Below are 72,089 nucleotides of genomic sequence, written 5' to 3'. Positions count from 1 at the left end.
ATTTTGAAAAGAACTCAGAATTGGAAGCAATGAAAATATAGAGCCATTGTCCAAATTTCTGGAACCCTTACAAATGAGAAGAATTGAGAATAAGAAGAGGAGGGAAAGATCAGATCTGCAATCAAAATTGCCAAGTTTCTCTTTGTTGGCATTATGTGAACCGGTATGAGGACATAATGATATTGTATGTTGTCATTGATGTCAATATGTGTGAAGAGAAGAAAGAACCGGCACATGTGTGAATCGGTGTATATGCAAAAGTGAACCGACATGATGATATGAGAATTGGTTATGTGAAATTGAAGCGGTATGTTTGTTGAAGATGAACCGGCATATGGGAATTAGTTCATGGAACCCTTGTGTGACTACCAGTTGGTAATGTCAGGGTTTCTGGTTGGAGCACCTCAAGCCTGAGTGACTCAATCAGTGATCTTTGTGTGATGAGTTAGTATGGTAATGGATAACTGATCGTGTTGCCATGTAAGCCCTATGCGCGTGAAGGATCTTGCATGAAGAAGGCTATCCCTATCTACCTCGAGAATATGCAAAGTTTGTTAAAACAGTGATAACACATGATGGGTTATTAGCCGCCAAGAAATTGGTGGATAATGGACAATAGAGACTATCTTGAGATTGATTCAAGATTGTTGCATTTAATACAATATGATTCAATGGTCAGAATTGAACCATTTGAATTGCTTAACCTAACAGGTTTAGGGTTTAGGGTTTTTTCTACCGACCTATTTGTTTCCTATAAGGTTGATGTTGTGTTTCTTTCAGAGTTGTTGGCAAAAGTTGTATGTGTGTATCCAAGGGAAGTGATACATGATTCTTGCCAGACCAAAGGAGAGAAGAGATACCTGCAAAGTGAATGTGCAGAAGGTAAAGAGGAGCCAAAGCGGATCTGCATAAGCATTGAGTGCTATTACCAGATCATTATAATTTCTATTGATCTCTAACCACCTCAACAGTTGTGAAATCCCTTAACAGGGTAGTCTTAATAGGCTTGATTCAAATCCCCTAGCAGGGTAACTCGAAGTTAATGAGTTCTGGGAAGCTATAGAGCTCTGGAGATCCTTTAGCTATTGAGTTCTTGAAATCCTCTAACAAGGTAACCCCAACTGGGTTTAACCCTTAATCAAGTATTGTAGCCATCCCTTAATCGAGTGATCCCTAACAGGATCGGTTCCTAGCAGAACCTATTGTAAAGTCTTTAACCGAACAAGGCTCCTAATAGAGCGAACTTCTAAAGAGTTCAAAAGAAAGCTTGTGGGTATTCATCCCCACCGTGGTTTTTCCCAGTTGGATTTCCACATGAAAAATATGTGTGTCGTGTGTGATGCTTTTATCTTGTGATGCTTTGTTATTACCTGTTGAGCACATGATGGTTCTGTGTTTTATGCCTGTCTATAAAACATATTGAACTAACTGTTGTGAAGATCAGATGATAGTTTACCTATTCATGCATGAGGGTGTAATGGTACTATAGTATTGAGATAAGAGGAAAGCTTAGTGAGTGACTAGTTTATGATTGTTTTAGTTATTCTGGGTCTTATCGGTTGCACTCTATTCCAACTAGTATCACTGCTTGTTAGTCATTTGGAGTATTTGTTGTCAAACCGGTTTTGGACTCTATTTTTGTTATTCTGGGTCTTACTGGTTGCACTCTATTTCACCCCCACCTCTCAGTATCGGTTTGGTACTATTGGTTCATCATTGAGTTATCACTCTTTTCTCTAACTGAGATTCTTTACCTTCTTCTTTCCCATGGAAACTTCTCTCAAAATATCCCATATTTGTTAAAATTAACTACCTTATCGGATTCCTCACTCCGAGAGCTTTCTAGAAACATATAATACTTCATATTTTGGCCAAAAATACAGCCCTAGGCGAATTAATCATTTATGTGTGCACATCATTTAAATTTTTCATTTTCAATATAGTCTGAACTATATAATTAACATGCATTTAACTTTGATTTTTGCTTTGATTGTGCCCTGACGTCTTACCATGTGTCGGTCTCTGATTGGTTCATAGGGTCTACTGGGTGCCACCTGGGATGACACCTCATCACCACCATGTGTATGCCACATCACCGCCACTTGTCTATCCACCTATTGCCATCTGTGTGCCACATCATCACCACCTAGGCACCATTGGGATGGGACTTGCCTGCTAGATATCTAACTATAACTGCCACCTAAGTGCCACCTTGCTTTCGCCATTTTGTAGATGGTATGTTTTGTGCATCTTCAAGCTCCGAAATTGCATAGACCATCAGATCAACCCGGACTTTCTCAATCTTTACCACTTCATTTTTCGCTTCATTTTTGGTCTGAGCCTTTCGCCATTTCAAAGACCTTAACCTTAGTGCATCTCACCTCCACGAAGCAATGCAGATCGTCGATCCATCTCAAACATGCTCACTGGTTAAGTTGGCCTTTCTCTACAGAATTCGCCCTCTTGCCTCGGGAAGTGTGCCTAAGTGGGGTCCAACTGGTTGCCGCTCAATCACCACCTCTAGTTGTCTTGGGATCCACACCCACACACGTGGATCCACCTTGGGTGCCATCAGGCACCATCCGTCAAAGCGTTGATGGCTTTGACATATTAGATGTATGGACATTTAGTTATAAATATCAAAAACATACACCTCCCAGTGAATGTGGGACTAAGGCTTTAAACTTGGGATTGCATTTTGGAGCCTTGCCTGCAACTTTAATTGTGATTTTTCTACATTTGATCAAAATTTTGATGCCCAAACATCACATAGGGGAGGGAAAATTGTAGCAAGGTCGTGGACATTGGCTTTATACCTACCAAATGCATTTTACTGTTTCAAATTGCCCCTTTTACCAGTCACGTGGGAGGGGGAGCTATTTGCAAATGGAAACATTTATATTCTTAAACCATGCCACACTACTTGGAAGGATTGCTATTGTTTGCTAAAGTTTTATATGCACTTTCATTTCAGAGACTAACTAGAATATACTTGAAAGCCTCTACAACTTTTTTCAAATCCATGTTCCACGCTGCATTGCCATTTATACATGGCAATGAAGCTATTGTTTTTTTTTTACAAACCACTCATAGCAAGGAGAATTGGGGAGACCAAGCCAATGTGCATTTGTCTTGAAACTGAAAACCCCTCCTTCCCCCACATCACACAGGAGGTTTGGCCTCTCCTTCCTCCACACTCTACTCACCACGCAGAACCTGGCAAATTCATTTGCTATGGAAAGTTTTAAAAATGATCCCCCAACCATAGCACGTGAGGAAAATTACTAGCAAGGAGCTCCACGCCAAACTCACCACGCAAAGAATTTGATATTTGCATTAGTTTGGAGTTTCGATGGTCTCTGTCACTATGCCATGCACAACAAGGAGGATAAAAAGGCACGTGAGGGGGGTTTGATTGGCATTTATTTGCTAGATCTGCATTTGAACTTTGTGTTTAAAAAAAACATCACCTTCTAATGACCACACAGGGAGGATGATTCTTTATACTTGCCAATGCATTTTCTTGATGGTTTCTATGGCCTTTACAATGCCACACTACTCACACCACAACTACGCTGCATATGGCATTACAACACCCTTTCCCACTCTCACAAAGTCAAGATCCATAATGGCTTGCAAAAGCATGTTGTAATTACTTTCATGGTCACGCCAGATAAGTAAAATTTCACTTGCATCAGGCCATTTCTAGTGTTGTAGACCATGTTCCTCCATAGCTTCAATAAATTTTCATTGTCACCAGAGAAACTATTAATTTCCCCACACCAAATGCCTCTCATACACTAAGTTGCAATACATCTGAAACCAAACATTTTAGAGCAATAGCCATCTGATTCTCAACTGATAGTGCCTTACATTCAACATTTACCAAGCTTGATGATGGTCTTGATAGAAAACTTTCCTTAACTAGAGAGCAGATATAATCAAATGTTTTCTTTGAAACTCCAAAAAATGACATGAACTTCTCTGCTTCATTATCCATACCCTCATCTAATTCAGGTTCAACTATTTATTGCAAAATTCGACCTCATTATTCATCTATGTCATTCCTTCAGTCAGCTTCTCCCATCCTAATAATGAATTGCAGTCGGGCTGACATTGATATACAAGCATGCACTTGAGACCATTTCACCACAAAATTTAATGCGCGGGCATGAGGCAGGTCGGGCCCCAAAGTGGGTCCGACTAAAAAATATTTTGTTTTCATGTGGCTAACCTTTGAAATGCTTCAGGAACCTTACCCATACCTCTGGAAATGATAGACCACATTTTCAGATCATCAGATTGAGTTTTGCAACTCTCAGGCACTTGTGCCGCATTTTCGTATTTAATCATGAAGATGTAATTTTCAAACCTGTCAAAACACCTTTTTGGATCTCGCCATCTGATAGATGTGTACTCTAATATATAAGGATGCACTATACCAAACGGTTTCTCAAGATGAGTCCCGAGCGAAGAGATATTAATTAGCAAAAATGGCAAACTGGCTTTGTCGACACTGCGGACCTGATGAAGTCAATGTTCTGGCAACACATGATGCCCTTCTCAAAAAATATCAAATGACCTCCATAGGCCCTCAAATTTGAAACATAGGTACCTTGAAGTACATATTAAAACTTAGAATTATTAGTTCGACCAAAAGCCTGACTGGATACAAATGGCACACTCATAAAAACAACTACTTTAACTGATATAGCACTGAAAGTACAGATAACTGAAAATGATGGCTAAATGAACCCTTTTGAAAACCGATCAAACGGATTGGTAGGATCCTGAAACTTGAAACATAGGTTATCATTTATACCAGCATTAAATCAAAAGAAACATTCTATCATGATGCTTACTAGAGAAACTTTTACACTTGTGCGAAATAGGGCTCCGACTAGCTGTCGAAACAGGGACTTGCCAGAACATAGAAACTGCAAACGGATTGATCTTCAAAAACTGAGCAGATGGATTCATTAAGACTTGAAACTTTGTAGATTCACTCACATTTATGCATACAATTGAATCCATTTTGAATTTCTTCATGAAAATGAATAGGACAAAAGATATAATTGCTCAAAGTAGGCTACTCAATAAAATCTGCATTTGTGCCTGAAATGCACTTTCAGCTCACCCCTCAAAATGGATACCTAGTAAACTTATCCAAACTATATTCTTGAAGTTGCACATCACTTCATAGGCCAAATGAAAGGTGCAGGACATGATTCAAAGCTTTACCCTTAGAAAATCAACCGGTTCCATTTTAACCTCTCGCAAACTAGGCCATTCAAACTGACTTATTTAGGATACCTTTCTGACATGTAGAGCAAAAATTTGAATTGGGCCTCTAAACTTGACTCAATTTTAAATAGTCCCAACAGCAAGCGGCCAAATAGAACAACGATTGTGTGAATCGGAAATGGATATTAAGGAAGAAAGCTATAGACGATGAAGGAGAAAATAGAGTGTACTAGTGAAGGGTATGCAAGATAGAATTAGGGTAGAAAAGTTATAAACATAGAACAAAGAATCAACAGAGAACTGATCAAGGGAGAACCAATAGATAAGAGTTAAATCAGTGAATTATTTTGATCGAAAGAGTTACAAAACTCATTTGTATCAAGAATATGATCTATTATATATCACTGAGTTGGATCTTGGTGTATGTCGTGCCCAAACTTTAAGGCACAAAAACGGAACAACAAAAAATTTTTGACGTCATGAACTCGCTATAAATCCTAATACATAACGACTGTATTTAAAGTTTTGTCTTATCTAGGATGTAATTAACTTACTTACTAAGGTTAAGTTAAATAACCAACTCGAGCGAGTGACTTGATTGGTGAAGATTAATTTGCATTGCCGAGTAGTTAGCCAGCTCAATTACCTAAGACAAGTTGTCGCTAATTAAACCAAGGGATAATTGGCTATCTTAACGTATTAAATCATTCCAGGTCATATAATGATATTGCTAATGATTATTTGATGCTTATATAAAATTTATTATACGCATCCACCCGATGAGGGTTTCAATTTACTACAATGTCATTTGCCCACTAAAACCGACAATAAGCTAAGGCCAATTCTGATTTTCCCTAAACCCCTTGATTTTGTCAATTAATTTTCAATCCGACCAAAAATCGATCTCAAGGGCTTAAGGTTCCTAAAATAAATTTTCCTAACGTCCATTGATATGGGGGGGGTAAGTCCATTGATTAATTAAATATATTGCTGGGTTAAACGTATAGTTTATCCAACTATAGTAATCCTTTATTATTAACCCCCTTGAATTAATTAAAATTAAATTTCTAAAGAATGAGGACATATAATAATTCAAATATTAAATTAACCCCTATTATCAAAAGTCTAAAATCCCATAATAATCCAATTATTAAATTTGTCCCCAAATATATACATTAAAATCAGGGTTCAAAATTCCATAATATTTCAATTATAAACTTAACCCCAAATTATATACTAAAATCTAACTTTAAATTTCCAATTTAAATTCCCTTTTTTATATATAAATATATATATATATATATATATATATATATAATCACATTATAAATTCTTAAATTCTAACCCTCATTATAAATTAAAAATCAATTTTAATGTTTCAAATCTAAATCTCCTATATATATATATATATATATATATATATATATATATATATATATATATATATATATCTAATTACCTAAAATGCTAACCCTAACCCGAAATTGGGTTAGGGTTGCTTTTTTTTATATTTTACCTCTTACCTTATTTCCTCTTTACCATTTTATACCCTAACCCGAATGGGTTAGGGTTTTATATTACCCCTTTTTCTTTGTTTTGCTTTCTTTCTTTTTTTTTTGTTTTGAAATGTAACTGCAGGTACGGAGGCGGAGGGTTTCATGCGGGGAGAGGCGGAGGTTTTTTTTTTCGCAGGGTTTCGGGCGCCGCTGTGCATACGCACAGTGGCGGCAGCGCCGCCCACTGTGTGTACACACAGTGGCGGACGGCATAGCCGCCGCCCACTGTGTATACACACAGTGGCGGGCGCCGTTCATTGTGCGTAGCACAGTGGCGGCCGCGACCGCCCACTGTGTTACACATAGTGCGGTGCCCTTCGGCGCCGCCCACTATGTGTAGCACAGTGGTTCGGCCGTGGCCGTCCACTGTGTTGCACACAGTGGCCCGCGTGACTTTGCTTTTTTTTTTGCAATATTTTCAATAAATTTCGTGGGTTGATAAAAATGGTATAAGATGTAGTTTTTTTTTTGAATTTCAAATGTATATTATGTATATTATATATATATATATATATATATATATATAATATGCATAGTATCATTTATAAATATGAAGATATTTTCTTCTACAGGCATCCACAGAGCATGACTTTAGATTGCAGAGAATATATATATATATATATATATATATATACATATATATATATATATATATACATATATATATATATATATACATATATATATATATATATATATACATATATATATATATATATATATATATATATATATATATATATATGATTAAAGGGTTTATTCTGCATTATATTTTATATGTTTGAAACAGAGATGCACAAGTTCAAAATGCATCCTTTATTTTGTTGTTACAGGGGTATGCACATTACAGGAAGCTTATATGTATATATACTTTATATCTATATAGGTATATATTTTCAATATATATACTTATATACATATAGAGATATATATGACTAAATGTTGAAGTAATAGGGTTAAAAACCCTTATATTGATCTGAGGTTTATAACCATCTACATTCCATTTTTAGTCTTCTAACAGCACTTAGAATAGATCTATTTATTTCTTTCTTTTATTTAAACTTGCTACAGAAATAAAATAGTTCTGGTTTTCTTTTTTTTTTACAGTCATAAAATAACAAAATCTAAACTATGCAAGTAATTAGTGAGAAATAAAAAAAACAATACTAGTTCACTCTTTTTTTTAAAACAGTCATAAAACTAACAGAATTTAAGCTATGCAAGTAATTGATAACCCTACTACATTTCTTTTTCTTTTCCTTACTAATGCAGTAAATAAACATGTTACAGACCAGATTTAAATGTAGACTACAGCAAACACAATAGACATAAAAATATAATAAAAAGAATTACATTTACATTGTTTTTCCAGAATGATAGTTACAATAGCCCAAATAAGAAAATGGGTAGGAGATCTAAACAGTCATCCTTCTCTAATTTTTACACAGAAAATAAAAATTACATTTATTTAAATAGAAACAGAATCATTTTAAGCCCTATATTTACATATGCACTTTCTCTTCCTTTTTCTTTTGCTACAAATCATAAGGTTACATTTCTTTCTTCTTTTCTGCATTTAAATAAAAATCAGGAATCTGAAATAGAAGTCTGCAACACAAAATCTGCAACTCCTAGTCTTTTTCCCCAAGCCACCTGCAAGTAAAGTTTTAGGACTGTGACCATGGGATGCTCACCTCCCAGCCTAGGCTTACCAGAAGCCACCCCCGAGCTAGGAGAATCAAGACCTAGACGGGTTACAATCAGGCAATACAACACAACAATAGGGCAAGCACACAACACATACACTTTCCCATCCCAAGCTACACTTTCACCACACTTGGGGTGATCAATCTACGGGTGGAAGTGGACCAAGTACCATTGGGGAGACTGCAGCCAAAAAAATATAACACAAGCCACCTCATGGCAACTCAAAATACTCAACAGAATTCATCCCAACCACCTTATGCCCCCCAAAGGCTCAAAGCCATTTCTCTCCCCTTATGACCCCCAAATGCATACACAAGGCTATGCAGCAAGGGTCACAAAGGACACCCTTGAGATCACTCTCCTTAAGGAGAGCCTCTCACCCAAGGCTGTCATGCTTCTTCCACCCCAAGATCATCCTAATCTCCCAAGAGTAGAAGATCTTGGACACTCCCAAAACAAGAACACAAAACAGAAAAACATAGAAATGAAACTACACATTATTTTCTTCAACAACAATTTACATACACACTTTCTTTACAAGCATTTCTTTCCTTCAACAAAACAACATAACTAACATAGACAACAAAACCAAGAGGAGATAACAACCAACCTTATTCTGCCAATAGGTATGCTAAACTTAGTTGGAGATGAGCTGCCCAATCCACACAACTTTCTGCAATCCTTGGCCACCAAAATTCCTCTAAATTTCTAAAACTGGTTTTTCTTTCCAAATTTTTCCAAAAATCTCCAAAAGTGGAGAGTGGGTGATTAGCTCACTAAGCTTCCATTCTTAGCCTAAGAAGGCCTCTCTCACTCCTTCCAACCTCTTGGATAGTGTGAGAGATCTCCCATTGGGTTGGTCTTCCCTAGGTCTTACACACTCCCTAACCTAGGTGCCTAGAGAAGGGAAATGGAATGGGGAAGAGGGATTACTATCTCCAAGAAGGTTCTCCTTCCAAGGATGGCACTCCTATAGATGGAATTCGTCCATCTTGGGAAAACCCCTTTTTTGGGTGGTTAAACAAGTCCTAAGGGAAAGACACATGGCCAATTTTGGCCTTCACCCATAGGTACCCCATGAGGCCTAATAGAAAAGCTCTAAAATTGACTCTAGGAGTTGATTTGACCTTCAGAAAGTCCACCTGAAGTTAACCTACGGGTCAACTCTGAGTTGACCTTCCTTGTGGCTCTCTAACCTAGGTTTCTTGGTTCCTTCAAGGATAATTAGGGGATATATCCATTAACAAAAATAAAACTTTCAAAAAAGGTGACATGACAATTGCCAACACAACATACTACATAGGTGTCAAGTGACACTACAAAATAATTCCACATCACAATAACCACATGGCAATTGTCCCTTAAACAATTTAATCAATCCAATAAATACAAATTACACTCATGCAACATTTTACATTGACGAATAAAATACAGTACATACGGGGTGTTGTCTCTCCAAATAGACAACCCCTGGTTTTACTAACGCACATTGGCCTAGGCTTGATTCTCCCTAATATTTCCATGGTCACATGGATATTTTCCTGCACATCTCAATTTAAACATTAGTACTTCCCAAATAGCCTCATATAATATATAAAATCACAAAATCAGAATACAATACATTTATTCTACAAAGACTTGACATTATGAAATATAATTTGTCACAATTCAAAGCAATTTCCTCATAATCCTCAAAATTTGATCCATCTACAATATATGCAAACATTTTCCAAACATTATATCAAATCCTGAAATTCAGATAATAACCTGCATCATCACAATATTACCCTAATCTAGAATCATATAATATTCTATAATCCACAAGGCATAGAAATGAAGCATCCATATATATCAATGTTACCAAAAATCGTGGAATCATGAAAAGTTCTATATCCATAGTGTGTCAAAACTAGCATCCAAAATAGTTCCAAAATGAAAATAACTGAAGAGATAGGATGGGTCGGGGTAGGGCCTCACAGTGTAGGGGTTGGTACTCTGTTGGTTGGTGCCCTAAACTTTGTAATCAGTATTTATTGTGAGGCTGGATTGGAGCAGTAGTCTCTAGCATTATTTCTCATCCAAGTTTTTCCCACACTAGGTTTTCCCTTGACTATATAGTTCTATGTGTTGAGTATCTTTGTGTGTTTGCATTTGATAACTTTCCTTAACTCAATAGTATATCCTCCTTGTGTTTAATTTACTAATTGATACCAAGAGTTTGGTTTAAAGGTTTAAATTATGGGGTACTATTGATTCCCCCCCCTCTCGGTGGTACATTGTGTTAATCAATTGGTATCAGAGCCTAGGATCCCAATCAAATAAGCTTTTTCTATCTTGGGTAGATTTTGGTCTTAGAACACAATGGCAAGAAATGTGTCCTCCTCCTCTTCTAAAGATCCCATGTTTGATTGAACCAACTATGACTTTTGGTGTAGAAGAATTAAAACATCTTTGTCCTCCCTAGGATTTCATGTTTGGATGTCTCTAAAGAATTAGTATAATGTCCCTAGTGTTCCTCCCACTGACCCAGATGCTAAGAAGGAGTATGAGAATAATGTGAAGGCTAAACATGCTATTCTAAGTGGGTTGTTAGATAATGAGTTTGTCAAGGTCATGCACTGCTGATCTGCCAAGGAGACTTGGGATAAATTGTAAATATTATTCGAAGGAGATGCCAAAGTCAAAGAGGCCAAGATGAAATCATTAAGAGGTTAGCTTGAAGGCTTGAAGATGAAAGATGAAGAAAAGTTTGTAGACTACTTTCATAGAGTATATGAAACTGTGAACACCATTAGATGACTTGGAGGTGAAATTGTTGATGAAATTATTGTTAAAAAGGTACTTAGATCACTCACAAGTAAGTATGATACTAAGGTCTCTGCTATAGAGGAAGCCAAGGATCTGAAAAACCTTCAAATGGATGAGTTATTTGGATCCTTAACTTCTTATGAGATAAGGACAACCAGAGAAGGATCTTCAAGGAAAGAGGCTTCTTTCAATTCCACCAAAAAGTGCAAGGAAGAGGTTCCACATAAAGCATCTAGTGGGGACTCAAATGCAGGGGTAGAAAATTTTATTAGAAAGCTGAAGAGAGGAACCGATAAGTATAAAGGAAATTTGCCACTCAAATGTTTCAACTATGGTAAAATAGGATACTTTGCTGCAAAATGTCCCTACAATGAAACCAGTGGAGATGCGAAAAGGAGCTCTGGTATATCTTTCAATAAAGACAAAGAGAAGAAAGTTTAATGACAAGGAAGAAGAAGATACCAAAAGTAGAATAGCCAATATACAATTAAGGATGATGCCACAGATGAAGAGAGTGCAACAAAAGATAACTGCCATGAGGATGAAAGAAAAGTTAATCTCTTTATGGCACTATATGAACTATTTGTTGAAGATGAGGAAGATGAAGACATTGAATCTAAAGTGGATCTAGAAGGTGAGCTCATAAGTGCTCTTGAGGAGTTAAGACAAAAAGTGAAATCAAGAAATTCAAGCTTTCTGCAACAAAAGAACAAGATCTCCTAAATAAATCCCTAGATGAGTCCAATCAAGTAATTTTTTACTTGAAACTCTAGTTGGAAGAAGCTTAGAGGATATGCGAAGCTACATCCTTTGAATTGACAACGAAGGAAATAGAGCAGAAAAATTTGGAAGAAGAAATTGTAAAACTTAGAAAGGAACTTGAAAAGAGTAAGGATGAACTAAAGATGAGGATTAAGTATGAGGGAAACACTGAATCTTTAGACAAGATGTTGAGCAAATAGAAGCATTCAAATGATATCAGTGGTTTAGAATTTGAAGAAGGACAATGTTCAAATAGCCAAGACACATCCGGTAAGGCGATACAATTCACTTCTTAAATTGAAAGTAGAGAGAAGCAAATCTTTACAGTCAACAAAGATACTGGCAAGAAGACCTATGCTAAGGCTACAAGAAATAAGCTTGTAAACTGATATGCTCAAAATCAGAAGGCTCACACATCGTACCGGTATGCAAATCATAAAAGCAAGCCCAAGGTTGATAGTGAAGGATTCACCAAAATCAACAACATAAGAGGAAGACATCCAGTCAGACAAAGGTTTGTCATTTCAAAGCAACAAGACTGGTATGCACCCAATTTCCACAGTTATTGCTACCAATGTAATAAGTTTGGACATAGAGTTGTTATAGTCTCCACCATTGATTTAACTTATTTTGACTAGAGTTGACTTTTATATTATGCTTGATAGACTTATCTAGATTATATTTGATGATTTGGATGATAATTACTCATGGGCTTTAGTTACTTATTATTGATGTTAGACACTATTGGACATATGCTATTTTGATGATCTATATGGATGTTGGTACTATCATGATTGATCATGTGATTTGATGATATGTGTACTCGATGGATTTTATATACTCACTATGTGATGAATTATTGATAGATTAGATTTATCATGGAATTGATGATGATTATGATTACACTAACCCTACTTCATGATTACATTTGATGAGATGTTTATGAGATGTGTTTGACTATTGTCTGACTATCTTCGTGATAGAGATGATTCCACATCACTCATTGCAAGCGGGATGTGTCATCGCAATTCTCTATCACTTACTTGTTCTACATATATATATATGTTGTATAGTCATTTTGTGGTTGCAAGAATTTGCAAGTACCAGACATTGACTCCACCTAGATTCACAGGTCTGAGCGTGTCTTTAATGCCAATGGTTTATGTGGTTTGGAGATGACATGAGTTCCCTTCACATACTCTAGGTCTAAGTTGTTCACCGCGAGTAGTCAGTGTCTTTGCATAATACGCCATGTCAGTTAGTAAGCTTTGTCAATTTGGTATTGTGAGTTCGATTTATGTTGGTTGATTTACATGATTATGTTAGAGTAATTATGTTGTGCTTGATGTGTGATTTTATATCTAGTAATGTTTATTTTTTATGTATTTAAATTATTAGTTTTGAAAATTTAACTATTTGATATCTATATTTATTTGATAATTAATGGTTTTATGATTATTTAATATTTGGTAAGCCTTATTATTGTTGTTTAATATTTGTTTTATATTTGTCATTTAATATTTAATTGTATTTGATTGTTTAACTATTTATTTGATTTTCTATGGTTTAGTATTTATTTGATATCTTATATTTATTTAGTTCTTTGTTTTATTTTATTAGCTTTTGGTTTATTTAATTTTAATCCTCATTTGGATTATTTATTTATAGCTTATGTTTATTTAATAGGTTGACTTTTATTTCCTATGTGGGGTGTATGAACACATTAAATTAAAATAATAATAAAGCATTCCTACTTAGCTAGATAAGTATATTTTATATTTACTATACCTACCCATTACTCTCATTGGCTAAATTCAAAATGGGAGAATAAATTATAATATATGGTGGGTTGGTAAAATATATTCCAAAATGGAATATTTTGATTAGCCAAGATTGAGGCTAGGGTTTTTGGTTATTATTCCTTTTTATTTTCATTCTCATGATGGTTTTCAAGTTGGCTATTCTCTGGAAAATTTTCCAACAAGCATTCTTCCCTGGTTTTTGGATTTCTTTTACTCTTCGTTCTTCTTGGAGCTTGGTTGGATTGTGGTTTGGTTTTGTGAGAGATCTTCTTTAGTTTCATTCCATTACATCAGGTTGCAGGTTAAAATTCTTTACTTTTGCATTTTTATTTTAATGGTTTCTCTGTGTATGCATTGTGCATCCAAGTGTTTTGGGCTTGGGTTGAAAATATTATGTCATTCTATAGTTTTAATATTGTTAGAGATTAATATTTGGGGAAGAAACTTTATGTTATAAGAGTTTTCATATAGTCACTAGAGAAATATATTCAGTTTTTTCTGTTCATGTCATCTCTCAGCTCTTTGAAATTTTTGTGAAAATCTCTGGTTGATGAATCTTTTGTTGTATGGGAGTTGAATGAATATTTTTCCCTTGAGAGTCTTTTGGTCTAAAAGTGGTTGGATTTAGTTTCATTGGTTTGTCTGTGAGTTTGAAGTGGTTTTGTATGTTTATTGCCATGAAGAAATTTTGGTTAAATGTTGAGTTATACTCTGAATTTATTTACCTTGTTTATACCTATGTATTCCTTGTTTCTAGGCATCTATATTGATGTGTTTTTTGAGCCCCTTTGTTTAATTTTGGAATATATTTTTCTGCCGCAAGTTTTTTGAGTTTTCCGTTTGAAATATATAAATGTGTTGTTTCTATAAAAGCCTTATTCTACACAGCATAAGCATTGTCTCAGAAGGCATAAGCAGGAATCTAGGAATGAATACATTTTCTTAGAAGATGTATGTGTGGTTATGGAAATGTTTGCGCTGTCCTACAAGATGAAAGCGTTCTATGGGATAAAAGCGCTAAACTATCTGTGTTCTGTATTTTCTCAGTTTTAGTAATTTTTGAGGTATTATCTCGAGTTGATTTTTGTACCAGAGGTTTACTTGAGGTCTACTAATATTTTCTAGTTTGGGTTTGAATAGTTTTGATACATTTTGATGGTTTAAGTATATTTACTTCTCTATGCCATTGTGGATATTTTACAATCTCTTCCATGTTGATAAGCCATGGATGTTTGAGATGATTATTATACTGTTTTGTGCTAGCAAGTTAATTGGCCTTACTATGATGTTATCATTTGTTTGATGGCAGCATTTGATGGCTTGATATGCCTTTTTTAATTTTTGGCCAAGAGGCTCATTTTTCTATATTGAGGTTGTTGTAGTCTTGCATATGTTGTGAGAGTATGTGTGGAAGTTGTTGGCTTCATTGAGTGTTATTTTCATGTGTTTATTTTTCTAGAGCCTCTTGTGATTTATTGTTGGGACATGTTAGGATGAGTGGGATTCCTTTGATGACCAGGGTCACAAGAGATAGACTTGCATGAGGTTCCTTGTAAGGATGCGTGAAGTCTAGATCACCAGGGCACATTGGAGTTTACCATGATTTGTAAATAAGTCATAACCTAATAATTGATGGGTTGGGTAGCTAGATTAATTAATAAGATGATAAATTGATTTGAGCCTCATGACTTAGTCCTAGGGAGGATGTTTTAGGATAAGTATGACAAGGCCGTGAAGATGGTAAGCTAATCTCCCTTTGTCTCTCATAGGCTGAGATGGCTCCACATGTCTATCGGGCTAGTGCCTTGTGTTATTATGTTATTATGTTATGAGGATGGCATGTGATGACACTCCACTCCTACATGTGTTCCCCCTTTATGATTTATGATTATGCTTATTGGATGCATTTATGTCTTGATGAGTTTTACACCTCTAGGAGTTCATTCTTGTTGTATTGTGTGAGTTCTTACTTGAGAGTCCTTGTGTGGTTAGCCTCCTTGGTTATAGGTTCCAACTTAGGTTTAGAGTGTGTGTTGGGATCTTATTTTGTCTCCTAGCATGGGGGGTGGTTCCTTTGGCTCCACATGGTTGGGTGGTTGGTGCTTTTTAGCCATTGGGATGTTCTCTTGGATTCTTCTTGCGTGGATGTGGATTCTTCTTCATGATGGACTGTGGATGTACCTTGTAGCATATTTATATAATGAATAAGATGGAATGTATGTAATGTAATATTATTGTATATAGTAGATGGATTGTTGCAGTAGAAAGAGCTATGCTCATGATATATGTAATGTATTTGTATTTGTAAGATGAATTGTAGTTAAAATTAGAATTAAGACATATTTGCAATTGTACTATTGTAGAGATGTGATCTTATGAATCATCGATATAAAGTGATTATAGTTGGAATAGAATGGATTTCCATTATGGTTCAGTTGTATTATCTCATGGAATGTTTAGAAGCAGGTTAGAATGTAAATTAATCTTGAAAGAGAAACATTCATAGATTAAGAGATGAATATGTTAGAAGATGTTAATTGGATCTAGTAAAGATGATTGATTTATATAGATGCATTGGGAGAAAGGAAATTATGTATATCATGTAGAATAAGTAATATTGTAGGTTGCATATCTCATGGTTAGGAAATTAGAATATGATGCATTAAATGAAGATGAAATATACCTAGCATGTGTGTAGTATGTTATTATTGTGAAAATGAATTAAGTAATGATGTTGAAGTACCCTAGGGAAATTTTAATGATGTTATGTTATTTTCGCTTCATTATTTGATGAAATGAGCAATGATGTATGTTCATATTGGTTAAATTATTAATAAATGTAAATAGATGGAAATGTTAGGTGTTGCATTAGCTATTATTATATCTTTATAAGAAATAAATTTATCTCCATTTTCTTGTTATTGTTTAGTTTCTTTGGGGTATTTTGGCAAGGATTAAAGTTGTATATTGTAGACTAATGAATAATCCCCTTGTTAGTTTTGCAAGCAAAAATCTATTTAATTTACTCTAGGATATGGATGTTGTTCGTTATCAATGTAATGGATTTTTTCATAGGAGTTTTGAATGTAGGAGAAGTCAACCGACATCCTAAAATAGTTTTAAAGGGTCATCTTTTAATGTCAATGTGAAATGCTATAACTGTCAAGAGTTTGGACATATTGCAAAGCATTGAAAGCATAGGAAAATCAAGTACAAACAGATAGCTCCTAATCAAAAACCAGTAGTTAAACCAGAACAAGAAGTTGCAGTAGACAAACAGAAAGAAGACAAACCAGTTTGGGTTGAGAAATACAAGAACAAAGAAAAATCAAGTTTGATTGTGTAGACTACTCTACATGCATAAAGAAGGAACCTATGGGTTGTAGATAGTGGTTGTTCCAATCACATGACCAGGGATAAAAATAAAATTATAAAACTTGAATATTGGAATGGAGGCTCAATAAGATTTGGAGATAACTCATCTATCAAGATAAAAGGCAAAGGTACTCTGAATATTGATGGCAAATTGAAGGCACGCGATGTTTATTATGTAGAAGGTCTAAAACACAAATTTCTAAGTGTGAGTCAGATGTGTGATAAAGGATATAAATTCACTTTTGACTCTACCAGTTGTTAGATAAGAAAAGAAACTATTGGTTAGATTGTGGTAGAAGTTGAAAGAATTGACAGTGTAGATGTATAAAAATGACCATATTCCTAAATGAATATTTAATGTTCATTTTATTCTCATTCCTCTATTTTAGTTAAATCTAATTTAACTAAATCACCACATTCTTCTATTTAATTAAATAAATTATTCTATTTATTTATTTTAATTCACTTAAGCCCTTTATATCATTTAATTGAATAAATCATTTTATTTAATTAAACCCCTTCTCTCTACTTTTAATTAAATTTACATTTAATTAAATAGTTTACCCCAATTAAATAAATCTAATTTATTTAAATCTCCAACTTGCAACCAAATTAAAATAAAGCAATTTATTTTAATTAATCCTTTATCCTCCACCCACTTGTATTTTCCTACAAATGCAAGTTGCACAACTATTTTAAATAAAAAATATTTATTTAAAATCATATTTATCCTCCACCCACTTGTATTTTCCTACAAATGCAAGTTGCACAACTATTTTAAATAAAATTTATTTATTTAAAATCGTATTTATCCTCACCCACTTGAAACCTTTAATGGTTTCCCTTAAAGTCTTCAAATTTAAAGTCTTCAAACTTAATGGCTTCCTTCTAGAGTCTTCTTAAGCCTTTAATGGTTTCTCGTAAAGTCTTCAAACTTAAAGTCTTCAAATTTAAAGTCTTCAAACTTAATGGCTTCTTTCTAGAGTCTTCTTAAGCCTTTAATGGTTTTCCTCAAAGTCTTCAAGCATTTAATGCTTTATCTTCCTTTTTCTCATGTAAATAAATTAAGATTTATTTAAATCCAAAATTCACATTCACATTTAAATAAATTAATATTTATCCAAATGCAAATTACACCATTTATTTGAAATAAATGATTTTGTTTTAATTGAAAATCCCATAATTCCTCCCACTTGCTTTCTCCTACAAAATCCACTTGCATGCCTAAATCCTTTCAGGATTCTTCTAACTCCTTCTAATTAGCCTAATCCTATCCTAATCATTGTCACATCCCTAAGCAAAGGGAAGTCACTTCTCAAACATTTAAAGTCTTTGAAAACCATTAAAGGCTTTAGGTCTTCAACAACTTAACCTTGAAAGTCTTCCAAACCATTAATGGTTAACTCAACCCTCTTGCATGGTTAGAGACTTTTTGACTAACTTAACCCTCATGTAACCCAAGGGTCTCATCAATCCTTTAATGCTTTGACCATGGTTATTCCTTAATCCCTTGCACAAGAGTTTATCCTTTGGGTAAAAGCTTTATCCATTGGATAAACCCTAATCTAATCCTAATCCTTACCTCTTAAGGTAACCATCATGTCCCCTCAAGCATTTAATGCTTCCTACCTCTCCTCTCAAACAGTCTTATGTTGACAATTGTCACCATTTCATTGGTGAAAATTGTAAACATGGATTGATAACTTTCAATCCTGACCCTTGATAACTCCTCCAATCTTGACCCTCCATTGACCCATTTTCACTATAAATAGAGCTCTATATCCCTCCATTTTATCATCCAAGCTTTTAGTATCTCATTTATGCTCAATTTTAGCTTGCATTTAGCCTCTCTTTGCAATAGAAATTAATCTAATATGCATTTTAGAGTATTTCTATTATCATTAGCTTAAATCATTAACTAGTATATCATGTTAGGATAGTATTGCTACTAACCATTTCATCTTATAATCTATTTTGATCCATTTTGTAGAAACATGCATAAATAGGATGTATTCATGTTAGAATTAATCTAAAGCATCCCTCATTCTTGCATTAGTCATCTCTAAGTCACTTTGCTCAGTGATCTGAGAGCAAAGACATTGGCTTGAGGGACCTTGTGAGATAGAGAACCATGCAACCAACCTTGGTAAGTTGAGCTATCCTTCGTAGCTCCATAACTTGCACCAAGAAGTCCCATGTGTGTGTGTGGACAAGTCTTTTGGAATATTTTTATATATTGAGTTTCATCAACCCACTTTCCCCGCATACATTTCTGGCACCCATCGTGGGGCCCTACCCCACTAATCAAATCAGTTTTTAAATCTAACCACTTTTGCAGGTACGCAGGAAACAGGAATCGATGCATGGGGAACATCCCTTAGTGCATCTGGTCAACATTATAGCACATCTAGATCACTGTTCAGTGTGTGGGACTCATTCCTTAGCGCGTACATACTATCACTTAGCGTATTAACTTTATTAACATTTTCCTGTAGGTCTCGACATGGGAAAACAACAGAGCAATGCATTCAAAAAAATAGTTCAGCACATCAAGTCTGTCTGATAGCCCATCCAGGTTGTTTTGTAGTGCATAAAGTCCTTTCTGTAGTGCATCACAGACAGAAGGCAAAAATTAAAATTTTAACCGAGTTTAAAGTTAGACTTGTTGAAGTCCACAAAAACCCGTATTTTTCTAATTACTGTGGTGGGTATTTTTACAGGATTTCTGACATCTTATTGCAGGGAGGAGCTTAGTCTTATTTCTAGAACTATAAATAGTTTAAATTTTTACTAACTTGTTTAAGTTAGTTAGAATTTAAAGTCTTTTTAATTCTTGTTAAATAAAATTGAACTCACCTTATTTGGGCTATAAAAAGAACTACAAAGACAATCTTTTTTTTTTCTTTTCTAGGAGAGAAATTTTCAATTGGGCTATAAAAAGAATGAAACAATTTTTCCATTTTGCAAAGCAAAGGTGTTTAAAAAGAACTTCACCATCCTTTGGTGCATAAAAGGATCAATTTTAAAAAAATTCAAGGAAAAAGAACCACACTTTAAATTTTTTTTCACAATTAAAGATGGAAGATCTTCCCCTTTTGATCGATTTCTTTTGTTGACCAAACATCGAAGTTTTGCTTTGTTGACCAAGTTCTTTTCCTATATTAGAAAACCATTGCTTTAAAGGGATAAAATAAAAACCATGTTTTTGTGGAGCAACATCTCCATATAGATTTTAGAAAATCACTAAATTGAAAGGATAAAAAGAACAACTTGATTGCCTTGTCTTGAAAGTAGAAGGTATATGCTCTCCCCTTAACTAGGTGATAAAAAAGCAAGACTACTCTTACGCTTTCAGTCATTTAAAGAATTTACATCCTTTAGCAGGCCTACCTTCCCGAGGGGTTGAAAAACTCTTAAAGCCATTTATGGCCGGTGTGAAGGGAATGACCTAAGTGGGAAACAACTTTGACGCCAAGTGTTCCAACCCACTATAATCAAAAGTGGAAAGTGACGAAAGTCCTTTTCAACGGTTGCGCACAACAATTAGCCTTCCCCCAATATCCTTGAGATATGTAAAGCCTTTGTTCTAAAGGTTGGGAAGCCTCTTGAGGGAGTTTATCATTGACAGCCGAACATGAAGCTTGACTATGAACCTTAGAAATAGAAACCTTGAGCTGAGTTAGTAACCAGACATTTTTAATATCATAATGTAAGGGTGGGGAAGAATCCACCCCCAAGATCACTCGCCATATATCTCCCATGATAACTACTCAATTGTGAAGTAATTCACTTTGAGTTAATTTCTGGCAAAAGGCAAAAAAATGGGCACCCTCTAGGGGGTGACATGACTATTTGAGCTGACGAAGTATCAAGACTAGTGGGCTATGGTATTACTTATGACCTTTGAATAAAGAGTCTTTTTGAAGTGTATTCATTGTAACCAAACCTATTTAAACATTGGGGATTTGAACACATCCTCGCAGAATATACACTTATTGTTTAGATTAGGAAAAAATGGTTATGCATTTTGTGCTGTGTTTGCATTTGTTACTTCAGAAAATCATCCATCAGTATTTAAAACTTGAGGCAAAACACCAAAATCAGAGAAAACAGTCAAAACAAGGCAGTTTAGCACATAAGAGAAACATCTTAGCGCATATCAACTATTACGTAGCACATCAAGTATTACACTTAGCGCTTCATGTGTTCAAAGTAGCACTTCATCACAATTTGGAAACAATAGGAAATAGTTAGCACGTCCGAAAAATAGCTTAGCATGTTGGAGCATCAAATTAGCACGTGGGAGTCAAACACTAGCACATAGAGTTGATCAGTTAGTGCTTAGCAGGCCCATACTAGCACATGACTGTTTGAGTAAAATAGAAAACAAAAATAAATAGTCTAAACTAGTTACCGCGTAGCCGGGGGCAGCCTAGCGCATGTGGTCTTTTCCTTAGTGCATTGAAAACTTTCTGTAGTGCATCCCATCTTTTCTTTAGTGCGTGATCAAAACTAGAAAAACAGGGGACAAAACAGTGATAAATTTTGAAAATTTTGAAAACATTTTTGAAAACCTCCTTTCGTTAGCTTCATTTTTTGTCAAACCAAAATATCAAAACAGAGTGTTAAAAACTATTTCTAGAGCAAATTTCTAGTTAAACAAAATTTATCCAAACATCCAAAACTAGTTACACGATAAACATATCTATCCTATCAAAATCGGGAAACATCAACACAAGTGACAAATAGGTCGTTATCTCACGGATTTTATCCCAAACACACTTGATCAAAACTCCAAGTTGTCAAATCAAGTTTCCATATCGGGAAACTTTATCCATATCATTCGGCACACTTTGTCATGAAGGGGCATCTAAACCTTCACTTTGATAAAGTAAAACTTGAAGTCTTCAAAACAAGATAAGCTGAATCCAAAAACAACTCAAAGGAAACCATTAAATCACTTATGCATGACTAATCCTCATATTCTGAGATGAAAGAATATTTATCGTAACACTCAGTTGAAGAAACAACAACCAAGTCCTTTGAAATTTGCCAAAAGAAATAAATTTTTATACACCAATCATCAACTTTTCACATCTCATTGAACATTTCTTCATCATGTATGACTCTATATTCAAAACAAATCCAACGAATTTGACAAAGAACCTTTGAAGACTAGAGCATTCTACCAGAAGTCCGCATTCAGTCAACAAATCAATCAAGGAGGAAAGATCAATCTTGCATTCTTTCTTGACAATTGTATCACTTACAACATACCTCAATTCGAACCACCAACCCCTGAGCAACACATCAAAGAGGATTTTATCCCCTTTATCATAGAAAGTTTTTACTAGATGCCTATTACTCACTCTCAACGAAACAAACAAAGAGAAACAACACTAGAATCAAGCATGAATTGAAGGTTATCTAATCCTTTTGAAGGTCCACATCTAGAGGAATCTGAAATCACTGATGAACTCCTTCGAGAATGTCAGGAAAGTGCTTCCTTTCAAAAGCTTGTAGAACGTCTCATGGAGACTAACAAAGAAAAATATCTACTCATGCTCACAAGTAAAGGAGTTAAACTTCCCGAGGACTTAGACACAAAGATTTTCAGAATAGGATCTCAACATTACGAATATCAAGAATGACAAAGAGAAGAAGAAATTCAAGACCCCAAACAAAACACACCTAAACAAAATATCCCAGAACTGAATATACCCAAACAAAACATACCGGAGCAAAACATACCATTCAACACACCTTTTCAACTAAGAACCAATGCAAGGGGAGATTTCTTCCCTCGACAAAATAATGCACCTTTGGTTGCTCTTACTCAACAAATACAAATGTTACAAAGACAAATGCAAGACATACAACAAGGAACAATGGTACGATATTCATTAAATGAAATTTGTCCTTATCCATTTGATAGACGATTGAACATGGTCCCTTTTCCTCCAAATTCAGACGTTCCCAAATTTGACAAGTACGATGGGAAAAGCGATCCTTGTGATCATGTATGAGAATTTTGCACCATAAGTCTTGAATTCGCTCATGATGCACCTATCTGATGAGGTTATTCCCAAGAAGCTTGGGAGGACAAACAATGGAGTGGCTATCCAAAATCACACCTCCTATCAGATCATTTGATGAACTAGTCAACAAATTCATGACACAGTATTCTTATAACATTCAACATGCTATCACCATGCTGGATGTCTGTAACACCAAACAGAAAAACAATGAAACATTCATGGTATTCCTTCAACGTTGGCGCCGTATGGTTTCACAATATCCTCGTGATATTCCTGAAAAGGAGAAAATGGAAATTTTCATCGATAACTTGAATAGTGAGATGAGTTACAGGCTTAAGCTCCAATGCATATCGTCTTTCGCTAAACTGATAGAAAATAACATTCAAGTAGAGGAAGCATGTGTCAAGAAAGGAACACTCAAATTCTTCAAAGAAGGAACAGGTTCATCAAATTACAATAACCAAAACAACAATAGCTTAGACAAATCCAGATTCTGGACCAAAAACAAAAACAATGGAAATGAAGGAGGCAATGAACCACATGATCCAAAATATAACAACCCATGCTCGCCTTATCAAGAAATCCTCAAGCTACAAAGAATCCAAAGATGCTAACCTAGATACTAATGCTTATGCACTGAATACCAATCAAAGTCAACCCAATACCAACAACACCAATAACACCAACAATGGTCAAAACAATAACACAAATTGAGGGCCTAATAACAATTCATGAGGTAACACTAACAATTTTCAAAAATGCATCTACACACCATTGGGACAATCACTAGAGTCAACATTCAAAGAACTCATGGCAAACAAAATTATCTCTTTACCCGCAATCAACAACTATGAACCACAAGTCAAACCACCTTGGTGGAATGACTCACATTTTTGTGATTTCCATCACAACAAAGGCCATCAAATGAATGATTGCATGAGATTGAAAAACATTGTTCAAGACATGATTGATAGAGGTGATTTAATAGTGGATGGTCTCAAGACATATAGTGACCATGGAGCCTTTAAGAATCCTCTTCCAAACTACAACAAAGATGAAGCTTCAAGTTCAAATGATACCCATGGGGCTCATATCAATCACATTTACAATAACACCATCAATCATATATTAGTTGTAGACAATCATGTAAATGTCATCACAATCCGAGACCAACATAATCATGAATCTATCAACGTAACAACCAGAGCTCAAAAATATGTCTTGAAGGGACATATGTCAACAACAAACACTGTACCCAAAATTCAATATGATTTAGTCAACCAACTATGCAAAACTCCTCAAATATCTATACTAGAGTTGCTAAAACTTTCACCAAAACACAAAGACATATTGGAACAAGCACTATTGGAAACCAATGTACCTCAAGATCTGGATGCTGACAAATTCCAAGCCATGGTCACTCATATGAAAGGACCTCATAATCTCACCTTTTTTGAGAAAGATAATATCTCATTAAGCCATCCACATAACACTCCTCTCCATATTGAAGTCATCGTCTATAAACACTGACTAAAATGAGTATTGATAGATCGAGGAGCTAGGCTTAATATATGTACCTTAAAAATTGTCTGTGCATTAGGCTTCTTAGAGGAGTCTATTGATCCACACAAAAAGATTACTATAAAGGCATCTGATGATGAAGAAAGATCATCTAAAGGAACCGTAATGTTGCTAATTCAAGTTAGACCAATACAGAAGGATACTATGTGTTAGGTATTAGACATAGACCTTACTTACAATATCTTATTAGGTCGACCCTGGATCCATGAAATGCAAGTAGTGCCTTCTACCTATCACCAGTGTGTAAAATTTCCCTACAATGGGCAAGAAATTTCTATATCAGCTAATCACAATCCATTTCAACATTGCAACGCAATGGGGGTAGCCCAAGACAGCCTAGTTCCACATAATAGAGAAAAACAAAATTCTTTAACACCAGATCTTCAACAGGACAAGTCTACATCACTGTCTCAAGATTTCAAGCAAACACTGAAAATCAAAGAGCACGCCATGGGAGAATACTCTTTAGTGCCCATGTGTTTGGCTAGCTTACCAACATCATCTAAATCCCATGGATTACCTACAACATCAACACATCAAGCAATTCAGCCCATCACCAAGTTTTATAGCACATTCATTCGGCTGGGCACTTTGGAAAATGAATCAGAGGAAAAGGACATCCTTAGTTGGTTATACAAGGATGAAGAGGAAAATAACAGGGCAGCTACCATGGAAGTAGTCCTACTAATACACATGTATGGAAAAGGTTACTTAATCATGCAATAGATGGGATATAATGGCAAAGGACCTATCAAAAAATGTAAAGAAGGCGTCATCGAGCCAATAGATCCTCATTCACAGTTCAATATAGACAAAATAGGATTGGGTTTTGAACTCACTCTGCCACCAAGAAGGACACAACACAAATATCAAAAACCTCAGTGGAAAGCAAAGAAGAAGTACAAAGAAGAATCATGGCAGGAGGCATTATATGAGTCAATAGAGAAAATATGTCAGGAATGTGAACAACATGAAAGGAAACAAACTCAAAGAAAACCCATCATTCCAAAGAAGGCAACATCTACAGAAGTACATTATGTTCAAAAGCCAATATCTGACAAAGCAGAATCAAACCCTGATAGCATTATTCCTCCTCCAGAAGGGACCGTATATGAACAAATACAGAGAGTGGAGGCAGGATCTGACACAAAATCCGAGAAAATTGTAAAACTTGTATCAATAATCAAAGACCTATTCTCACCCTACAACATACCAGTTCACAGCTCTGATAGAATGTGGGATACTACCTCTGAAACTGATTCCAATGAATATGAATGGGGCAGTTGTTCTACTGCTACTGAGGATATCTATGCAAAAGAAAGCCATACACCCATGTCTCAAGAAGCACACAACACAAAAGATAGACCACTTGAATTTGGTCCACAAAATATCTATGACACCAAGGAAAATGAGCAACACCATTATGAACAAGTCTATATGGAAGATGATACCATTGAAGACCTCGATGAAATCCTTAATTTCTTCAACATCTAGTCCAATCACGAAAATACCTCCATCATGACACTTACAGTAGTAGAGCTTGATCCGCCAAATGATTCCTTACCGCTTGTCTTTCCTAACCTAATTGACTGGGATGAACCTGAAATACATGATATACCAATTTTCCCAAATGATGAATCTATTATCCACTACCTATGTACCGTTAATCCAGAAATAGGCTCTACCAGTGAACAAAATGACGATGTCTGCAACCAAGGGAGTGCCAAGTCTCTTAGTCACAAAAATGAACCAAATAAAGGATCTATTGCTGAAAACTAGTCAATGGAAGCTATAGATAATAAAAAAGTAAAAATAAAGGACGCATCTAAGGGTGAAAACCTTTTTAAGGAACCTAAAGATGGGAGACTTGACACTCTTCCTGAACATTTTCATGAGCAATCACCCATATTGATTGAGCCCACTCAATCAATCAACATTGGTACTATAGAAGTAGCCAAAAACATACACCTGGCAGAATCTTTGATAGGGGAATAAAAATCAGCATTTGTCAAATTTTTTAAAGAAAAGAAAATCAACTTTGCTTAGTCATATGCAGATATGCCTGGAATTGATCCACACTTAATCATGCATCACTTGTCCATTACTCCAGGAGTTAAGTCCATTAAGCAAAAACTGCGGAAGATGAATCCCCATGTGACACTCATGGTCAAAGATGAACTAAAGAAACTATTAGATGTCAGATTCATTCGACCTGTTGACTATGCAGAATGGATTTCCAACATCATTCTAGTATCAAAACCAAATTGTAGTATCAAAATATGCACTAACTTTAGAGATGTCAACAAAGCCTGTCCAAAGGATGACTTTCCTTTGCCCAGTATTGACATAATTGTAGACCTCACAGCAGGCCATGCAATGTTATCACTAATGGATGGTTTTTCAAGCTATAATCAAATCAAAATAGCCCCAGAAGAGCAAGATAGAACAACATTTACCTGTCCTTGGGGAATGTACTATTGAAATGTTATGCCTTTTGGCTTAAAGAATGCAGGAGCTACTTATCAATGAGCAATGACAACAATATTTCATGACATGATGCATACCTTCATGGAAGACTATGTGGATGATTTACTAGCTAAATCCTTCACCAGAGTAGAACATCTAAGCATCTTAGAAAAGATTTTTGATCGATTGGAGAAATTCCAAGTCAGACTCAACCCTAAGAAGTGTGTCTTCGGGGTTACATCAGGCAAGTTACTAGGCTACATAGTCTCAGCTAAAGGTATTGAAGTAGATCCAGCAAAGGTACAAGCCATTATGGAGATGCCACCACCAAAGAATATTAGTCAACTCAGATCTCTACAAGGATGACTTCAATCAATCAGGCAATTTATCGCTCAACTAGCAAATAAAAGTCTCCCATTTAACCATTTGTTACATAAAAATGTACCATTTAGATGGGAAGCCAAATGTGTAGAATCTTTTTATCAAATCAAATAGTATTTGATGAATCCACTAGTTCTAGTACCACCAATAGTGGGAAAGCCACTCATTTTATACATTTCAACAATAGATATATCACTGGGGACACTATTGGCACAAGAAGATTAAAAAGGAAAAGAATGAGCTATATACTACATCAACAAGACTTTGAATGATTATGAACTCAACTATACATTCATTGAGAAGGCTTGTCTAATAGTAGTCTTCACTTCTCAAAAATTCCAACATTATATGCTAGCACACACAATTAAGCTAGTGGCAAAAATTGATCCTCTCAAATATCTACTCAGCAAGGCAGCTCTTAAAGGGCAGATTGGCTAAATGGGTCATGATTCTCAATGAAGAGCTATCAAAGGACAAGCAATTGCAGATCAGTTGGCTGAAGCACCGCTACCAAGAAAATAAACTATGGAGATTGAATTTCTAGACAGGGATTTTCTTGCTATTTCTACCAAACAATGGACCCTATACTTTGATGGATCCTACACACAACATGGTTTAGGTGCTGGCATTCTATTCATCACTCCTGAAGGACACACTATATCAAGATCATATAGGCTTATGTTCCCATGCACAAATAATGTGGCTGAATATGAGGCATTGGTTATAGGCATCAAAATGGCCGTAGAATGGAAAATCATAGAGTTAAAGGTCTATGGAGACTCACAACTAGTCGTTAATCAAATCAACAACGTCTGTCAGACAAAGGATGACAAGCTACTACCCTACAAGCGAATGGTGGATGACTTCAAGCAATATTTTGTACACATCACCTTTGAGCAAATACCAAGGTTGAACAACAAAGTAGTCGATGCAATGGCTACTATCGCTTCATTACTACAAATTCCAGAGCAATAGATTCGTTATGAGTTTCTGGTAGGGCAACTGTTCTCCCCCGCCTATGAACACCCCGAATCCCATGTTATCTATGCCCTGACTGGCTTAGATTCTCTGTTATATGGACCGATATATGACTACCTTAAGAACAATATCTTACCCATTGACCTATCCAGAAACCAAAATTGTAACTTTATCTGATAAGCCACTCGTTATACCCTCACTACTAATACTTTATACCATCGAGGTCTAGATGGCACTCTTCTTCGTTGCCTTGATCATAATGAAACTGACTCTGCTTTACATGAGCTTCACAAAGGTATTTGTGGCACACATTCAAGTGGTACTACTCTTGCTTAAAAGCCTTTGAGAATGGGATATTACTGGCTGACAATGGAAAAAGACTCGTATCACTTTGCAAAAAAGTTTCCTAAATGCCAGATCCATGGTAATCTTGTAAGGAAGTTAAGTAGCGGAAACAACTTCCTACACTAACCTTGAGAGGAGGGTAATGCAAAACTTTTTCAGATCATTACAACAGTTACAGAAAATAGAAATAGATATAATAGCATTCATACCACAACACAATGATTTATGTGGGGAAAACCCTTTCGGGAGAAAAACCCCACCCTCCAAAAGCAGCTCAATATTTTATTCAGCAATCAAAAACAGATTACAAAATACTTGCAGAGCAAGCTCTTCGCAGGAGTACCACTAATCAGAGATTCAGAGGCAACTCAATAGCCATAGGACTCATACACACAACCTCTATCTCACACACCTCATAAATAGGAGATACAATACAAGAAACCATCAAACGGTATTACAAAACCATGGGCTAAAACCACCCAATAAGGTGTAGCCGACCTTATCTCCCTTCTAGATGCCCTATGACATGTTAAAGCACACATCAACACGTGTCGCTCCCTTTTATAGCTCATTTATGTATCCGATACAAATTATTTTTCCTATTTCAGGAGTACAAACTTCCGGAGGCCATAACTTGAGAACCGGGTGTCCGATTGACGAACCGTTTGAAGCACCGGAAAGCTCGTGAAGTGCTCTATCACCTCGTAACCCGCTTCACCAGTTACGGCAACTTTTCAGGGCATTTCTGAGCCTCTAAAGTCCCCAAAATTAAGTTTAAACATTTTATTGCACCCCTCCAAGATGAAAACTTTAATATCTTCAAAACTAGCTGTGACCTTGCGACGCAACTTTACCGGAATGCTTATCTAGCCAACCAAAAGCTTCAGGGAGAGTTTCGCACCATTTCGTGCTCAAATAAAAACTTATTATAAATAGTAACCTCGCATAAATGCAAGGTTGAGACACCATTTTTCCCAACAAATCTCCCACTTGTCGAACACCTTGCATGAGCGGAAGGGAATGTCAACACAATGAATCAATTGCTAGGGGCCATAAGGCCCATAGACTCTGAACACCATCTGAACTTCTCTGTGCTCACAGCCTTAGTTAAAGCATTTGCAACATTCATCAAAGTGTCCACCTTAACCAGCTTCACCCTACCATCTTCGACCATATCTCTAACAAAATGATACTGAACATCAATATGTTTGGTCCGGGCATGAAATGTCGGGTTCTTAGCTAGGCTAATTGCACTCTGACTGTCACAGTAAACTGTCACTATACCTTGTTTTATTCCAATATCCGAACACAGTCTCTTAAGCCAAATGGCCTCTTTACAAGCATGAGTAGCTACTATATACTCCGCTTCAGTAGTGGATAAAGCAACCACAGCCTGTCGCTTACTCATCCAACTAATTGCACCACCAAACAAAGTAAACACATAAGCACTGGTGGATCTTCTGCTATCAATATCACCTGCCCAATCTGAATCCACATAACCATGGATATCAAGGGAAGTCATGTCTCCAACTGAATTACCATGATAACACAAAGAATACTCTGAAGTACCCTTCAAATATCTGAAGACTCTTTTGACTGCATCCCAATGAACTCTACCAGGATTAGACATATATCTAGAAAGTACTCCCACTGCTTGGGCAATGTCTGGTCTAGTACAGACCATAGCATACATCAAGCTTCCAACCGCACTTTGGTAAGGCACTCTGCTCATGTCTTCCATCTCCAATGGGGATGTAGGACAATCTGAAACAGATAGTTTCGTTCCAACTATAAAAGGAACACTCAATGGTCTACAATTTTGCATGTTGAACCTCTGTAACACTGAATTCACATACTTACTCTGGCCTAGCCATAGCTTTCTGTTCACCCTATCTCTTCTAATTTCCATCCCAAGAATGTGCTTTGCTGCACCAAGATCTTTCATTTCAAATTTAGCAGCGAGCTGAGACTTCAGTTCTGAAATCATACCTTTCCCTTTACCAATGAATAACATATCATCAACATACAATGCAATGAATAAGAAATGATCACCATAAGATTTATAATAAACACAGTGATCTGATTTAGAACGTTCAAATCCCAAACTCAACACATATGTATCAAATTTTTGGTACCACATCCTAGGACTTTGTTTGAGGCCATACAAAGATTTCTTCAATTTACAGACCAAATTACTTTTGCCTTTCACCACATAGTGCTCCGGCTGTGTCATATAAATATCTTCCTCCAAATCACCATGAAGGAAAGCAGTTTTCACATCCATTTGCTCAACCTCTAAATCATAAGCAGTAGCAATAGAAAGCAAAAATCTAATGGATGTCATTTTTGCAACAGGAGAAAATATCTCACCGTAATCAACACCCTCAACCTGAGAGTAGCCTTTTGCAACCAACCTTGCTTTATACTTCTCAATGCTTCCATCTAAACCAATCTTTTTCTTGAACACCCATTTACAACCAACAGGTTTTCGTCCTTCAGGCAATGGTACAAGATCCCATGTATCATTCTTTTTCAAAGCTACCATTTCTTCCTCCATAGCAATCTTCCAGGATTCTGCATCATTCATACCTAATGCCTCTTCTACAGATTTTGGTTCATCCACACTAGTATTCAGAGCAAAAATACATCTCCAATCATCAGGTGAATACCTTTCAGGTGGTTGTCTATGTCTTGTAGACCTTCAAACAAGCTGAGTTGGAGGTTCTTCCTCCTCTTCTGAAGATTCAGAGCTAGACGAGCTCTCCTCAAATTCTTGCCTATCTAGGGGTCTCGATTCAACTCTTTTAGGTGTAGAAGGAAGTTGAATCACATCTTCTTTTTTAGTCTATTCTGGCTGCAATGTAACAGAAGGAGACTTAATCTCTCTAAAAATAACACTTCTACTGTGAATTACCTTTTGTGCAACAGGGTCCCAAAGCTTGTATCCTTTCACACCATAACTATACCCGATGAAGATACATTTCACAGCCTTGTTCTCCAACTTTGTTCGCTTCTCCTTTGGCACATGTGCATATGCCTCGCAAATAAAAAACTCTAAGATGTCTCAATGAAGGCTTGTGACCTGACCATGCTTCCATAGGCGTTTTATCAACAAGAGCTAATGTAGGAGACCTGTTAATCAGGTAGCAAGCAGTGGCAACAGCTTCAGCTCAAAACTTTTGTTCGAGACCAGCACCACTCAACATACTCCTAGCCTTCTCCATCAGTGTCCTGTTCATTCTTTCTGCAACTCCATTCTGCTATGGAGAATACGGAGTTGTCTTCTGCCTGTTAATTCCACAGTCTTTACAGAATCTATCAAAATCATTAGAGCAAAACTCACCGCCATTATCAGTTCTCAAACATTTTATTTTCTTTCCAGTCTGCAACTCAACCATTGCTTTAAATTCTTTAAAACGACTTAAAACTTCAGATTTACTCTTTAGAAAATATACCCATGTCCTTCTACTAAAATCATCAATAAATGAAACATAATATGTGGATTTTCCAATCGAAGAGACATCTACTGGACCAAACACATCAGAATGGATAAGGTCCAAAACACCAGAAGTTTTATGAGAACTCGAGTAAAACTGAACGCGGTTTTGTTTTCCATAAATGCAATGCTCACAGAAATCAAAATCAAGATTACAATCATTCAAACCTTCAACAAGATTTTTATTTTTCAAGGTCCTTAGACCCTTTTCTCCAATGTGGCCAAGTCTCTGGTGCCATAACATAGTCTTCTCTGCAGGTAACTTTGCTTCAGACGAAAGAGCATCCTTAGGTACCCAAAAACCATTACCATCTGCTGAAGGTGAAACCTTCAAATCTTCCAGTGAAGTATCCGTAGATTTACTTTTTACAGAAGTGCTATTACACTCAACAGTGTATGCTTCAAGCTTATACAAAGTGCCAAACCTGACACCTCTAGCAACTACCATAGCACCCTTAATCATCTTACATCCTGCTTCAGAAAAGACTACCTGCACACCTGCATCTATTAGTTTGCTCACAGATAACAGGTTTTGTTTTAATCCAGGGATATGCAGCACACCATTAATCCTTTTTATTCTACCATCAGAAAACCTAATTCTAACTTTACCTCGACCAACAATGTCTAGATGTGAATCATCACCCAAGTACACCTTACCTCCATTAAATCCTTCATATTCAGAAAACCAATCTCTATTGGAAGTCATATGAAAAGATGCACCTGAGTCAATTAGCCAGGCATCATTACCTGCATGAGTCGCCAAAGCCGCAATAAATGCATCGCCATCTTCCTTGTCGGACTCAGAATCAAAATCGAACTTTTTCTTTTTCTTCTTCTTTTCTTCTTTGCAGTCCTTACGGATGTGACCCGGTTTACCGCAATTCCAGCAAATGACTTTGGACTTTCCAGGAGATTTCGATCTCCCTTTGGATTTGGACTTGCCGCGCTTCTCATTCTTCTTGCCTTTCTCCTTAAGTCTTCCACGAACGGTTAGGGCTTCCTTTGAACTGATGGATACCTTCCTTCGCATCTCTTCACCGAGTAGGGCACCCACCATGTCTTCAGATTTCAAAACAACAGAAGTACTACCGATAGCCATAACAAGAGAATCCCATGAATTAGGCAAAGAACAAAGCAAGATCTGGCATTTCTCCTCCTCGTCTATCTTAACACCGACGGATACTAATTGAGCCACCAACATATTGAATGCTTCCAGGTGGTCTGCAATTCGTCCACCCTCTTCCATCTTCAAGGAATACAATTTCTTTCTTAAGAAAATTTGATTTAATAAAGATTTCACTTGATACATCTCACCAAGCTTAGTCCATAGCTTCTTTGTAGAGTTCTCTTCATGGACATTGATTAGAACAGAGTCTGCCAGGCACAATCTGATTAGACCCTTGGCTTTTCGGTCCATAACATCATACTGAGCTGCCGTAGTAGGATCTGAGGGCCTTTGGACATTCGCATCAACAGCATCCCAAAGATCTCGATCTATTAGCAGATCTTCCATCTTCAGCTTCCACATCTCAAAATTACTTCCATTAAATTTCTCCACCTCTATTCTCCCTGACGAACTCGCCATCTGAATATTCCTGCAACAAGATCAAAAAGTGTCTTCTGCACAAGCTCCCACTCAAATCTGGATTAGTTCAAAAAACCCAACTGCCCACAATTGAAACCAAAGGTGATCAGGCTCTGATACCACTTGTAAGGAAGTTAAGTAGCGGAAACAACTTCCTACACTAACCTTGAGAGGAGGGTAATGCAAAACTTTTTCAGATCATTACAACAGTTACAGAAAATAGAAATAGATATAATAGCATTCATACCACAACACAATGATTTACGTGGGGAAAACCCTTTCGGGAGAAAAACCCCACCCTCCAAAAGCAGCTCAATATTTTATTCAGCAATCAAAAACAGATTACAAAATACTTGCAGAGCAAGCTCTTCGCAGGAGTACCACTAATCAGAGATTCAGAGGCAACTCAATAGCCATAGGACTCATACACACAACCTCTATCTCACACACCTCATAAATAGGAGATACAATACAAGAAACCATCAAACGGTATTACAAAACCATGGGCTAAAACCACCCAATAAGGTGTAGCCGACCTTATCTCCCTTCTAGATGCCCTATGACATGTTAAAGCACACATCAACACGTGTCACTCCCTTTTACAGCTCATTTATGTATCCGATACAAATTATTTTTCCTATTTCAGGAGTACAAACTTCCGGAGGCCATAACTTGAGAACCGGGTGTCCGATTGACGAACCGTTTGAAGCGCCGGAAAGATCGCGAAGTGCTCTATCACCTCGTAATCCGCTTCGCTGGTTACGACAACTTTTCAGGGCGTTTCGGAGCCTCTAAAGTCCCCAAAATTAAGTTTAAACATTTTATTGCACCCCTCCAAGATGAAAACTTTAATATCTTCAAAACTAGCTGTGACCTTGCGACGCAAATTTACCGGAATGCTTATCTAGCCAACCAAAAGCTTCAGGGAGAGTTTCGCACCATTTCGTGCTCAAATAAAAACTTACTATAAATAGTAACCTCGCATAAATGCAAGGTTGAGACACCATTTTTCCCAACAAATCTGATACATGTACCAACACAGGAACTGCAACCATTCATGACATCCTGGCCCTTTTGTCAGTGGGGACTAGACTTGGTCAGAAAAATTCATCCTTCATCTTCAAATGGACACAAGTTCATTATAACTGCAATAGAATACTTTACCAAGTGGATAGAAGCAGTCCCCATGACCACAGTGACTGGGAAACAAATTGCCTCTTTTATCCTAAATTATCTGATTTGTAGATATGGTATTCCAAGCTCCATCACCACCGATAATGGATGACCTTTCAAAAACCAAGATGTCCAAGAACTATGTGATTAATTCAAAATACAACATTGGTTCTCTACACCATACTACCCACAGGAGAATGGTCAAGCAGAAGCATCCAACAAGACAATATTTGAAAATCTTAAAGAAAACAGTGAATAATGCAGGCAAAGATTGGTATGTACAACTCAATCCAGCACTTTGGGCATACAAAACTAGCATCCGCACACCTACAAGAGTGACACCATACTCATTGGTATATGGATCAGAAGCTATTTTACCCCTAGAGGTAGAAATTCCATCTCTCAGAGTCTCTCTAAAAAGCTTAATCCCAGATGAAGAGTATCGAGTTAACCGACTGCAAGAACTTGAATTGCTGGATGAAAGATGCCAACATGCATACACTCATCTCAAAGCATATCAGCAACGCATGTGTAGAGGCTACAATCACAAAATCATTCCCAGAAATTTTAAAGTTGGTGACCTAGTACTCAAGGAAAATCCTAGAAATCAGCAAGATCGAGAAAAGAAAGGGAAATTTGAACCTAACTGGTTAGGTCCCTATGTCATCATATCAGTCTATGGATTAGGTGCTTATCAACTAACAACTTTAGAAGGAGATGTGCTTGATGAACCAACTAACAACATCCATCTGAAGAAGTACTACACTTGAGTAGTCTAATGCATGGAAAAAGTAAAAAAAAAAATCAAAAATCAAGAAAAAGCAAATAAAAAGGTACAATAAAAACAATTAGTGAAAACATGGCAAACAGGCGCTATTGTGAGAGGACAACTCCTCTATCTATCTTTATTCTCGAGCCTATTATATAGCCATAAATCCAAATACTAATGGCCATTGCCCAACACCTTTATCAAACTAGGCATTATCCAGGACATACTTAGCGTATTCACTCTCCTGGCCTATCCAGAAATCATTTCATCATATCCCACCATGGCTTGGTAATCATTGTACATATCCATGTTAGGTGGTAAATCTAGCCAGGGGCAACATTGATCTACATCTTGTCCTATCAATAAAACAAGAACTTGCAGCGAACCAAGAGAATCATGTTAAGACAAACATTTATCAAAACATGAAGAGAACCAAACATGGATACACTTAACGGATTCATAACACATGATGGATGATTTTCTGAAGTATCAAATGTTTTCATCTTGCATGAAGTTCTTACTATTTTTGGCACTTGAACTCTTTTTGAACTATTGGATCCTCTACATTTTCTCAACGATGCATCGAGCTAGAGAAAGTCATGGAGCCTCCAATATCTTTATAGTTTTCTGTCTGTGAGGCGATCATTTGTATTGTGCAAATACTTGTCTCAAGAGGTGATTCAAAGCATATCACTGAAGACATGAATCCACTTTGTGCATACAAATGTTTTAATCTTGTCTTTTTATACACAATTGGCACTCAGGTCATCCTGGTTCAATTATACCTTGACGCTTGTGCCATCTTGCAAAATCAAAAACCATGTAAATTTTTCTTAGGTCATTATGGTTCAATTATACCATTATGGTTGAATAAATTTTCAACATATCCCACACAAATCAATGCTCAATTATGATACCTACAAAGAAGGCAAAAACATGTGACTATACAGGGATGACAAATGCAGAATGAGGAGGCTCAAATTAGTTGCATATCATTTTATAATTAGTTGCATATAATTTTACAATTAGTTGCATATCATTTAACAATTAGTTGCACATAGCATATCATTATCATACATCTCATATTCAAGATACATCTCATAGCATATCATTATCATACATCTCATTTTCATGATACATCTCACAACATATCATTATCATACATCTCATTTTTAGGATACATCTCACATCAAATCATATTATACAAGATACATCTCATATATCATGCATTATCACATCATATTCATCACATATCAGATCACATGCATCTATCTAAGCATTGCCTGATCATCATAGAAGCAACAAAATCATATAGAAAGCATCATCCATAACACATCACATAAGGATCAAAGAAAATGGTGTCATATATATCTCAAAAATGATCAATGTGCAAAATATGTCATGTCTGTGCCAAAAACAACAAAATCATCAAAATACAATAGAGAAAATGTCTCTCAAGTATGACTATCTCCTGAGGGTGATGGTCTCGTAGTAGATGTCCCAACACCAAGATCCCCAGGTGGATCCTGATGAACAGGCCCTGTCACACCTCTACTCTTTGTCCTCGACCCAGTCTCCCTAGATCGACTAGATCTTGAAGCTATGAAACTTAGAACTTAGCGCTCCCTGGGAACCACATCCTCATAATGCCTCCAGTAGTACTCTGCCTCTTTGGCTCTCAAAGCCAACTCCCTTGGGGTGTCTCTCATCGAGCCACCCACCACCGCTCTCTCCAAAGTCTCTGCTCGAGCCACACCTCTCAATGATAGCCCTGTCAACTTGTGTCAATTGTGGTATCAATGACCATGGTCTCAAAAATCGCTCTCAAGACTGAACAACTCCAAGTCACTCCTATAAAAAAACCAAACAAGTCCAATATCAGTTTCTTCATCCAATCAATTCATATCGCAAATCAGATTCATATCAACTTGAAACATTGAAAATCTAATCAAGTTCCGCATCATGTCCAATCCGTTTCCATATCACATCATATCAACTTGTAAAACAACTCAAGTTTCACATTCATATCAACTTGTAAAACAACTCAAGTTCCACAACCATATCAACTTGTAAAACAACTCAAGTTCCACAATGATATCAGCTTATAAAACAACTCAAGTTCCACAATGATATCAGCTTATAAAACAACTCAAGTTCCACATATATATCAACTTGAAACATTGCAAATCAAATCAAGTTATCTATCTAAAAACCATATTGGAACTCATATTGGACAACTTATCAAAACAATGACAGCAGACACACAGACTACCACTTCGTACTTATCCCCAGAAAACTGGCAAAAACCTATTTATTTTTTTCTTCATCCAAAATCCCACTTTACCCAAGATTTTCCACTCACCGCTGCTCTATCTTAATCTACCTGAACACTACCATATTTCATTATACTCTATGTGCTATGCAACCAATCATATGCACTATGGTTTAACCCAGACGCACTAAACCGTTAAATTCGTGTGGAAAAATTCCAAAACATCATCAAAAATGACAAAACAAAAATTGAAAAGGGGTAAAAAATGATGACTTACCAGTGATCCATACGTGGCAGGCCTCCGATACCTTCAAACATGCTTGACTCGATGAGACACAAACATAATCAACATTTTGTCTTTTTTCCAAGTGTCACTTTCTCCAAAGTTAGCAAGCACAAATGAGACAAAACTATAGACATCTAAAAATGGTCAACGCTTGTGGAGTCATACTTTAACATTTGTGCATTGCCTTATTTTAGGGTTCTTGCATCGCATTAACATTTCTTCTATGTTGCGCACTTGGTCTTTATCATTTGTGAGCATCGAGTCCTTCTTCTGCATTCATCATTTTTCTAGCTTTCAAATTAGGTCTTGTCAATAGCAATCTTCAATCATGATTTTGGTCAATCTTATCCTGTCACATCATGGTGCATGCTCATTTATCAACATTTTGGACATCGTCAATCCTAATCAATGATAGAATTAGGGTTTTGTCCTCTTGTCAATCTTTCAATCATTTTTTAGCTTTTTAGTAATCATTTGTGATTATCAACTTGTCAACCTTGTCATTTTGTGATCGATTCATCATCGATCCTTGTTCTTGTCAATCTTGTCATTTTGTGATCTATTCATCATCAATCCTTGTCCTTTTCAATCATGTCAATTTGGATCGATTGGTCATTGTTCCTCATCAATTGGTGCCTATCAATTTGATCTCCTTGTCTATCTTGGTCAATTTGTCATTGATTTTTGTCAAACAATCTCAATCATTTATCAACATTGGTCCTTTGTCAATAAGAATCATGATCGAACCTATATTAATTTCTTGTTGTCTTGACCTAATTCCTTTTTTTTAAAGTAGTTGCATATCTAATTTCTTAAAGGTTAATGAACACCATGCATGCTTTGTTTTTTTTTAGTTTGATTGCATGTTTTAACCCTTAGAATTGGGTCTGCCTCCCGATTTTCCTGGCACTTCGCATAGGCATTGGTGAGAGGGAACGACCCTAAGTGGTGATGGGCTAAAACCAATCTCTTCCGAACCACTCTAAATAACTATGGATGTAATTAAAGTTGTAGACAACAGGTGCTGGAATGGTATTGCAATGATTTATTCACTGGATCAATACCCACCCGAACGGATGCCCTTACTAGAATTTATTGTTTTTAGATGCCAAAATCCTTCTATCTGTTGGCTCAGGCATTGTTATACATGCATGCCAAAGACACCTCTCATGTACTCCTCAGTTAGAGATAGCAAGTTCTTGGGAAATGATACCCCTTGAACTCGAAGCTTGGTATGCCTGAGAAGTGAGTGCACTGTAAGGGGGAGCTAGTGCTACCAAGCATCTAGCTATTCGGCTGAGTGTTGTATTTTATGGTTAGAGGATTCAATAGATATTGCCCTTGCCAGCCATAGGATTTGTTGTGAATGTTCTTGATTATCTTGAGTCAAAGTCAAACAAACATTTTATCTTCCTTGGTTGTCAAAGGTTAAATCAAAAACAAACTTTCAAAAGTGCTCATAATCAACTTGGGTTTTCAAAATCAACAACCTTCAATTCAAAACAAAATCCAAAAAAAAAGTCCAAATTTGTCCAAGTATTCATCCAACATTTGAACATGGCTTGTCAAAACATTGAATATCTTTGTTTCAAAATTCATGTCACTTTAGGCTAGGTTTTGCATAGTCCAACTTAGGTCCTAGGGCATATTGTCATCTCCCTTCATTTTAGTTCTTTTCATTGCAAGCATCCTCATTTTGCACTTAGGTTCAAAATAATTTCCCTAAGTTTGCATTTCATTGTCATATCCAAGCTATATTTCCATTTAGGTGACATTTGTGCATTATCCTTGTCATGCTAAAATTAGGTCTTGCCTAGGTTGCATTTTGTATATTCCAAGCCATTGGTCTTTGCATATCCTTATCATTGTATTGTCATCTTATCTAGGCTTCATCTTGTCATATCATATCCTTAGATCATTTTCATGTCATATACTAATTCATTTTCATAATCATTGCCTTCTTGCATTTAGTCTCAAAAATTTGGTTTGTCAAACTTGAAAAATGAAAACTTTGGATGATACCCTAAGTTGTTGTTAGGGAGTCTTGACCTTGTCTAGAATTTGTCCTTTCATTAATATCATTTTTGTCAAACCTAGCTTAGTATCCAAGCATATAGGTGAGACATTGTCAATTTGTCCTATTGTCATTTGGTCCTTTGTCCTTTAAGGTCTTGGCTTCATTTCAACTTCCCAAGGTTGAGTCTGTAGGTTTGCATTCCAAAAGTTTGTCCAAATCTTGAAAAACAATAAAAAACATAGGTTGCATTCTTGCCATAGATTTCATTTTCATCTATTTAGGTTGCATTTAGTTGCATATCATACATCATCCTTTTAAAATAAAAAAAATCCCAAAAATATTGCATTTGCATAGTGACATGCCTATTGAAACAAGGTCAAAATCTAAGAAGATGGGCGAACCAACATATCAACCCATTGACAACATATCAAACTCACAATTTCAACCTATTCAAATATTACAAATTGAAGGTTCATCAAACACATCATTACCACAATATGGAATGGTTCAACTTGGACCACCTCCATTATATGAGCCAATGTTTGTACCCATGAAACCGGGATATGGGAGTGTTCCACCAATGCCAAGGGAAAATGCACCTTTTGACTGGAATCAACTGAACCTACAACATGAAATTCAAACTCAAGAATTACATGAGGAATAAACTCTTTCACAAGGATTTGGTTCAGATCAAGGCATTCAACAAGAAATAAATCCAAATGTTTTACCAGATTCTTCATCAGATTCTGATGCTTCCGATGATGTTGATATGCTCCTTAAAGATTCGAAGTTGACAAAAAGGATGGATAAATTCTTGAACAAGGTCTTTAAGATGTTTCCACAAAAATATCTTGATATGATGAGTAATGTGACCTCCTCAAATGAGCAACATTATGTGCCTCCACAACAAGAACAAGAAGGTGTTTACTATCAATTACATTTTCAACCATCACAACCAATTGTTCAATAGGTCAAACATTCCCAACAGACAGAACCAATGTTCCAGCATATACAACCAACACAACCAATGGTGGAATATCAACAAGTTCAACCAACATATCAATGTCAACAACCACAACCAAACATTAAAAAACAAAGGTTGCAGCCCACACCAAGCCAAGTTTCAAACATGTCGGAACAATTGAACCAAGTCCAATATCAAAACATGACATCAAACCAAAAACAAGTTCAAATTCTAGATACAACTATGTCAAAATCTCGAAAGAAAGGTGACCTTATTGGAAGGATCTTAAGGAAATTACCAAGTGAGTTCTTTGAGGAAGATCAAAATAATACACTTATGTCTAGTAATGCCTCATCCCCCTGCAAACACATTGACTCTCCAATGGCATCTATCCCTACACCTTTAGAAGTTTCACAAGAACTTTCCATATTATCCTCATCAAACAATACACCCAAGGATGAAATTATCCAAGGGCTATCCATAATTGATTGCCAAGATAATCCAATTCATGATACACATCCTTGTCATGTTTCAGAAATACTAGACCCAATGCCACCATGCACTTTATTTCCATTACCTATTTTAGAAGACCCCATTCAAAGTCCCTCTTCCTCATGTTCAAGCATTGATTCCTTGCCAGAATGCATCAAAAATGTTGAAAGTGCATTTCCTTCATGCCAAACCATTGATCCCTTGCCAAAATCCCCCATGCATATCCAAAGTCCAACCCCATGTCAAGAGGATAATTTAGAGCATGAAGAAACATGTCTTAAAACAAATCAAGATCAAGATCCCAAAACCTTGTCATCCCATCCAATTATTGACTAGGACCCCATCTTCCTAGACACTCATGATGATTCCCCTATTCTTGTCCATCCTATCCAAAGTCTTATTGACACTCCATTCCTTGAGAAAGATCAAGATATCCTAGTCCATCCAATCCCAAATGATCCCCTTCCATTTCATGAAAGCAATGTCCTTTCAAATCTCATTGACATTCCACTTCCTAATAAAGATCCAGATATCCTTTCCATCATTTATGATGATCCCATTGAAAGTCAAGAGAAAAGAACCTTTAGAGAGGATTCTAATGATCTTCCTCCTTGTCAAGATCAAATTATTCCTTTAAATCCTCCACAAGATCCTTTTGTTCCTCCATCTCCTTGTCTTAATCCTCCATACACACTCTAAGATCTCATTTCTTTTGATGATCCCATTATTTATCCCATTCCATCTCTTGAAGAGCCTATCATTGATTCATGTCCAGCACACAATCCTAGATCCCCTCATGATCTTGATCCCCCTAGTGATCCTAATCCCCCTCATGATTCTAACATGTTGGTGCAATATGTTCATGAACCCCCTACATGCACAATGGGTTCTTCCACTTTGGTCCATTCCAATCCACTTTGTGATCTCATTATTTCTGTCATGTCATGTCCACCTAATAATGGACTTGCACCTTCCTCTAAAAGCACAAAGTATCCTACATGTCAAAATATTCATAAAGGCAAAGGGGTAGACATTCATTAGAAATAATCCCTCCATATCAAAGAAGATCTTAAGGGTCATGTATACACAACTCACTCTCAAGATGTTGGTATCCCTCCATCAAAATCAAAACATACACCTTCCCCATCATACCTTCCATCCATCTTAGGTCCTTATATCCCTTCCTCCTTTATGCAAGGTCAGCAAAGGCACACATCCTTGAGTAAATTTCATCCATCCAAAAGAACTCCATTGCATTCATATCCATCCATGCATTCATTTCCCCCTCCAAGCAATTTGGATGCCAAGTATAAAAGTCATAAGTCTAGCAATCCACATGTATTCAAGGATCAACATGTCCAATATAATCAACATGTCAAAAGAAAGCAAAATATGATCTCTAAAGAAAAAGAAAAATCCAAAAGGTTACAAAGGCCCATTTCTCAAAAACAAAAGACCAAATCTATATGGGTTCCTAAATCCCTTGTGCAAGAAATGCACTCCAAGTAACCACAAAAGCATGAAAAATCAAAAACCATGTGGATCCCTAAGTGGCTCCTTGAAGCACACAAGCCTAAAGAAACATCAAAATTGGCATCAAAAATTGCTATTCATCCATCTAAACCTTTAAAATTTATTCCTCCATCACCTTCACCATCTATTTTGGTTTTTGATGTCCCAAAATCACCATCCTTTCCTCCATCCAAATTTCACAATCTGAGATCCATTTTTCCTCCATCAATCCACCACCCCTCAATGTGTGTGCCAATGTTGATCTTGCCTTCATTTCCATCCACTAAAGCCCAATTTTTCCAATACCCTATCCATTATCCAATGCATATTTTCCATCCTTCCATCCCTTTGGTCCAATCCTTTGCATAAATCCTTGCCTTAGTTTCATCTCATTTTCCATGTCCTTATCCTACCAATGTCTTTGAGCATACTTTTAAAGGTCATGGTCCAATTTTTTTTTCAAGGCTACTATCCAAAAAAAAAAAAAGATGCTTGAGTCCTTCTTTCATCCCCTATCATGTGTCCATCTTCTATTGAAAAAGTCAAAATACAAAAAAAAAAAAAAAAAAGTGAGAAAAAAGAAAAAAAAAGCAAAAATAATTCGTCCACTAGTGAAAACCTGGCATGCAGGCGCCTTGGGCAAGTACCATGATGAAAACCTGACAAACAGATGTCATGCGTAATATATTAATTTCTTGTATACCATACTTGGGGATAGGTTTTATCCTATCATATCCTTTTGTCCTTCATTTTTCCAGTATCCTATCGCACCCTTGTCATTACCCTTCATATCCTATTGTCCCTCATGTACATATCCTCTTTTTCACCTTTGATCTTGATAAGGCTGAGGATCTTCATGAGCATCATGCATCCTATTCACAGCTTTTAGTCTATCATAGCTTTTGGTCATTTATCTATTGACTTATTACAACTTTTCATCCATATTCCATTGGCTTATCACCAACCCTTTGTCCATATTCCTTGGCTTATTGTAACCTTTTGTCATTATCCCTTAGTCTATCACATCCTTATCCTATTCATATCCTTTGTCCATTTTTGATCTTGCTTATCTTGTCCATATCCTATCATCAGCCATACTCTCTTTATGTCCCTTGATCTTGATCTGACATAAGGAAATGAAATGCAAAACAAGTTTTTCAAAAAACCTTTTGACATATCCCTCATGCCATGTCCCTGCTTTACATTGTCATATCCAGTTGCTTGTCCCATTGTCTCTATAATAAAAAGCCTTTGTCTTCCCTCTATCCACCAACATTTCAGAAAGCCTATTTATTCACCTATCATATTCCTTGTCATGATCAATTACTGGGGTTATTGTTGCATGCAGACTGGAGCTTTCTTATCAAATAATGTCTTGAAAAAATCCCTAAAAATCAAATAATGTCCTGAAAAAATCCCTAAAAATCAAATAATGTCCTGAAAAAATCCCTAAAAATCAAATAATGTCCTAAAAAAAATCCCTAAAAATCAAATAATGTCCTGAAAAAATCCCTAAAAATCAAATAATGTCTTGAAAAAATCCCTAAAAAATCAAATAAAGTCTTGAAAAACGAACAAAAAAAAATTTGTAAAAACCTCAAAATTCTTACAAAGTGAAAAACATCAAAATCCAAAAACAGTTTCTTTGCAATTTTGCATTTTGTCAATAAATGGTCCCCTTTGTGCATAGATAGATTATTGAGCATACATCCAACGATAATCAATCAAACATTGTGCTTTAATGAAATCATGCATTAACAGATAAACTGTTCGACCAAGTAATCATTCAACTTGATCACAATTGTCACATCAACCAAAATAGCATAAACATTACCATTGGTCCTTGTCAACATTATCATGGGTCTTATATAGGGTGTGGTATACTCGAAACCAGACTGTGTCCTGTCTTCGACGGGGTACCACATTCCCTGAAACTAGATAGCATGATCATTCTTGTTTTCCACTTTTGATAATGACTATCAGACTGTTTGTTTGACTTGGTTGAATTTGTGCATCTTATCTTTTTACTGATTTATCTTTGGCTTCGATCATGTTCCTATGTTGCTCGATGATGTCACTGAGTGATTTAGAGTGACCGGGATGGTTCATGGTCCCTTTCTTTTTTTTGTTGTGTTTACTATTTGTGGAATGTTTGTCATAAACTGGGGCAACTATTTCATGGGGTGTCTATGATAAGTACGTTCACTTTGTGAACGCCGCACATACCTCAACCCTTGATGTATGCACCCTAGGATGCTTCACTCATTCCTTGTGTGCGATGTGTCTATCTTTTGCAAAAGGGGTTGCGTTCTAGCTCTGGCCTTCAATGCCATGATGCTCTGCATCCACTTTGCTACATTAAATAAAGGTTCTCACCTACTTATGTGCATTTGTGAAAGCAAGTTTTCCTTCATCTCTAATTGTCCTCTATCTAATTTCTTCTTACTAACATTTCTTCCATTAGTCTTAGCAGTCGGGTTTGTTCTCCTACGTGATCAATGGATACTGTCGACTCTGCATCACAATTGGGGCACAATTTGTTAGTTTTAGGGTTTTCTCCTAAGGGCTGCATTTCCTTGTTTCATGCACCAATCAAGGTTTTCTTATCTATTCTTGACCTATCCTACCCTTATCCCTCTTTTCAGGATCATCTACGCGCTGCTTTCAGTCAAACTAGAGTCATAAGTGCACAACTGTGCTTGTGCACACTATCTTGCACTTGTGTAGCATCAAGTTGCACCTATGTACCTTAAACAGGCAGAGAACATCACTACACAAGTGCAGAATGTGCCCACACAGGCGCAGATCTGCATTTTTCCCTCCCCTGTGGGCCCCGCGATGTCCCGCAATCAAGCAAAATTCATGAAATTGAACATATGGGCTTTTGAGCTACATACTGCTACTCTCATCATTCGATCATCTATAGATGCATACACATTCCCCAAGGTGATCTACCATTGGAATGTTCGCCATCTCTCTACAAGGGTCCTTTTTCCCGAGCAACAACTCCTCCACTTTGGCCAATGCAAATGAACTCTTTTCCTTCTCCATGTCTCCTATATAGATCTTTGTCAGTACCTAGATGGACGTGCATGCTCTCCATCTTATGATGGTCATGGTCTTTTGCGCCTTCCACTGCTTGTCCTTTGTGCATCTGACATTCGAATTTTTATCCGTTCGAACCTATCATCTTCTATCATTCTTCTTGATCACTTGGCCTCTTTTCGAGATTTTTTTGGCCAATTCCTCGAGGGGGCATGCATATGTCATTGTTATTGTCTGGGGAATTTTCATTATTGTTCTTTCAAACAATGCTTAGAATTGCATTGTCTCAAAGAGGGGCAAAATGTAGACGTCTAAAAATGGTCAACACTTGTGGAGTCATACTTTAACATTTGCTCATTGCCTTATTTTAGCTTCTTGCATCGCATTAACATTTCTTCTATGTTGCGCACTTGGTCTTTATCATTTGCGAGCATCGAGTCCTTCTTCTGCATTCCTCATTTTTCTCGCTTTTGAATTAGGTCTTGTTGATAGCAATCTTCAGTCATGATTTTGGTCGATCTTATCCTATCGCATCATGATGCGTGCTCATTTATCATCATTTTGGACATCGTCAATCCTAATTGATGATAGAATTAGGGTTTTGTCCTCTTGTCAATCTTTCAATCATCTTTAGCTTGTTAGTAATCATTTGTGATTATCAACTTGTCAACCTTTTCATTTTGCGATCGATTCGTCATCGATCCTTGTCCTTGTCAATCTTGTCATTTTGCGATCGATTCATCATCGATCCTTGTCCTTTTCAATCATGTCAATTTGGATCTATTGCTCATTGTTCCTCATCAATTGGTGCCTATCAATTTGATCTCCTTGTCAATCTTGGTCAATTTGTCTTTGATTTTTGTCAACCAATCTCAATCATTTATCAACATTGGTCCTTTGTCAATCAGAATCATGATCAAACCTATATTAATTTCTTGTTGTCTTGACCTAATTCCTTGTCCTCTTATTTCTATGGTTTTATGATTTGTTCATTTAATCCTTTTCTTCTTCTTTGTGGGTTAAATAAATCTATTTATTTAGTCCTAGGTCTCTTTCATGAATTAATTAATGGATGAAAACCTTTTAATTAATTCACCTAATTTCTATTTCATCTTTTTCCTCAATTTTCTAATTTGCTAATTTATCCTAATTCCTAATTTCTATTTCTCCTATTTTCTTTAATTTTTCTAATATTTCCCCTAATTTCATTCCCTCATTTTCTCCTATGTTTATGCTTCCATTTGTTGCAATCATGAAGGCTATTTTCTCTCTTCCCTATTGTCATGGGAATGGCATTTCAATCTCGTCATAATTTGTCATACATCTTGCATAGCAACTTGTCCTAATTTGTGCATAATTTGTCATACACCTTGCATAGAAAATGTCACACATTTGTCATAATTTTGCCATTCTTGATTTGAATTTCCTTTCAAATCTCTTCATGCCAATCTTGTCCTCTCTCCAATTTGTCTATAAATTGGATGATTTTCTTCAATGAAAGGGGGAATCAATCACATTTTTGAGTAACCTTATGCTACGAATTTCATCTCTCAACAACTTGCTTTCCACTTGCATTTTGCACTTGTAGGTGAGATCCACATCAAATTTGAAGGTGAAAGAAGAACAATGGAGCCACATGAAGGAGATATCTGTGTCGATTTGCTTTGATTTCATTTGATTTGAATATCTTGTCTTTATGTTTTCATTGATTGGATTAGGATTGCTTTCATAGCAGCTTTAGGTTTTATGGTTGTCTCAATTGCTATTGTTTTGATGATTTTCAGTTTCCTGATCTACAAAAATAACTCACTTTTTCCCTTTTATTGGGTAAATGAAAATTAGGGTTGCGTGGACAAACACATGAATTGCTCATGGTCTCATATCAAACCCTCGCAAACATCATTATCGAGAGATGAATCAACTTCTTGCATTCAACAGAGACAAAAATTTACAATGCAATCAAAACACATCAAATTTTCAAAATTTTGATTCATCTCCCGAGGGGGCATTATCAACATCATTTATCAAAATCTGGGGCAGGACATGAACATCTTGACAAGACATCACACTTATTATAACCAAATCATGATGACACATCATTTTCTTTGAATCAACATGTGCACACACGCCACTTCAAAGAGGGGCAAAATGTAGACGTATAAAAATGACCATATTCATAAATGAATATTTAATGTTCACTTTATTCTCATTCCTCTATTTTAGTTAAATCTAATTTAATTAAATCACCGCATTCTTCTATTTAATTAAATATATTATTCAATTTATTTATTTAAATTCACTTAAGCCCTTTATATCATTTAATTGAATAAATCATTTTATTTAATTAAACCCCTTCTCTCTACTTTTAATTAAATTTACATTTAATTAAATAGTTTACCCTAATTAAATAAATCTAATTTATTTAAATCTCCAACTTGCAACCAAATTAAAATAAAGCAATTTATTTTAATTAATCCTTTATCCTCCACCCACTTGTATTTTCCTACAAATGCAAGTTGCACAACTATTTTAAATAAAAATTATTTATTTAAAATCATATTTATCCTCCACCCACTTGTATTTTCCTACAAATGCAAGTTGCACAATATTTTAAATAAAAATTATTTATTTAAAATCATATTTATCCTCACCCACTTGAAACCTTTAATGGTTTCCCTTAAGTCTTCAAACTTAATGGCTTCCTTCTAGAGTCTTCTTAAGCCTTTAATGGTTTCCCTTAAAGTCTTCAAACTTAAAGTCTTCAAATTTAAAGTCTTCAAACTTAATGGCTTCTTTCTAGAGTCTTCTTAAGCCTTTAATGGTTTCCCTCAAAGTCTTCAAGCATTTAATGCGTTATCTTCCTTTTTCTCATGTAAATAAATTAAGATTTATTTAAATCCAAAATTCACATTCACTTTTAAATAAATTAATATTTATTTAAATATTTATCCAAATGCAAATTACACCATTTAATTGAAATAAATGATTTTGTTTTAATTGAAAATCCCAAAATTCCTCCCACTTGCTTTCTCCTACAAAATCCACTTGCATGCCTAAATCCTTTCTAGATTCTTCTAACTCCTTCTAATTAGCCTAATCCTATCCTAATCATTGTCACAACCCTAAGCAAAGGGAAGTCACTTCTCAAACCTTCAAAGTTTTTGAAAACCATTAAAGGCTTTAGGTCTTCAACAACTTAACCTTGAAAGTCTTCCTAACCATTAATGGTTAACTCAACCCTCTTGCATGGTTAGAGACTTTTTGACTAACTTAACCCTCATGTAACCCAAGGGTCTCATCAAGCCTTTAATGCTTTGACCATGGTTCCTTAATCCCTTGCACAAGAGTTTATCCTTTGGGTAAAAGCTTTATCCATTGGATAAACCCGAATCTAATCCTAATCCTTACCTCTTAAGGTAACCATCATGTCCCCTCAAGCATTTAATGCTTCCTACCTCTCCTCTCAAACAGTCTTATGTTGACAATTGTCACCATTTCATTGGTGAAAATTGTAAACATGGATTGATAACTTTCAATCTTGACCCTTGATAACTCCTCCAATCTCGACCCTCCATTGCCCTATTTTCACTATAAATAGAGCTCTCCATCCCTCCATTTTATCATCCAAGCTTTTAGTATCTCATTTATGCTCAATTTTAGCTTGCATTTAGCCTCTCTTTGCAATAGGAATTAATCTAATATGCATTTTAGAGTATTTCTATTATCATTAGCTTAAATCATTAACTAGTATATCATGTTAGGATAGTATTGCTACTAACCTTGTCATCTTATAATCTAGTTTAATCCATTTTGTAGAAACATGCATAAATAGGATGTATTCATGTTAGAATTAATCTAAAGCATCCCTCATTCTTGCTTTAGTCATCCCTAAGTCACTTTGCTTAGTGATCAGAGAGCAAAGACATTGGCTTGAGGGACCTTGTGAGATAGAGATCCATAGAACCAACCTTGGTAAGTTGAGCTATCCTTCATAGCTCCATAACTTGCAGCAAGAAGTCCCATGTGTGTGTGTGGACAAGTCTTTTGGAATATTTTCATATATTGAGTTTCATCAACCCACTTTCCCCACATACAGATAGAAATGTTTACAATTTGAAGGAATGTTTTGAGTCCCAATTCATGATGGGACAAGTGGATGAGCTATGGTTGTGGCACATGAGATTAGGCCAAATTAATTTTGGTAATCTAGTTGTAGTAAGGAAAAAGGGCACTTTGATCAATATACCACCCATCATCAAACCAGTACACACATTTTGTGATGAATGTGTGAGAGGAAAGTAGACTAAGGTGATCTTGAAGACAACAGAGCACAACACATCAAGACCACTTGAACTTGTACATACAAATCTGTGTGGTCCAGCGAGGACAAAATCTCTTTTCAATGAGAGATAATTCATGATATTCATTGATTACTATTCAAGAATGCCATGGGTCACCTTCCTACATGATAAATCACAAACATTTGATAGATTCAAAATCTTTTGAAAGATTGTAGAGAAGGAAAGTAGATACAAGATGAAATGCCTAAGATCCAATAGGGGTGGAGAGTTCACATCAAATAAATTTGAGGACTACTATGAATGACATGGAATCAGAAGACAATACTCATCCCCCAAGACACCACAACAAAATGGGGTGGTAGAAAGGAAGAACACAATGATAACTCAATGATGAATAGTGAGTACCAAACTTGAACTAAGAGGGGGGGGGATGAATCAGTATAGGCACAAAAAGTTTTCCTGAACCGGTTTGACTACAAATAGTGAGCTTGACTAGCAATCACTAACACTGGTCAGAACCATATTACTATCAGTTAAGCACAATGAGATTGTTAAAGATATAAACCAGAAACACTTATCTTTCCACACAAAATACACCCTCATTTCCACATTATCCTTGTGCATAAATAGGTAATCTATCATAAAAAATATAATAACTCACTAGATCAACATGATTCACTACTTGACAAAAAACAACAAAACATCACATGAAAAGGACATCACATATGATACACATATTTTTTCACATGGAAACCCAACTAGGAAAAACCATGGTGGGGATGAATACCCACAAACTATTTTTGAACTCTATAGAAGTCTGCTTTGTTAGGAGCCTAGTTCGGTTATAGACTATTACAATAGGTTCTGTTAGGAACCGATCCTATTAGGGATCACCCAGTTAAGGGTTAAACCCTGTTAAAGGTTACCGTGTTAGAGGATTTTAGGAATTCAATGGCTTTGAGTCAACCTATTAAAGGATTTATAGCAAGCTAGTTAAAGCTACCCTATTAAGGGATTTTCCAACTGTTGAAGTGATTAGAGATCAATGGGTATTACAATGATCTAGTAACAACACTCAATGCCAATGCAGATCCATTTTAGTTCCTTCCTTCTACACACACACTTTGTAGGTATCAATTATCTTATTTGGTTTGGTAAGAATCATGTATCTCTGCACTTAGATACACACACAACATTTGCCAACAACTTCAACATGAAAAACAACATTGACCTTATAAGAAACAGTTAGGTTAGTAGCATAAACCCTAAACCCTAGACATTTATGTTGAGAAAATTAGTTGGTTCATTCCTGATCATTGAACACTTTGCATTTGAATATAATGGTCTTGAATAGATCTCAAGACATTCTCCATCGTTCGTTATTCACCGCTTCTTGGAGGCGATAACCCATCACATGTTCTTCACTGTTTATAGGGACTTCACACATTCTTGAGGTAGATAGGATCAATCCCCTTCATGCAAGATCCTTCATGTGCATGAGGTTGATGTGGCAACATGACCTGATCTCCATTACAATGCTAACTCATCACACAATACCATTGGTTGAATCACGTAGGCTCAAAACACTTCAACCGAAAACCCTGAGGCTGGGACTACCAAACACTAGTCATACCATATTAAACCTTGATAGAAAACATTCAACATACTAGTTCATAACATTATACTGGTTCACTTTTCCAGTTGCTTAACTTCAATAAACCAGTTCACTCTTTAACATATTGTCAATTCACTCTTTAGCATATTACTGGTTCTCTCTTGAACATATTGACATCAATGACAACACATATGCCAACAATCTCCCCCTTTGTCATTGATGGCAATATACAAAGATATCTCTCTTTCTACATCACATCTTCTCCCCCTTTGGCAACAATTCCAAAGTGGAGGCACAAGCTTCCCTGTTCCAGTATGCTACTCCCCCTGAGGAGTAGCATCCTTCAACACATAAATCCTGAAAAGATATAGCAAAGTAAGATCTGACTAATGTGGAGCACAAACCTTTAGTTTTCCTCTTGAAGGGGCAGCACCCCCAATTCACCTCTTAGATAGGTAAAGGTAGCCTTCAGTAGAGCCTTGGTAAATATGTCTCCTAACTGCTTCTTACTGGAAACATGTTCTAATACCACCTCTTTGTTCTGAACCTTTTCCCTCAAGAAATGATACTTGAGTTCAAAGTGCTTGGTTCTAGCATGTAAAACTGGATTCTTGGAAATGTTAATTGCACTTGTATTGTCACAAAATATACTTACTGGTTCAGATACAGGAACTTTGAAGCCATTCAATACATGCTTCATCCAAATAGTCTGAGTGCAGTTCATAAAAGCTACAACATACTCCACATCTGCTATAGACTGAGAGATACAACTCTACTTTTTACTCATCCATGATACCAGTCTACCACTGAGAAAGAATGGACCATCGGTTGTGCTCTTCCGGTCATCCACATTACTAGCCCAATCAGCATCTGTGAACACTTTTAGGTTGAAATCATTATTGTATGGATACCATAATCCATAGTCAATAGTTCCCTTTAGATATCTAAGAGTCTGCTTGACTACTACCAAGTGGGATTCTCTTGGGCTTTTCTGAAACTGAGCAGTAATACCCACTTCATGTGCAATGTCCGATTTGTATGCACTACATAATGCAACTTACCAATCATTGATCGGCATTCCTTCTCATTCACCAATGCTAAGTCATCCTCTTTTGATAGTTTACAACTAGTCACCATTGGTGTACCAACCGATTTGCTATCTTCCATGCCAAAGGTCTTCAACACCTCTTTGACATACTTGGACTGAGTAATAAAGATTCCATCTTTCATTTGTTGAATCTATAGTCCAATGAAGAACTTAATCTCCCCTATGAGTGACATCTCATATTCCTTCTTCATCTCATCTTTAAAGTCATGACTCATCTTGTCATCTCCACCAAAGATTATGTCATCAACAAATACTTCATAGATCAAAATCTGATCTCCTTCTGATTTCAAGTAGATATTGCTATCGTCACTTGTTCTTTCAAATCCAATCTTCACAAGATGGGATTGCAAGCATTCATACCATGCTCTAGGTGCCTGCTTCAGTCCATACAAGGCTTTATGTATCATACACACCATGTCACTATCTTCTGATAGGGCAAACCCATCCGGTTGCTCTATATACACCTCCTCTTCAAGTATTCTATCTAGAAATGTAGATTTTACATCCATTTGGTATAGCTTCAATCCTTTAAAATCTGTATATGCAAGAAGCATACGAACTCCTTCTAATCTTGCTACTGGAGAAAAGGTTTCTCCATAGTCTTCTCCTTTTTCTTAGGCATATCTTTTGCATAATACTCTGGCTTTGTTCCTTACCACTATGCCATCCTCATTCAGTTTATTTCTGAAGACCCATTTGGTTCCAATGACATTTTTATACTTCGATTTGGGTACCAAAGACCATGTACCATTCTTTTCTTTCTGGTCAAGTTCCTCTTCCATTGCCTTGATCCAATCTTCATCTTTATAGGCATCTTTAAATGATTTAGGCTCAAATTCAGAGATCATACATGAGTTTTCTCTGACCTTTCTTCTTGTAAGAATTCCTGCATCTTTGTCTCCTATGATCTGCTTTGGACCATGATTGAGTTTTACATACCTAGGTATATTCTTAATAGATTCCTCTTTCTTTTCTTCTTCAACCTCACCTTCATCAGCATCAGTATCCACTGGTGTAGGAGTATAGTTACTGGTACTAGGCTGATTTGCAACCAGTTCCCAGAAGGTTACTATTGGCTCATCTCCCACATGCTCACTATCAGTTTCCTTAGGTTTCTCAGAGTTTACATCAATATTAACATTTATGCTTTCAATGATTATTTGAGTCCTATTATTAAAACATTTGAGAGCTTTAATCTTGGTGGAATATCTTAGGAATATTCCCTCATCACATTTTGCATCGAACTTGCTCTGATGTTCACTTCTCTTGATATAACATTTGCTACCAAATACTCTAAATTAGCTTACCACTGGTGTCTTACTGGTCCAGTACTCATAAGAAGTCTTATCCTTTCCTTTCTTGATGAGTACCCAGTTCATTGTGTAGACTACAGTGCTCACCACTTCTCTCCAAAAGGTGTGAGCAACCTTTCCTTGGATCAACATAGTTCTAGCCGCTTCAACCACAATTCGGTTGTTTCTTTCTACTAGTCCATTCTATTGTGGATTCTGGGGGGCAGACAGTTGCTTCTTGATGCCATTCTCTTCACAATATTTGTTGAATTCACTGGAAGTGAATTTCCCCCTTGATCAGTTCTAAGGCATTTGATTCTTCTACCGCTTTCCTTTCCTACTGGTGCTCTGAAAGCTTTGAAATTTCCAAAGGCTTCAAACTTGTCCTTCAAGAATGTGACCCACATCATTCTTGAGAAATCATCTATAAGAATCATAAAATACCTATCTCCCTGCACACTCCTTCTTTTCATAGGACCACACAAATTAGTATGCACAAGCTCAAGTAAATTGTTTGTAGTGAAAGAATTACCTTTGAAAGTTGAGGAAGACATTTTCCCCAGTTGACACTTTCTGCACAAAGGATTTTCTGGTTTGCTCAGCATCGACAATCCTCTAACTACCTTGATCTTACTGGCCTTCACAATATTGTCAAAGTTTACATGGTAGAGTCTTGTATGCTATATCTAGCTGTCCTCAAACTTAGCCATAAGACATGTATTGACATTAGCATTTAGCCAAAATAGGTTACCTTTGGTCTGCATACCAATAGCCATCAGTTCACCACTCTTTCCTTTGATTTTGCACACTCCATTTTTGAGTTCTAGAGTGAGTCTATTATTATTCAGTTGAGTAACATTGAAAAGGTTGTACCTTAGACCTTCTACCCAATACACATTGTCAGCACTACTTCTTCCATTCAGAGAGATGGACCCTCTGCCTTTTACCATACATGGTGCATCATTACCAAAATGAACCACACCACCATCATACTCTTCCAGAGAAAGAAACTTACTCCAGTCACTAGTCATATGGTGAGAACAACCACTATCAATAATCCACTCATTGGAGTTATCAAAGTGGGAGACAAGAGCCTTCTTGTCTGACACATCTTCCTTGACTGCTACAATCACAATATCCTCATTTTCTTCATCTTCTAATTCCTCATCAGTGACACCTTCATCAACTTCTACAAAATTATTTCTCTGGTTTCCTCCTTTGAACTTCTTGAACTTTTTTGATTTGTCCTTGCTATCACCATTTGGATAGTTTATAGTAATGTGTCCTATCTAGTTATAAGAAAACCATTTGAAAGGGAGCTTACCTCTATATTTAACAGTTCCCTTAGGAAGTCTCTTGGCAAGAAGAGCTTCAAATTCAATTAGGATCTCCTCATCATCCATTTCTCTGCTCTATCTTGGTTCACCACTAGTTCTAGCTTCTTTGCCTTTTCTAGATGGAGTAGTAGATGCTTTAAAGGTTGATTCAGTCTTCTAAACACTGCCATCAAAACTATTTAGCTCATAGGGTCTCAACTTTTCTATGATGGAGTCTAGGGATACCTTAGTTTTGTTTATCGACCTCAACTCCTAAATAGCAGCAACCCTTATTGCATAGACTGATAAGAAGGATCTCAAAACTTTGCTAACAACAATAGAATCTTCTATTTTACTACCTACACTCTTGATATCTCCAACAACAATTTTGATTCTTATTCCATATTGTTGAATGGTCTCTCCTTCAACCATCTACATGTCTTCAAACTTTCCTCTAAGGCTTTCTTCCTTAGCTTGTTTCTCATGCTCATCACCACCATAGATTTTCTCAAGAATACCCCATACTTCTTTGGGATTTTCTTTATCCTAGACATCAATAAACTCAATGTAAGATAAACTACTAATTAGGGCTTCTATGACTTGCCCATTCTCCTGAATCTCTCTCTTTTGGTCATCGGTGAGAGTACTGGTAGGGATAACATAAGCATTCTCAGCATAGCTTCAATGTCAAGAACCATGCTTTTGATGTATATCTTCATTCTGTCCTTCCATATTTTCAAGTTATCTATGTTGAACTTTGGACCTTCCCTCTTCATCATTACAATAGGATCTTCCCCTCAAGCGGTTAAGCTTACAACATAGAGGACCTAGAGGATGCTCTGATACCAATTGATAACTCAATGATGAACAGTGAGTACCAAACTAGTACTGAGAGGGGGGGGTGTGAATTAGTATAGGCACAAAAACTTTTCCTGAACCGGTTTGACTACAAACAATGAACTTAATTGGAAATCACTAACACCGGTCAAAACCAGACTACTACCGCTTAAGCACAATGAGACTATGAAAGATATAAACCCAAAACACTTATCTTTCCACACAACCTACACCCTCATTTCCACATTATCCTTGTGCATAAACAAGTAATTTGTCATCAAAAATATAATAACTTGCTAGATCAACATGATTCACTACTTGACAGAAAACAACAAAACATCACATGAAAAGGACATCACATATGACACATTTTTTTCATGTGGAAACCCAATTGGGAAAAAGCACGGTGGGGATGAATACCCACAAGCTATTTTTGAACTCTTTAGAAGTCCGCACTATTAGGAGCCTAGTCTAGTTAAAGACTGTTACAACAGGTTCTATTAGGAACCGATCCTGTTAGGGATCACCTGGTGAAGGGATGGCTACAATACTTGGTTAAGGGTTAAACCCTATTAAATGTTACCTTGTTAGAGGATTTTATGAACTCAATGGCTTTGAGTCATACTGTTAAAGGATTTATAGCAAGCTAGTTAAAGCTACCCTGTTAAGGGATTTTCCAACTGTTGAAGTGATTAGAGATTAATAGGTATTACAATGATCTGGTAACAACACTCAATGCTAATGCAGATCCATTTTAGTTCCTTCCTTAAGCACACACACTTTTTCAAGTATCAATTCTCTTATTTGGTCTAGCAAGAATCACGTATCTTTGCACTTAGATACACACACAACATTTGCCAACAACTTCAACATGAAAAACAACATCAAACTTATAGGAAATAGATAGGTTGGTAGCATAAACCCTAAACCCTAGACATTTAGGTTGAGAAAATCAGTCAGTTTAATCCTAAGCATTGAACACTTTTCATTTGAATACAACGGTCTTGAATAGATCTCAAGACATTCTCCATCATTCGTTCTTCACTGCTTCTTGGAGGCGATAACCCACCATGTGTTCTTCACCATTTGCAAGGACTTTGCACATTCCCAAGGTAGATAGGATCAATCCCCTTCATGCAAGATCCTCCACACACATGAGACTGACATGGCAACATGATCTGATCTCCATTACAATGCTAAATCATCACACAATGCCATCAGTTGAATCACATAGGCTCGAAACACTTCAACTGAAAACCTTGAGGATGGGACTACCAATTGGTGGTCATACCATATTAAACCTTGATAGAAAACATTCCATATATTGGTTCACTTGGATAGATGTACCACTTCACATTTTTTACCTATACCGGTTCACTTTGCCAGTTGCTTAACTTCAATAAACTGGTTCACTCTTCAACATATTGTCGGTTCACTCTTCAGCATATTATCGGTTCTCTCTTTAGCATATTGACATCAATGACAACATAATATCATCATGTCAACATACTCTGCACATATGCCAACACAAGATAATCAAGGAGATGGCTAGAACCATGTTGAATGAGTAAAGTTGACTAGATATGTATTGGAAGGAAGCGGTTCACACTATAGCATATATTTTGAACCGGGTTCAACTCAGAACAAACAATAGGATGACACCTTATGAGTTGTAATATGACTAGAAACCATTAGTCAAGTACTTCAAAGTGATTGGGAGTAAATACTTAGGCATCTTTTATTCCAGGAGTGATGAAGGTATTTTACTGGGTTACTCAAATCACAGTAAGGCTTACAAATTCTACAACAAAACACTAAGAAGAGTCATTGAGTGTGTGCATGTTGTTGGCATATGTGCAGAGTATATTGACATGATGATATTGTATGTTGTCATTGATGTCAATATGATGAAGAGTGAACTGGTATATTGAATTAAGAACTTGCAAGAGAACCAATATATGTGAAAAAGTGAAGCGGTATGGCTATCCAAGTGAACCGGTATATGTGAAAAAGTGAAGTGGTATGTTTGTCCAAGTAAACTTGTATATGGAATGTTTTGTATCAAGGTTTCATATGGTATGACTACTAGTTGGTAGTCTTAGCTTCAGGGTTTCCGGTTGAAGTGTTCTATGCCTATGTGATTCACCCGATGACATTGTGTGATGTGTTAGCATTGTAATGAAGAACAGATTGTGTTGCCACGTTAGCCTTGTGCGCGTAAAGGATCTTGCATGAAGGAGATTGATCCTATCTACCTAAGGAAATTGTGAAGTCTCTATAAATAGTGAAGAATGTGTGATGGGTTATCAACCTCCAAGAAGCGGTGAAGAATGAACGATGGAGAACATCTTGAGATCTATTCAAGACTATTGTAATCAATGCAATATGATCGATAGTTAGGATTGAACCGACTGAATTGATTAACCTAAATGTTTAGGGTTTAGGGTTTATGCTACCAACCTATCTGTCTCCTATAAGGTTGATGCTGTTTTTCATGTTGAGGTTGTTGGCAAATGTTTTGTGTGTATCTAAGTGCAAAGATATGTGATTCTTGCCAGACCAAATATGAGAATTGATACCTACAATGTGTGAGTGTAGAAGGAAGGAACTAAAGTGGATCTACATTGGCATTGAGTACTATTACCAGATCATTGTAATACCTATTGACCTCTAACCACTTCAATAGTTGGAAAATCCCTTAACAGGGTAGCTTTAACCGGCTTGCTATAAATCCTTTAACAGGGTGACTCAAAATCATTGAGTTCTAAAAATCCTCTAACAAGGTAACATTTAATAGGGTTTAACCCTTAATCGAGTATGTTAGCAATCCCTTAACTGAGTGATCCCTAGCAAGATTAGTTCCTAACAGAACCTATTGTAAAGTCTTTAACTAGACTAGGCTCCTAATAAAGCGGACTTCAAAAGTGTTCAAAGAATAGCTTGTGGGTATTCATCCCCACCATGGTTTTTCCTAGTTGGGTTTCCATGTAAAAAATATGTGTGTTATGTGTGATGATTTTCATGTGATGCTTTGTTATTCTTTGTTAAGTGGTAAAGCATGTTGAACCAGTAAGTCTTTACATTTCTGTTGTAGTATTACTAGTATATGCATATGGGTGAAGTGGAAATAAGATGTTAGATTGTGTGGAAAGCTAAGTTACCAGTTTATGTCTTTCACTGTGATTAACTGGTAGTAATCTGGTTTAGACCGGTGTTATTGCTTACCAGTCAAAGTGTAGGGTTCTCAATCAAACTGGTTCAAGGAAAAAAAATTTGCCTGTATTGATTCACCCCCCCTCTTAGTACCAGTTTGGTACTAACTGTTCATCATTAATTCATCACATGTAAGAGTAGATGAGGATATGCATAAAGGAATACAAGCACAAGTGAACTGGTATGATGATTCTGGCAATGAAGGTGAATATTCTTAGTCAAACAATGAATCGAAAGAAGCATCCAATAAGGTTCCTAACCGGTGTTTGCAAGAAAACCACTGGGAAGAGAAGATTTTGGGTAACAAGAGTGATGGTGTGGAAACTAGAAGAAGACATGCCCGAAATGATGAAGAAGTCAAATTTTGCCTCATTACTGAAATGGAATCTAAGGCATTCAATGAGGCCAGAAAAAGTTAGAAATGGAGGCATGTAATGGAAGAGGAAATGTAGCAGAATGAGAAGAATAGGACTTGGCAATTAGTTCCTAGACTAGTTGATAAAAATGTCATTGGCATAAAGTGGGTATACCAGAACAAGATGAATGAAGAAGGAAATATTGTGAGGCACAAAGAAAGGTTAGTGTGCAAAGGATATTCTCAAGTAGAAGGTATTGATTTTGAAGAAACTTTTGCACCAGTGGCTAGGCTAGAAGCTATTAGGATGTTTCTTGCTTTACCTACCTATAAGGGTTATAAAGTATATCAAATGGATGTCAAATATATTTGTCTAAATGAAAATTTTGAAGACAAAGTATATATAGAACAACTGGAAGGTTTTCTTCTACATGATGATGAAACCTTTTTTGTGCCGGTTGAAGAAAGTATTGTATGGGTTGAAGTAGGCTCCTAGAGAATGGTACTCAAGGATAGATAAGTATCTAAAGGAGAAAGGGTTTAGAAAAGGAAGTGTAAAAATCAATTTGTATGTTAAAGCACATGGAAACCACATGATTATTATTGTCATGTATGTGAATGAAATCATTTTTTGAGGTAACAAGGACAACCTATGCAAGGACTTTGTTGATTAGATGAAATCAAAATTTGAGATGTCCATGCTTGGAGAGGTGTAATTTTTTCTTGGTTTGAAGGTTTCACAATGAGACAAGGGAATATTCATCTCTCAAACCAAGTATGCCTGAGACATGTAGAAGAAATTCCAAATGGAGAAAATAAACTATTAATTACTCCCATGGTGATCAGATGAAAGTTGAGCAAGGATGATGAATCATCAATAGTGGATTAGACATTGTATGGATCCATGATTGGAAGTTTGTTATATTTTACTAATTCTAGACCGGATATAGTATAGGAAGTATGCTTGGTGGCTATATTTCAAGTTACACCCAAAAAGTCACATTGAAATTCAGTCAAAAGGATATTCTGGTATCTATGAGGGACACTTGATTATGGATTATGGTATCCTAAGAAATTAGATTGTACCTTACAAGCCTACACTGATGCTGATTGGGAAGGTTGTATTAATGATTGAAAGAGTACAAGTGGTGGTGCATTCTTCCTAGATGACTGGTTGGTCTCATGGAACAACAAGAAGCAAGATTCAGTTTCTTTGTCTACTGCTAATGCAAAATATATTGTTGCTTCCACATGTTGTTCTTGGGTGCTATGGATGAAGAAGACTCTCAAGGATATTCAGGTAAGGATGTCTGACCCCATTTCCATCCAATGTGACAATTCAAGTGGAATTAACATATCAAAGAACCCGGTTATGCACTCAAGGACAAAGCACATTGCCATAAAGTATCATTTTCTTAGGGATAGGATTGAAGAGTGGGAAGTAAAGGTAGAATATGTTCCCTCATGTGAGCAAGTGGTTGACATCTTCACCAAACCTTTGAGTATCTAAGACACAAGTTAGGAGTGGTTTCACTTAATTCATGCACTTAAATGTGTATGGAGATCTATGGTTCAGGGGGAGTTCATTGCAAAATCTCATGTCTCTAGGACCATATGTTGGACATAGTGGGAGATCAAGTGATTGTGTTGCAGTATTGACATGCTTGATCTTTTAGGTAGTACTCATTGGTCCTTATTTAAAATTTATTTCAATGTCTATTCAATTTGTACTTTAATAAATATCACAATTGGACCACCGGATGAAAGGAACACTAGACAGGTGTACCAGAAGAATAAATTGTAGAAAAAGGGAATTTTTGTAGGAATACCCAAGATAATTTCATGATTATGGGAATCTACTTTCCTAATTGGTATCACTCATAGTACAATCACATTTGATTCTTATGAACAATTGATGTCATTTGGTGTCTCTATCCTCCATCTTATATGCTATTGGCTAAGATGATAGTGGTCAAAGGAGGAGAATACATTGTATAACTGATGGAGAATGAATTACATGGAGGGATGCCCTTACCCTTTGTCATTGTTATCAAAGGGGCACAATAATCTAATGAGCCAGGTGAAAGAAGAGAGTGTGTTGAGATCAATGCCAAAGGGCAAGATTGTTGATATTGTGTTGTCATTGATGTCAACCGATATGGGATAATAACCAACAAGTAAGTGTTGGAAACTCATATGAAATATCAATCGATAGGTATGTTCCTGGTATGCATATGCAAGCAAGGTGAGATTGTTGGAATGGTGGAGTCATAAAGATTACCGGTCTACAAACAATAAGGAGATCCACCAATGAGCATGTATGAACATGGACAAGACAAACCAACAGAGTGAATGGTTGTTGGATCACATGAAGTATATACACAAAATCAAAAGCATTCCAAGTAAATATGATCTACCAATAGGGTATATGAACTAGTAAGGTCTTTAACACCAGGTGTGTGTCTTGGTTGGTGAATGAAATCAAATGGACATAATAGATTGGGTTGATTTGGATGGTGTCTGAGGACGACACTTAGATTTTGTTGGCACATGTGTAGAGTTTGATGACACGATGATAAGGTATGTTGTCATTGATGTCAATATGATGTAGTGTGAACTAGTATGATGACGTGTGAACCAGTATGTTGAAGTAATTAAACTAGAAAGTGAACCAGTATATGCAAAGTTTGTATTGGGGTTTCACTTGATATGACTACTGGTTGGTAGTCTTGGCTTCAGGGTTTTCGACTGATGCAATCCAAGTTTGTGTGATTCGAACGATGACATCTTATGATGAGTTAGCATTGAAATGAAGATTAGATCGCATTGCCATGTCAGCCTTATGTGAGTGAAGGATTTCCTTGAGGATCTTGCATGAGAAGATTGTTTCTATCTACCTTGGAAATATGCAAAATCTTAGTAAATGGTCAAGAGTGTGTGATGGGTTATCAGCTTCCAGAAGTGGTGAAGAACAGATGATGCATAACATCTTGACATTTGTTCAAGATTGTTTTACACTATGTAATGTGATTAAATGGTTAGGATTGGACCGACTGTATTGTTAACCTAGATGCTTAGGGTTTTAGGTTTTGGCCATCAACCTAATTGTTGTCTATAAGGTCGATGATGATTTTCATTTGAAGTTGTTGGCAAATGAATGTATGTGAGGTGATTCTTGCCAAAACAAAGAAGTGAGTAGATATGTGCAGAGTGTGATTGCAGATGTAAAGGAACTGAAGTGGATCTGCCTTGGCATTGAGTGTTGTTATCAGATTAGTGTATTACCTATTGACTTTTAATTATAGCAGTTGGAAAATCCCTTTACCGGGTAGCTTTAACTGGATTTTTGTAAATCCTTTAATAGTGTGACTCAAAATCATTGAGTTCTTCAAATCCTCTTGTGAGGTAACCTTTAATAGGGTTTTAACCTCTAATCGGGTATTTAGCCATCCCTTAACCAGGTGATCCTTAGCAGGATTGGTTCCTAGCTAAACCTATTGTAAAGTCTTTAACCAGACTAGGCTCCTAACAGAGCGAACTTCAAAAGAGTTCAAGAAAAACTTGTGGGTATTCATCCCCATTGTGGTTTTTACCACTTGGGTTTCTTCGTGAAAAAATAGTGTGTTATGTGTGATGCTTTTTCATGTGATGATTTAGTGTTTCCTGTTAAGTGGTAATGCATGTTGATCTAATGGTCATTGTATTTTTGATGTATTACTTGTTTAAGCATATGGGGAAAGTTGAAATGAGATATTAGGTTTTGAGAAGTTCTAAGTGTTACCGGTTTATCTCTTTTATAGTCTTACTATGCTTTACCAGTATTGTCTTGGTTTAGGTTGGTGATGTTGTTTACTAGTTAGTGTAGTCTTTGCAGTTTAAGTTGTCAGAGAATTTTTTGTCTGTACTGATTCTATTGGTATTTTGGTATGGTTTTGTCATTTATGTCAACACCTACTAAAACACTAGCACTCTGGAGATCCAACAACATTCACCAGCAAGCAAGTAACTATTTCACAATTACTAGTATATGGTTCACCGACAGGATATAATGATCACCGACACTTGGAATGATATGGAAGACACTTGGTAATGTCAAAGACATCATGTGGACACTTTGTTTTGAAGAATTAATCATTGGTATATTCATATTTTCATATTTGCTTTTACCGGCAAATAGGTCCAGGGTTACCTAGGGTTACACCGACAGGTTTATCTTTTCTAGATCAGCATGGCATGCTATGGAGATGATTTATTATTGTTGTAAATGCATTAAGCTGACATGTCTAATTGGTTATTGCATTGGATATCATATTGTTTGTAAAATATTTTTATTGTAATATCTTGTAGACCCGACCTACTAAAATTGGTCTTAGGTTATGGTATAAATGTGAGATCTTATTTGTAAGATCAAATGTGGAATGTGAAAAATAATTATGTGAAGGTATATGAGAGATTAAGCAGAGCTATACACGAAGATAACATTTGAAGGTGAAGCTAGGTTTTTGTAGAAGCATATCAGCATTACACCGGTACTGAATCTAGCATATAAAGATGCTATTTTGTGTAGTACATTCTTATTGGATTTAACCATCCAACTATAGTTAGTGTGACTCCCATTTTGTGATTGAGCAGTGAACTCTAGGTTGTTGGCCTTTTTGCATTGCAGACCCCATTTATGTACACTTACTATCTATAGTAGTATCATCTGATTGTGGGTAAGGTTTCCCACCATGGTTTTTACCCTTACAAGGTTTCCACGTACAAACATTGGTGTTATGTGTTGTGGATGACTTTATGTTTATGTTTTATGCATTAATCTTTACCGGTATAACAATTAACTGTTAACACTATCTATTGGCATAGTTAACCGGTTTATCGGTATTAAGCATTAAGTTGGTTAAGTTTTTTTTGGTTTGAATTTATTAAACAACTGATTCACCCCCCCCTCTTAGTTGTCTCTGGGACCTAACAATTGGTATCAGAGTCTAGTCCTCTTTTGTAGAAGTTTAACAACTTGAGGAGATCCAATGACTACTAATTATTTCAGGAAGGATAGTCTTAAACGTGATGGAACCAATGATGGGATATGGAAGATCAGAATGGAGACTCATCTAAATTGCATTGGTAAATACATTTGGGAAGTTACAAAGAATGGTTATACTACTATTGTAGCTAGTCAAACCGCTCCAACTACCTTAGCCAAAGATGAGGAGAATGATTGCAAAGCAAGGGAAGCACTTTTGAGCGTAAAAATCAGATCAACAAATCATGGGATTATCATATAGGTCTACTGCTAAAGCTATTTGGGATGATTTGGAAACACTGAATGAAGGATATTCCACAGTCAAGATTACAAAACTTGAGAGCTTCTGAGTTAGGTATGAACATCTGAAAAATGGAAGAAGATGAAAGGATTTCTGCTTTTATGGAAAGAGTAAATGATATTGTTTTGGGTATTAAATGTTGTGGAGGAACCTTGAGTGAGGATGAAATTGTTTCAAAAATCTTAAGAGGTTTTCCATCGGCATATAAAATGAAGGTTACTACTATAAATGAGTTGAGAACAATGCCTAATACATCAGTAACTAGGGATACATTGATTGGAAAACTTTCAACCTTTGAAGTTGAGGAATTTGGTCCTGTTGCTAATATAAAGACAGATTTGGCCTTTAAAGCATCAACATCATCTACTCCATCAATTGACAAATCAAATTGGAAAGCCTTTTATGCAAGAGAACTTGAAGAAACTAGGAAGGAGAATGAAGAGCTTGAAGAACTTGAAGCACTATTTGCAAGGAAAATGCCTAAAGGTCCAATTGGAAGTAAGTATGAAGATAAAGCACCCTTTAAATGTTTTAACTACAATAAGATTGGTCATATGGCTTCGAGATGCCCTGATAGACATGCTAGACTAAGAGAAGAAGCTAGAAGAACATACAAGACTAATCTTGAATATCAGAGATATAGATTTAAGAAGAACAAAGACAAATCTTGTTACATTGCTGATGAAGGTGTAACAGATGATTCTAATGAGGATCCAATAGACAATGGATGGGTTTTTGTTGCTATAATAGAAGATCAACCGGCACCTACTGCTCAACTGATAGAACAAGCCCTAGTAGCTAAATTTGAAGTAAAGGATGAATGGATCATGGACTCAAGATGCTCAGATCATATGACAGTTGACAAAGGTAAATTCTTGAACTTTCAAGAATACAATGGAGGTTTAGTAAGATTTGGAGATGACAAAGCCTCTTCAATCAAAGGTAAGGGTACAATATCTCTTGATGGTAAGCATAACACTAACAATGTCTACTATGTTGAAGGATTAAAGCATAATCTTTTAAGTGTTGGTCAATTGGTTGAGAAAGGATTTCAGTTACAATTTAAAAATGGAAAATACAAAATCATGAATAGAACTGGTTTAGAAATTGCAACCAGTAATCAGACTAGAGGTAATATCTTTCATTTGAATAACAATGAAAAGGCATGCTTGATTACACATATAGATGAAAGTTGGTTATGGCATAAGAGACTCTGTCATGTAAGTTTTGATTGCATGGTAAAGATCAATACTTCTAAGGCAGTTAGAGATCTACCTAAAATTGTGAAACCTCAGAATACAATTTTTAAGGAATGTTAATCTAGAAAACAAGTTAGAGCTAGTTTCAAAAGTATTCCAGAAAAATCCAATAATGCTCTTGATTTGATTCACACTGATTTATGTGGTCCTGGTAGAACCAAAAGCTTACAAGGTGATAGATATTTCATGCTAATTATTTATGATTATTCTAGAATGTGTTGGGTTACTTTTCTTAGAGAAAAATCAGAAGCACTTGGAAAGTTCAAACTGTTCAAAGCAATGGTTGAAAATGAAACCGTTAAGAAAATCAAATGTTTAAGATCAGATCAAGGAGGAGAATTCACCTCTAAGGACTTTAATACATTCTATGAAGTGAATGGAATTAGAAGACAGCTATCAGCACCTCGGACACCACAATAGAATGGAGTTGTTGAAAGGAAAAACAAAACTATCTTGGATGTAGCAAGAAGTATGTTATCTGAAGAAAATTTACCACATGTATATTGGAGAGAAGCAGTTAGCACAACGGTCTATACATTCAACAAAGTTCACATCAAAGGTGAAACTAGTAAGACCCCCTCATGAACTCTGGTCTGGTAATACTCCTACTCTTAAGTATTTTAGAATTTTTGGAAGTAAATGTTATATTAGAAGAGATGAGTATATTGACAAATTTGATCCTAGAAGTGATGAAGGAATATTTCTTGGTTATTCATCTAAGAGCAAGGCATATAGATGTTTTAATAAGAGATTGTAGAAAATTGTTGAGAGTACAAATGTAAAAATTGATGAACAATTCAGAGGAACTTCAAGGTATATAGACTCTAAACCAGCAATAGAAATTGTGACAAATGAACCTACACTAAATCCACCGATATAGAATGAAGATCCAGTTACTCCGATACCATCAAAGGATTCCACAGTAATTGAAGAATAACAACAAACTAAGACACCCTGGTATGGAAAATTGAATCATTCTGAAGATCAAATAATTGGAAACAAATTTAAAGGAGTTATGACAAGAGGAAGATTGGCAAATGAAGAGATATGTCTTATTTCTCAAATTGAACCATCATCTGTTAATGAGGCATGTGAAGATAAATTTTGGATTAAAGCTATGGAAGAAGAATTAGAACAAATTGAGAAAAATAATACTTGGACATTAGTTCCCCAGCCTAAAGATAAAAATATAATTGGAACCAAATGGGTATTTAGAAACAAACTTAATGAAGATGGTAAGGTTGTCAGAAATAAAGCAAGACTAGTGTGTAAGGAATATTCTCAGAAAGAAGGAGTTGATTACAATGAAACCTTTGCACCGGTAGCTAGAATTGAGGTAGTAAGATTATTCTTGGCTTTTGCAGCTCATAAGAACTACAAAGTTTATCAAATGGATATTAAATGTGCATTTTTGAATGGAGATCTTGAAGAGGAAGTCTATACTGAACAATCTGATGGATTTTCTTTGACAATTGACAATGATATGGTTTGCAGGTTAAGAAAAGCTCTATATGGATTGAAACAAGCCCCAAGAGCTTGGTATGCAAGATTGGATAAGTATCCTTTAAAGATTGGTTTTACTAAAGGAAATGTAGACAATAATTTATATTACAAAATAACTAATGATGATATCTTGATTATAGAAGTATTCATTGATGATATAATCTTTGGAGGGGAAGATGGACTACGTAAAGAATTTTCTATTAAAATGCAACAAGAATTTGAAATGTCTATGATTGAAGAAATAAAATTCTTTTTAGGATTGCAGATTTCACAGACTGACAAAGGTATATTTTTGAGTCAATCCAAGTACTTGAAAGAGTTACTAAATAAATTTGGAATGGAGGACTCTAAACTGGTAAGCACACCTATGACTACAAATGACAAACTATCTCAAAGGGATGAACCTACACCTATTAATCCAACTAGATACAAATCTATGATAGGAGGTTTATTGTATTTGACACAAACCAGACCTGATATTATGAATGCAGTATGTATTGTTTCTAGATTTCAAAGTAATCCTAGAGAAAATCATGAATCAGCAGTAAAAAGGATTTTCTGGTACTTAAAAGGCACTGCAAATCTTGGATTATGGTATCCTAGAGATGAAAATTTTGATCTATGTGCATACATAGATGCAAATTGGGTAGGAGATGTGGATGATAGAAAAAGCACCACCGGTGGAGCATTCTTTCTTGGAAAGAGATTAGTTTCTTGGTTGAGTAAGAAACAGAGCCATACATCTTTATCAATAGCAGAATCAGAATATATTACAGGAGCAACTAACTATACACAGGCACTATGGCTTAAGAAAATGTTGAAAGACATAAAGGTAAAATGCAAGGAACCTATTACTATATATTGTGATAATACTATAGTAATTGATATATCTAAGAATCCGGTATTACATTCTAAAACAAAACATGTTTCTATCTAACTGAATTTTCTAAGGGAAAAAGTTGAAGAAAAAGAGATAAAACTAGTTTATGTGAATACTAAAGAACAGCTTGCAGATATTTTCACAAAACCTTTCCCTAAGGAGACTTTTGAATATCTCAGAGATCAGCTTGGAGTCATACCACCACTAGTAGAGACTTAGATAGTTGATTATTGTCATCAACCGGTAGAATTAATGGACAAATATTTTACTCTGGTCTTTGATGAGGAAGCTACTTCCCAGGGGGAGTAGTTAGTATATTGAATTGATTGGTATTTTGTAGATAAACTTGGTATTATTATAACTTTGGCATTTGATGTCAAAGGGGGAGAGATATCTATGGAAAAACACATTATCTTTAATGAGAGATTAGTATTGAAGAACTTTTGGATAACACATGTTGCTCCCAGGGGGAGAGATTGTTGTTTAGGAGAGATTGTTGGTTTTTGGTATTTGGCATTTCTATTTTGGCACTTTGATGGTTTTTCCATCTTATGTTGCCATCAATGCCAAAGGGGGAGATTGTTGGTCTTTTGGTATGGTTTTTTCATTGATGTCAACACCTACTAAAACACTAGTACTATAGAGATCTAGCAGCATTCATCGACAAGCAAGTAACTATTGCATAGTTACTAGTATATGGTTTACCGATAGGGTATAATGACCATCGGCACTTGGAATGCTATGGAAAACACTTGGTAATGTCGAAGACATCATGTGGAAACTTTATTTGGAAGAATTAATCATTGGTATATTCATATTTGCATATTTGCTTTTACCGGCAAATAGGTCCAGGGTTACCTAGGGTTACACCGGCAGGTTTATCTTTTCCAGATCAACATGGCACGCTATGGAGATGATTTATTATTGTTGTAAATGCATTAAGATGACATGTTTAATCAGTTATTGCATCGGATATCATATTGTTTGTAAAATGTTTTTATTGTAATATCTTGTAGAGCCGACCTACTAAAATTGGTCTTAGGTTATGGTATAAATGTGAGATCTTATTTGTAAGATCGAATGTGGAATGCAAAAAAGAATCATGTGAAGGTATATGTGAGATTAAGCAGAGCTATACACAAAGACATCATTTGAATGTGAAGCTAGGTTTTTGTAGAAGCATATCAACATTACACCGGTACTAAATCTAGCATATGAAGATGCTATTTTGTGCAGTACATTCTTATTGGATTTAACCATCCAACTGTAGTCAATGTGACTCCCATTTTGTGATTGAGTAGTGAGCTCTAGGATATTGGCCTTTCTACATGTGTAGACCCCATTTATGTACACTTACTATCTGCAGTACTATCATCTAATTGTGGGTAAGGTTTCCCACCGTGGTTTTTCCTCTTAAAGGGTTTCCACATACAAACATTGGTGTTATCTGTTGTGGATGACTTTATGTTTATGTTTTATGCATTAATCTTACTGGTATAGCAATTAACTATTAACACTGTCTACTAGCATACTTAACTAGTTTACCGGTATTAAGCATTAAGTTGGTTAAGTTGTTTTTGGTTTGAATTTATTAGACAACTAATTCACCCCCCCCCTCTTAGTTGTCTCCGGGACCTAACAGATTCACCCCCCCCTCTCAGTACCTGTTGGGTATTTACTGTTCATCATTATTCATCAATTGGTATTAGAGCATCCTCTAAGTCCTTGCTACTATAAGCTTAACCACTTGAGGAAAAGATCCTATTCTAATGATGAAGAGGGAAGGTTTTAAGTTCAACATAGATAACTTTAAGATATGGAAGGACATAATGAAGATCTACATTACAAGCATGGGTTCTCAACACTGGAACTATGTTGAGAATACTTATGTTGTCCCTACCGGTACCCTCATTGATGATCAAAGAAGAGAGATTCAGGAGAATGGGAAAGTCATTGAAGCTCTTATTAGTAGCCTATCTAATATTGAGTTTATAGATGTTCAACATAAAGACAATCCCAAAGATGTATGGGATACTCTGGAGACTATCTATGGCGGTGATGAGCATGTAAAGCAAGATAAGGAAGAGAGACTTAGGGGAAAATTTGAAGACATGCAAATGGTTGAAGGAGAGACCATTCAACAATATGGGATAGGGATTAAAACTATTGTTCGAGACATCAAGAGTGCATGAGGTACAATGGATGATCCCACCATTGTTAGCAAAGTTTTGACATCCTTTTTATTGGTCTATGCAATAAGGGTTGCTGCTATTCAGGAGTTGAGATCTATTGACAAGACAAAGGTATCCCTAGACTCCATCATTGCTAAGTTGGCCACATATGAGCTAAATAGTTATGATGGCAGTGTTTAGAAGACTGAATCTACCTTTAGAGAATCTACTGCACTATCTAGAAAGGGAAAAGAAGTTGGT

The sequence above is a fragment of the Cryptomeria japonica genome, chromosome 1 (assembly GCF_030272615.1).
Source record: "Cryptomeria japonica chromosome 1, Sugi_1.0, whole genome shotgun sequence".
NCBI lineage: Eukaryota > Viridiplantae > Streptophyta > Pinopsida > Cupressales > Cupressaceae > Cryptomeria > Cryptomeria japonica.
This window is presented reverse-complemented; position numbering follows the sequence as displayed.